At 29.7% G+C, this 56,352-nt stretch overlaps 3 protein-coding genes across 14 annotated transcripts in view; 2 read left to right on the top strand and 1 right to left on the bottom strand.

Annotated features, from left to right (window-relative positions):
* Nucleotides 1-533: 533 nt before the first annotated feature.
* Nucleotides 534-6,205, top strand: LOC130666710 (serine/threonine-protein kinase VRK1-like). 2 transcript variants are annotated; one of them, XM_057467936.1, is made up of 8 exons: nt 534-798; nt 1,093-1,302; nt 1,398-1,523; nt 2,464-2,660; nt 2,735-2,975; nt 3,189-3,389; nt 4,105-4,585; nt 5,375-6,204. In XM_057467936.1, exons 2-8 carry the CDS (start codon nt 1,137-1,139, stop codon nt 5,517-5,519), a joined length of 1,557 nt encoding a protein of 518 aa, XP_057323919.1. In that variant the 5' UTR covers nt 534-798; nt 1,093-1,136; the 3' UTR covers nt 5,520-6,204. The 2 variants fall into 2 exon arrangements, with proteins under 2 accessions (XP_057323919.1, XP_057323920.1); XM_057467937.1 differs by lacking the exon at nt 534-798 and having other exon boundaries at nt 5,375-6,205.
* Nucleotides 6,206-8,883: 2,678 nt separating this feature from the next.
* On the top strand, nt 8,884-33,306 carry LOC130667002 (putative uncharacterized protein DDB_G0282133). Of its 5 annotated transcripts, none has more exons than XM_057468359.1 (5): nt 8,884-9,322; nt 19,246-19,908; nt 21,126-22,120; nt 23,168-23,263; nt 24,094-33,306. In XM_057468359.1, the coding sequence occupies exons 1-5, from the start codon at nt 9,253-9,255 to the stop codon at nt 27,004-27,006; spliced, it is 4,737 nt and encodes a 1,578-aa protein (XP_057324342.1). In that variant the 5' UTR covers nt 8,884-9,252; the 3' UTR covers nt 27,007-33,306. The 5 variants fall into 5 exon arrangements, with proteins under 5 accessions (XP_057324342.1, XP_057324343.1, XP_057324346.1 ...); XM_057468360.1 differs by lacking the exon at nt 8,884-9,322 and adding an exon at nt 16,399-16,565; XM_057468363.1 differs by lacking the exon at nt 8,884-9,322 and adding an exon at nt 16,614-16,660.
* Nucleotides 33,307-42,616: 9,310 nt separating this feature from the next.
* LOC130667003 (mitogen-activated protein kinase kinase kinase kinase 5) overlaps nt 42,617-56,352 on the bottom strand; it is an 18,362-nt gene continuing 4,626 nt past the window's right edge. The window contains exons 8-20 of one of the 7 annotated variants that reach the window (XM_057468364.1): nt 55,583-55,650; nt 54,505-54,543; nt 52,390-52,443; nt 50,735-50,805; nt 48,879-49,025; nt 48,480-48,655; nt 47,307-47,511; nt 46,727-46,910; nt 46,305-46,582; nt 46,032-46,115; nt 45,868-45,960; nt 45,666-45,792; nt 42,617-44,295 (exon numbers count right to left, since the gene is read on the bottom strand). In XM_057468364.1, coding sequence (XP_057324347.1) covers nt 44,196-44,295; nt 45,666-45,792; nt 45,868-45,960; nt 46,032-46,115; nt 46,305-46,582; nt 46,727-46,910; nt 47,307-47,511; nt 48,480-48,655; nt 48,879-49,025; nt 50,735-50,805; nt 52,390-52,443; nt 54,505-54,543; nt 55,583-55,650 — 1,626 coding nt within the window. In that variant the 3' untranslated portion in view covers nt 42,617-44,195. The remainder of the gene's footprint in view (nt 44,296-45,665; nt 45,793-45,867; nt 45,961-46,031; nt 46,116-46,304; nt 46,583-46,726; nt 46,911-47,306; nt 47,512-48,479; nt 48,656-48,878; nt 49,026-50,734; nt 50,806-52,389; nt 52,444-54,504; nt 54,544-55,582; nt 55,651-56,352) is intronic. The other 6 variants (XM_057468367.1, XM_057468370.1, XM_057468368.1 and 3 more) reach the window with 6 other exon arrangements.

Below are 56,352 nucleotides of genomic sequence, written 5' to 3'. Positions count from 1 at the left end.
TGTCCTTACTCTCTTAATAAAATAGATAATTAAATTAAAAATTATGCGGGTACTGATGTTTCAATTTCTGAATACGCATTTTAAAATTTCTATTCTGCCCTTTTTTAAAACGGGAAAAAACACAAATTTTCTATGAGTCTTAAGACCAACATCTGTATGTCTTATTTATATAAAAAAATCTCGGATTCAATTCAAAAAAAATTTGTCTTGTAATTTCAAATGACATCTTAAAGTTGTCTTTGTGCTAATTGAGTAGTAAAATATCACTTTTCAATTTCAAATTTTTTTAAACGCGCATTATTTTAAAATTTTATTTTATTAATTATTTACTTTATTTATTAATAATTTTAAATTTGTCTGAAGTCTGCTACATTCACACTCATAATAAAATGATATTTAAAAAGTTACAGGTGGCAGCACTTGGCAAATATTTATGCAGGGCCACCTTTTGCTAAACAGTTAAACTAAATATACAAAAGAAACGGTCAATACGCCGGGTTCTAGTTCAGCTGATTATTTGATTGTCTTGAAATAAAATTCTCCAACGACCTAGCGTTCATGTCACTTTTACTTGAGTGTAAAATGGCAGTTGTCTAGTGTCTCAGTTCCCGTTCGTTTATACATGTATCAATATACATATATATGTAAAAAAAAATAAATAGCCGCTGGTTAAAAAGTATATTTACAATATATACAGACATTATTTAATAATTATTTATTATTTTGTTAAATTACTACCATACTGTAGTAATTAAGCGATGTTTTATTTACATTAATATTTATTTTATAAATACATGGGTAAATATCAATATACGGCTATTTAAATTTATTTTATTACAAAATTAAATAATTTTTTAATTGTTTATAAATATGTCATTTAATTAATAACTAAAACCATAAGTTAGTGCACAATTTTTTATAAATTTCATAATTTTAAGTCAATAATTTAAATACAGACGTAATATTTTTATTTTTTTTATCGATTTCGTATTTGAAAAAAAAAGTTGACGTTCTGTTGAATTTAATTTTTGTTTTTACTGAATAAAAAAATTAATTTTATTAAAACTTTTTTTTGTTTATTTATATTCTTAGGAGTGATGGACTGTCTTAGTGTTGTATTTAATTAAAATTCAATAATGGCACCTCGTCGCGCAGAAGAGTGTCCTTTGAAACGAGTTGCTGCTCCAGGATGTCGTTTACCAGCACGATTACCTCCCGGTGAAATTTTGACTGATATTACACAAAAAAAATGGAAATTAGGCCCACGATTAGGCTGTGGTGGTTTCGGTGATATTTATCTCGGTAATTTTTTATTTATTTATCATCATTGATTTTATTTTTAATCAGTATTTTATAATGAATTACCAGAGCATTTATTTAAATAAATATTTTTACAGCATCGGATGATGTTAATAAGACTGTTGGACAAGATGCCAAATATGTCATTAAAATTGAACCTCATCACAATGGCCCCCTTTTTGTAGAAATGAATTTTTATATTAGAGTCGCTCGTCAATATATGAGTAAGTTATTTTTTTTTTTTTTTTAAACTATTATCTAGTTATTTTATAAAATATATTCAAACTTAATACTCTTATCTACAACTTTCTCGAGGACATACATCAATTTAAATTCAATATTTACATTTGTAAAATACTTAGCAAATAATTAAACAAAATTCTCATTAACTTTAGCGCGTTTTTCAATTTTCTAATCATCAATGTCATAAATTTAATATTTTATTTAATTGTTTTTACGCTTAAAAATTAATGACAATAAAGTAAGCAGACATTTAACAAAAAAATAAATATTTTGAAAAATTGCACGTATAGTTTTTTTAATTTTCTACATGTGCATTTTTTGAGAAATATCTTTTTAAAATTATTTATCTGTTAAAAAAATTTATTTAAATTTCGAATGTCTGCTAACTTTACTGTCATTAAAAATTATAATACTGAAGTTAGTCGACATCTAATGATTTTTTAATATTCTTTTAGATGATAAATTATAAAAAAAAAAAATTTGAAAAACCTGCACCTGTAGTTTTTAAAATTTTCTACATGTGCATATTTTTAGTTTTTATTTTTTTGTAATTGATTTGTTGAAAAAAAAAATCCAAAAATTTTTAACTGTCTGCTAACCTCAGGATCATTAAAAATTTGGGGTGTGAAAGCAGATAAAATGTGGAGTAAATGTGGAGCAGATGACTGGTTATTTATTTAGTCCCCTCGTAAAATTTACTCCAAGAGGGAGTTTATTTTAAAATTAAAATTCTGAGTCTAAGTGAATGCGGATTTAAATAAAATCCAGATCTCTCTGATAAAAACTCCGTATGCGGATTTTTTTCTAAAACTCCGAGCGAAGGAGTGAATTAGAATTTAAATAAAATCTGTAATAACTTCGAATCCACCCACAATTTTTTACAGTGTCAGTACTAATTAATGAATGAATTTTTTATTTTAGTTGACGACTACTGTCAATCACAAAAAATAAGTCGAATAGGAATACCAGCATACGAAGGATCAGGATCTCATGTGTGGAAGGGCGAGCGATTTAGGTTTCTTGTAATGCCACGTTATGGAATTGATATAGGAAAATTATTTTTATCTAATGGACGTAAATTACCCACAAAACTTGTCAACAATCTTGCCATCCAGATGGTAATTATTTATCATTAATTAAAAACTTAAATATTAACTTATAATTAACTATTTATTTTTTTGTTGTATGACAGCTAGACGCACTGGAGTATATCCACAGTCACGGTTATGCTCATGCAGACGTCAAGGGATCAAATATCGTGTTAGAATTGAACGGGCAAAATATATCGGGTAATCCTAGAGCGTACTTAGTTGATTTCGGTTTAGCTTATCGATTTAAAACAGCAGCAGGCATTCACAAGCCCTTTGTTCACGACGAAAGACGTGCACATGAAGGGACTCTTGAATTTACATCTCGTGATGCTCATCATGGTAGTAAGTATTTTTTTTTAAATCAATTTTTTTACATATTTGCCACGAGTCAAAAAACACTACCAGGGTCTCCCTATAATACATAACAAATAAGAATATAATTAAAAGAAAGTTAACTTGACATCAATGTGACTGTTTCTTAAATATATCATTTATAATTTGATATCAATGTTAGTTATTATTGGGATTAAATGTTATATGTATTGTATTATTCAGCACATTCAAGGAGAGGAGATATGGAGACTTTAGGGTACAATATATTGCAATGGTTGTGCGGTAAATTACCTTGGGAAAAAGAAGAAGGTGGTATGAGAGCATCCTGTAATCCAGAAGAAGTTCATGCACAAAAAGAAACACTTTTATCAGATATTCCACTTTTTATGCAAAAATGTTTTCCTGAGCATAAGAAACCACCAGGTAAATATATGTGTTTTAATTTTATTGTTAAGCCTGCGTATGTATACTGAGTCTTTGGAGGGACAGTTAATTTTTTAAAAAATTAAGTTTTTTCGATTGTTCTTCAGTTTTTTTTAACAATTTTAAGCTTTTGACTTTGGCAACTTCTGGTCCATGTGTTAGACACTTCAAGAAGTCCTCCAGAATTTTTGGAAGCTTAGAAACCTTGAAAACTGGACTGTTTCTTGAAAAACTCAGTGCACTTAGCGTGTCATGTACCTGAGGTTGAAACGTTTTTCGCAGAACGGAAATAAAAAGTGAAAAATATGTGATCCTGAAGTTAACAGACGATTAACAATTTTCGGATTTTTATTCAACGAATCAATCAAAAAGTTTGCTCATGTAGAAAAATAAAAAAAACTGTAGGAGCAATTTTTTTTTTATAATTTATTGTTTTGAAAAAAATCCAAAAATTATTCTAGATTTCTGAAATGTTTCACATAAGTGCAAGTATATCAACCTAAAACTGCAACCACCCTAACTACCCCTTAAGTCACCCTTAAGAAGTCAAATTACATAAATTTTTTATTTTCTTCGCGCGAAAAACGTTCTGATCTCCAAGTACATGCCGCGTCTTGAAAAATATAGTGTACACACGTAGGTTTAATATAATGAATATAAAATCCTTGTAAATAATATGTATTATTTTATATTTAAAATAAAATACATGTTACAGCTGCGATAATGGCATATATGAAGTACATTGCATCATTGGACTTCGAGGCAAAACCAAATTATTCATATTTACGTGGTTTATTTAATCGTGGTGGTAAAATAGAACGCACATTACAGTCGTCAGTACGCCGTAAAAGAGTTTCTGATGAAAATAATTCATGTGAAAGGCCCATAAAAATGCCATACTTGAGAGAACGAAGACCTTGCAAGCCGGTTAATGGCGAAGGAAGAATAACAAGAAATACTCAGGTCACTGTTGATGTTGAAGAATTTTGTTGGGAAGAAGTCTTAGCTCGTCATCCTGATAAACTTGCTAAAGTTATTGTTCAGCCAACTATTTCACCTTTGACACCACCACCATCGCCACCACCTCAATTATTACCGTCACCACCGTCTTTACCAACTTACGCTATGCTCCATGTCCTCCAACGTATTAAAGACCGACAATCTGGAGTATTGAAACAAAAACCTAAATCTTATGAGTAAGTCGATGTCAAATTTTTTTTTTAAAGCTGCTCTATAAAATTTTTGTTTAAATTTACGGCCTTCAAAGAAATTTTTTATTTTTATTATTTACAAAGCTTAAATTTTTCGCGCTCACGATACCGTAAAATGTTAAGATGAGTTTCATATTATAGACTAGACACTTCCCATGAGTAGAGTATCAAGTTGCATCTCAATGTCAAGGATATTTTTATAAAAAATATGTTTACCTACTACTTTATATGAGTTACTTAAGATAAATATGAGCTGTATAAATTTTATTATTTTATATTAAATTGTAATTAAAATTTTTTACTACTATTTTTAAAAATTAATAACAGTTTCGAATTCAAAAATTTTTTAATTATTCATCAATTTTATTATTATCTGAAAGTTTTTGAATTATTTGTAACTTTTCAAATTACTTGATTCGAATCGATAAAATTCTGATCAGCTTTCAAATATTAAATTTTTATTTAATGGAGAGCTTCGTTTTTAAAGTAACCAAAAATATTCGTGTCTAAGCTCTATTTATCTCTGGCAAAAATTTGAATTATTAGAAAATATATTAAAATTTTAAGTCGTTCAAAAAAATTTTGAATTACTCGCAAATTTACGAATAATTCAAAAAATTACAAATAATTTAAAAATTTATAATTAATTCGGAGTTTCGAATTATTTGAAAAATTATACGAATAATTAGAAAATTTACGAGTAATTGAAAAAATTTAAATCATTCAAAAGTTTGCGCACCCCTAAAAATGATCTTATTAATTTATTGTTTGCAGCCATGAATTAAAAGTTAAGTGGATGACACCAGCGATGGAAGAAGTCGCCAAGTTAAAAAGAAATAAACAATCCAATAATGCTAAATTCACGACAATGTCTCCGCGTTTGACTCGCTCGCGTGTGGCACAGCAGAAACGTAAGTGATTAAAATATTATTAATCATCTTCATGTTACAACTAATGAGGCAAATAATATATTGGAATCTACTTAAATTATCGTTAATGTAAACTTAAGAAATCATCAGAAAAAATAATAAAATAAAAAAACAATGATCGCAATACTCAAAAAAAATAAATTTAAATAAAACGTAGACATCGATCGGTTTGATTATGAAATTCGTTTTAATAATTGAGTTTTGTAAATTTAATTTATAATTAAGTTTTCAAATAAAATTTATTTTTTAGTATTGCTAGTATTACTGTATAGTTAAATTACTTAATTAATTAATTAAACGATAAATTAATTAATTTGTTAAGTGAAAAATAATTATAAAAGGTTGTCGTTCTGTAAAAGTTTAAAAAAAAAATGCTTCTCTCAAAAGTCACGCCTGGGACAAACGTCCCGCCAATTTTTATAAGACTGTATTATCTCCATTTGTTTATTATAATTACTAATGTTAATTTTATTATAATTGTAATTAATACTTATTAATTAATTCATTAAATCTTGTATATATTAAAAAGAACAAAAGAAAATTATTATAAATTTGCCAAATGTAAACGAAATGGGAAATAATATTGAACAAAATAATCTGATAATTAAATTCTTCCATGTGAAAGTAAACTACACTAATCGTGAAATATTTAATTTAATTATTAATTAACATCTTTTTTTTTTGTAATCGTTTAAAATAATTGTGATTTATATTTAATTAAGAAAAAAAAATATTTCATTTCGTTTAATTATTCTTTTCTAATTTTTTATAAAAAATTATTTTTTTATTGTTTAGTGTAATAGAAAAAAAACAGATAAATTATTGTGGTAATTTTTTAATTATAGTTATTTAATAATTGTATCTTTCATTCCTTAATAGGCTATAAATTTTCTTTGATTTAAAATTAATCGTATAAAATAATTATCAATTATTATTATTATTAATTAGTTAATTTAAGTGTATGTCTATCAATTGTCTTTTGTAAGTCGTAATAACATAATTGCGTAATTTAATGTTATGACAATTATAAAATTTATATTAAATTAGTGAACAAAATATAGTAACGCTCTAAAAAAAATATAAAAAACTTCTGTACCACATTAATAATTAATTATATATCAAAGATAAAATTGTGGAGATTTAATTAATGTCGGTACAGAGCTTTAAAGTCATTAAAATGCTTACGCTTCATATACTACTACAAATATAAACATTTAACAGAATATTTAAATCTTAAATCATTCACTTTTAACTGACCATTTGTCTAATTAATATTTATATATAAATATACATATATATGAAAAAAAAATCAATCAAAATTTATATAACATCAGTTATTAATTATCTGTTGTCAGTAATTGTCATAAAATTTATATTTATCATCTTGGTCAGTAAAAATTTTCAAATTTATTTCCATTATTTATTTATTTTTTAATGATAATTATTTCCATTAATGTAAATATTAATAAAATACTTTAAAAAAAAAAATATATATATATATGTATCTATATATATATACATCATACATTTGTTTTTTTAATACATTCGATTTATTTTTCCCGGCCTAATTTTACATCATACCCAACCGTAGGTACTATTCTATAAATAAGTCCCTCAACTCGACAAATATCCAGACGAAACATTTGCCAGCGGAAATATGATGTTAATGTATATATATTTAATAATGTTTAAAAAATAAAAAGGTTTAAAAACTAGGTATAGTAAAATTTAAAATAAAAAAAGTATTATTTGTTTGACAGCAGTCACAAGAAACAGCTGAATTATCGTGTTTCCAAAGAACTTTAAAAGTTAAACTAATCCTATGATTCTCTAAGAACTTTTTTATTTTAAAACCACGAGTGCTAGACAACTCTGGACTATGAAAAGTTCATTGGGATGCATGCATGTGATTGTGATGTACACACAAGACTTTGACCGCGTTGCGGTTGTAAAACCGTAAAGTCAACAGTCAAGTTGCGCTTTCATTTTTTTTTATTAATTTATTAATACATAGAAAAAAGTCAGAGTCAGTCTTAAAATCTTTATTTTATCTTTACTCGGAATAAAATTTTGTAATTTTTATTAGATTTATTACACAAAAAAAGATTTGGCGCAAAAAATTTTTGCTTGCCCTAAGAAATTTTTTTTATTATGAATTTAAAGCGAAAATTTTCTTAAGGCGAGCAGATAATAAAAAGTTTACGGATTTTTTGATCAACAAATTAATTACAAAAAAATAAAATTCGCGCAATTTTTTAAATTTATTGTTTTTAAAAAAATTCAAAAATTATTAAAGGTCGGTTAACTTCAGTATCATAATTTTTTATGAATGTGAATGTAGCTGACAATTGTCAACTTTTTAAATTTTATAATAAATGAATAAAATGTAAGTAAGTAGAGTGAAAATTCAAAAATGCATATTTAGATAAATGCAAAATCTATACGCGCATTTTATTTAATTTCATTATAAACTGTCTAATGTTTGCTACATTCACACTCATAATTTTTTCTAGCCCTAAAAAAATTTATGATACTGAAGTTAGCCGACGTCTAATAGTTTTTTTCATATCGATTCTTTTCAAAACGATAAATTATAAAAAATATTTTTAAAAATTGCACTTATAGTTTTTTAAATTTTCTACACGTGTATATTTTTAGTTTTTTCTTTTGTCATTGATTCGATGAAAAAAAACTTCGAAAATTGTTAACCGTCAGTTAACTTCACGATCATGAAAACTTTTGTTTTTCACGAGTGTGAATGTAACTGACAAGTGGGAATTTTTCTACTTTTCAAATAAATAAATAAAATAGTAGAATAAAAATTAAAAAATGCATATTTAAATCAATGAAGAATCAGTACATTTTTAAAAATTTTCATTATTTCAATTCATTTATTTATTTATTCAAAATTTATAAAATTTCTCATGTCTACTCCATTCACTCTCATTTGTTTTCATTTCATAATACAAAATATTTTTGCGCCAAACAATTTTTTTCTCCAATAAAACGATAAAAATTCTCGATTATAATTTTAGCCTACTCTAGTTAATTATAAATAAGTTTTGTTTTTAAATTAAAAAATAGTATCGTGTTGTGAGTTGTCGTGTTTAGTTTTTAAAAGACTGGATGTAGATGTGGATGTGATTACTGATCGGTGCGGGAAAATATTGTGTTGATCGTTGGGTCTACATCTACTATACGGCAAAGTAAAGTAAAGCAAAAGCAACAATCTCATATACATATATATATATATAATAACTCGGAGCCAAGTATACGTATAGTTGAATCGAGTCCCAGTTCTCGGTCTCGGTTGAGTGTAGTGTTGAATTGTGCGCTGTCGCGTTTGAGTTTGAATTTTCAGTTTACTCCGTGCGCTCGTGCGGATAACATGTGAGCGTAGCATGCGTTGCACGTCATGTATTATCCATTGAATTGTCATTGCACGAATCGTACGTACTTTATTTTCTTTAAATAACTATTTAATATATTCTTATGTATGTTATTCGTGCTTTAAAAAAATATAAAGATTTAAAATACGACTTATATTATTTATTTATTTTATTTTTTTTCTTTATTATTCCAAATGTACTTGAATGTCGTGCGAATAATGTATACGCGTTTAATTTAAACTTTAGTGTGTGAGAGAGTTACATTGAAGCGATAGCTATGTTTTAACAGTGGATAAATTTACATTGTCAATGTACTGGACAATTGACACGAACAATGGATTCAGCTGAAAATTTAAACACTGGAACTGACTCTGATGGATCTGTTTCATGGGAAGACTTTTTTGGTAAATATTTTTTTTACATTTTAAATAAACGTCAATTTTTTTTTTTTTTACTAAAAAATTACATATTCAAGTCTTGTATAAATTTTTTTTTTTTATTTCAAAATTTAAAATTTAAAATTTACCGCTTTCACTCATAAATTAAAATTTAAAAAATAATTTTTAGTTTTATTAATTTTAAAAGGTTATTTTAAACTAATTACACTATCGATAATCTAAACGAGTTAACAAGAAAAAAATTTGAAAAAATGTACACCATAACTTGATAAATTCTTGAAATTCCGTCTGAAATCTAAACTTAACCGATTACTTTATTTGTAGATTAAATAAAAAATTAAATGACGTCTTAATGACTCAAAAAAAAAATAAATATTAAAAAAATATCAGTAGCACATTAATAAACAAGTATTGCAAAAGCACTCGAGCGATTCTCAAGAGTCGGTGATAAAAAGGGCGCGAAAAAAGTTAAAAAAGTAATTTTGTCTGCCGGATGCAGCATCGCTACGCGGATAGTGTATAATGTTGTGTGTTGTCTGCACATATATTCTTTAGTAGTCTTGTGGTGTGATGTGCCATGCCAGGAATGAATTCTACAGTAGCTATTATACATGCACATGAATACGCGCGTCATCTCACGCAAGATGTATCTCATCATGTGGCATCGTGTAACATTCATTCCCTACACTACCCTACTCTGTATTCATATTTATACAACATAAATATAAATAATATTATACAAACTCCACAATATCCACCTCATGTAACATCAAAAATATCAATAATTCAATTATATATGTATACATGTATATAATATTTTTAATGATCCTAAAGTTAGTAGACATTTAAAAATTTTCGGATTTTTGGAACAAGTTAATTACAAAAAAAAAAAAAAAACTAAAAATATGCACTTGTAAGAAATTAAAAAAACTATGGGTGCAATTTTTTATTATGATTTATCGTTTAAAAAAAAATTCAAAAATTATAGTCTTGAAATTAACGGACAGCTGACAATTTTCGGATTTTTTTTCATCAAATCATTGGCAAAAAAAAAAAAATTAAAAATATGCACATGTAGAAAATTTTAAAAACCATAGGTGCAATTTTTTCAAATGTTTTTTTTTGCCAATGATTTGTTGAAAAAAAAATCCAAAAGTTATTAGACATCGAGTAACTTCAGTATCACGATATTGAAGTTAGCCGACTATTAAATTTTGAATTTTTTTTAAATCCATAAATTAAAAAAACAAAATTGCACCTGTAGTTTTTTAAATATTCTACATGTGCATTTTTTTAGTTTTGTTTTTTTTTTAAATTAAATCGTTGAAAACAAAATTTGAAAATTTTTAATTGTCTGCTAACTTCAGGATCATTATTTTTAAATGTAAAAGAGAAATGACCTAAACCGGAGGTCCTGGATATGATACCAGTGTTATCATTAAACTTGTCTGTAGCTGTATCATATCGTCCTGGACGAGCAAGACCACCACAACAGCACATTGACAGTAAAGTTTATCGTATCTTTGTATGTACGCCCACGTCCTTAGATTTAATGCAGTAAAGTCACTCAGTACAGACAGTTCAGTCCCAGTAGATATAATACTGAGACTAGAGTCCGGAGCATATATACATATATATATAGCCAAGCAATAGAATAAAGAAAATAAAAGAAGATACTGTGTCTGAGACACTAATGTATAGTAATGTTATGTCGCCTCAACATTCCGCTGTCAATTGCAGGTAGCCTTTAGACCTTAGCCTCTAGTCTAGTCTCATCCTCATCCTCTTCTTGTCTAAACTTTTAACTTTACTACATACTATATGTATATATAATACTATTCTTATCTGTAGTCTTTAGTCTTGTTGGTTACCGTAACTTTCAGCTATGACTAGAATCCAAAGTTTCACATATGATATACCCATACAAGTGCATGTGCAATACAATACAAAGCCTAGACTAAGACTAAGAACAAGACCAAGAGTAACTTAAATATTTAAATACTCAGTACATTACATTGGCTTACTTGCTCTTATTATATTATGCACGTATAAGGCAAAAGGTAAATTATCTTGCTTAGTTAAAACAAGGATACTTTGGTTGAGTAAAATACCGAGGACGCAAGACATAACATGTGAACATGTCGCTCTTGAAATCCGGTTTCATCGTCAATTTTATTTTCTCCAGCCTCATTGAATCCATCAACCTCTATTGGACACTTCTGTGCCCCATTATAATATCACTCGCCTTTTTATCTTTATGCTTAAACCATCTTAAGGCATACATATACATATATAATGAAAGAAATTGTGCTATACTGAACTCAACTCTGTTCGTTCATGCTTTGAGATTGAGAACAAGAATCCCATACACTACACACAGGTCCAACGTATTAACGTCGAGAACGCCTCCCACGCGCTTTCCTTTGCGTTGGCTCATATGTCTCTTACTCTCTTACTACACACATATATATATATACATATAACTAATTCTTGTAAACCTACCATTGGCGTAGCTATCATTTTTATCGTAAATTTAACATCTGACATTGTAAATCATTTTTTAAAATTCACATTCAAGTAAAAAAAATCTGAAACACGGTTGACCCTGTGGCCAAACCCAAAACTTCCCGCTGTTTTTTAGCTTAGAGAGCTCGAAAACGTTATTACTGGTAAACTTTTGAGCTCTGCGAGGTCAACAAACGATTAGACCGACAAAACATGCGTTCAGCTGAAAAAAAATAATTTTTGTTCGATGATATCTTAGAAACGAATCAACCGATTTGCACATTGCGGCAATCAAAAGACTTTGTTGAGACTTAGAAACAAATCGGTCCAGAAATTTACGAGTGCGACAAAAAATTTTATTAGATATTTACTCGACCGATCGACTCCAAAATCAAATCATTTTTAAGCCTTAGAGGCCTTTCGATTGCCGCAATGTGCAAATCGGTTGATTCGTTCCAAAGATATCGTCGGACAAAAAAAGTTTACACACACACACACACACGGCCGGACGTCCATCCGGAAATAGTCAGAATAGCTTCCAAGGACCTCGAAACGTCACGATCCGTTGAAAACTCGAAGCGAAACCAATAACTTGCCTTTTTTTTTTGAAAATTTTCAATTTTCTTAGCGGGAAGTTTAAATCATAAAAAAAAGGGAGCAAAATTTTTGGTTCAATGTCAGTACGCCGAGTACAGTAGTATGTATTGATTATATATTACTGGCCGGTAGAATAAATTACATTATATTTTCTGTAGATTGTAGCATATCAATCGATTCATCAACACATCCCTCGTATATGGAATTACATCAGTGTTGTTGATCGTATGGTTGTTGGTAGCAAGCACCGAGAGACTGAACTGGAATGGGTAGACTGGGACTGGGGTTGGGGTCTTGTATCCGCATTTAATTCTGTAGTTTTTATCTGTAGTGGGTAGGGATTGCACTGCAGCAACAAAACATAACAGAGAAACTAGTGTCGTGTGTGTTGGGTGTGTTGATGCTATACGATACGTAGGATGAGTTGTTGTGTTAGATGTTGGGAGTAGTTGGCCACGTGCCGCACGTGTGTATTGTATATTATAAGCATAAAGACGATCAGCTGCTACATCGACCGAGTAGTTGCTCTCTTTTTTTATTTTTTTTACTTCTTCCTACATATTATAATATATTACTTATGGTCCTATCCGGACGACTCAAGACCGGTCCTCTCAACACAGCTGCCTATTCCCGCTTTGCTTGCCGCGCCCCGATACTTATAATACTACACTACACTCGTGTCTTATTCTCCGTTTATACCAACACTATTTTATGCTATTCAAGTGGATTATAGAGTAGTACATACAGGGTAAAAGTCACTGTACATGTATGTAGATAGATTTTAGTATATAGTATGCAAGACCGCGGTTGGATGTGGTTAGAAGACGAGGAAAAAAAAACAAAGAAGAAGAAGAAGTTAAAAAAGGCCCGATGACTTTTATCCGCGAACCCTCGATAGTTACACGGTCACGCGACTGTCGTTTTAAAAATTTTTCTGTCCCTTTCAATCTTCACGACTTCACGACTTTACTCCGCTATACTTTTATTTTATACAAAAAGATTAATTATTATTATTTTATTTATCTATAAAAAATTTGCGGAGTGAGCGCGAATTAAATCCGGAGTAAATGCGGAGTGGATGACTGTATTTATATAATGGCCTTGGAGTAAAATTCACTCCAAAGGGGAGTTTATTTTAACACACTGTAAAAAATCGGGAGTGATTACGGATTTTGTTTCAATCCGAATTCACTCAGAGTTCCGGAGTAAAAAAAAAAATCACTTTGCATACGGAGTAAATAAGGAGTTTTTCCAGCGGAATGAATTCAGAGTAATCTGGATTTTATTTAAATCCACATTCACTTAGATTCGAAGTTTCAATCTTAAAATAAACTCTGTTTCGAAGTGAATGCGGATTTAAATAAAATCCAGATCTCTCCGAAATCATTCCACTGGAAAAACTCCTTATTTACTCCGTATGCGGAAAGATTTTTTTTTGAAACTCCGGAACTCCGAATCTGAGTGAATTCGGATTTAAATAAAATCCAGATCAGTAGAATTTTTACAGTGTATAGAATTTATTTACTTTTCAATTTGTATTTGCTATCGATTTTGTTAGTTGGTTAAATAAAACTAGTTAGCAAACACTGTAGAGTGTTATCAAAAAGTATATCCATCATACTTCCGACCTATTTATTGTCTTATCAAACTGGAATTTGTTTGCTGGAATATAAACCGATAAGATCAGCAAATGAATATAATGTTGGTAGTTTAATCAGAGCAATCAAGTTTACTGAAATGAACATCAAGTACGAGGTCTCTAATTTTCTTTCTCACTTAGCGTAATATATAACAACATACATAGTTTGTTCACAAACTCGGTTCACGGTGAATGTAACGGAAAACCAGAGAGTTAAGTTAAGATCCCGTATCTCTCTCTTTCTTTCACGTTTTATATTTTATTTATATTTTTTAAATGAATTTTTTACCAACTTTATCTTTCTCTTTTCATCCACTCGATACTGCTTAAAGATGTAGGAGATGCGAAATGCAATGCAAGGCGCCGTTTCACTAAAGAAAAACGATCTGACGTCGGATATCCGAGACAGAAGAGAGAGCATTCGACGCTGAGAGTGGAGTGGCGCCACGTCGAACCCAAGAATTCCACTTTCGGACGACGACGACGACGATGACGGCGACCGCGATCGGTACACTACGTTTGTACGGTTGCTGTTTCTCGTTGTTATTGTTGTTGTTAATCATTTTTTTATTCTTTTGTCTTGTTAAGATTGAGTTAAGAAGCCAATGTCTAATGTAATCTAATATAAGGAAAGCCAATGAAACTTTTTCTTGTATTATTATACTAAACTACATACTCAATTATTGTTGTCTTGCATACAGTATACATATAATGGTCATATCTAACGCAAACTACTTAACTCTGCTCGCAAAATAAACCGATTCATAACCCACTCTATTTTACTTTATACAATTTATATCATGGATATATCTATATGTATATGGAGATAGATATTATAATAATATAACTATATTATATATACTTAACTAATTTTAAAATCACAAACTCTCACCATACCATACCAAGTTGTCTCATTTTATTGGCAATGGCTATTTGCTATTTTATAAAATCGACCTGAGCTCATTTTACTTCCTACATTAATATAAATTTACCGGTGTATTAACTAGGCTTCCCTTTATTTACACACAGAAAAAAATGATTTTTTCGTGCAAGAAATATTTTGAATTATGAAATTAAAACAAAAAATTTATTACCTCAAAAACTTTTTTCTCGTCCCAAGAAAATTTTTATTTTTAATTCATAATGCACAAAATTTCTTAGTTCAAGAAATTTTTCTTGCCTCGAGAAAATTTTTTTTCACCTTAAGAGAATTTTTCTTTTCAATTAATAATGCAAAAAAATTTTTGGGACAAGTGAAAAATTCCTTTGGTCAAGAAATTTTCTTTTGCTCCAAAAAATGTTTTTCTCGCCTGAAGAAATTTTTATTTTTCCCCCAGAGAAGTTTTCTTTTCAATTAATAATGCAAAAAATTTCTTGGGACAAGTGAAAAATTTCTTTGGTCAATAAATTTTCTCTCCTCAAAAAAATTTTTTTTTACCCCAAGTGAATTTTTCTTTTCAATTAATAATGGAAAAAATTTTCCTAGGACTATAGAGAAAATTTTTCTGGATCAATTAAAAATTTTCTTGAATCAAGAAATCTTTTTTTTCTGTGTATGTATTATTTTATCCTTAAAAGTATAATAATTATATATTAATATAAATACTTATTATTATATAAAACCACAACATTTTTTAAAAAAATTATTTCACGGCTAAAAAAATTATTTTTTAATGTATTAATTTATTACGGCATTTATTATTAAAAAAAAAATGAGTATTGGTTTTAATTATAATTTTATTTTCTCTTTCCGTATAACATCGTACTAATTTCGTGACAACGCCATATAAGTACACACACGTGTTTCACTCTTTTATATCCATCCAAGATGTATTTAATTAATAAAACTACAAAAAATATATATAATTTAAAAGTCCTTATAGCGAAGTTTTAAAATGAAATCATACAGATTAAAAATATAGCTAATAAATAATTAATAAATTAATAATAACAATAATAATAACCCACTACTTGTTACTCGTTAGTTCTTCCCAGTAAAAAATTTATTTATAATTGATAAAATGATCTTTCATATATGCATTAACTTATTACTCCTTATATATATATCTATATATATTAACGATTGATATGCTGTGAATGAGTCATACACCGCAACTACGTGCCTCGTCATGTCGTCATTAATCGCAATGATGAATCCTCTTCTCTTCTCTTCTCTTCTCTTCTCTTCTCTTCCCTTCATCTCAAATACTACGAAAAATTTTATTTCTCATGGTAAAATTTACAATCATTTTAGTTTGGTAATTTTAAATTTGAACTAGGGGAATTGTGGTTGCACATTTCATACATTACATACATGTACTCTGCTATAAATATATATATAGTCTGAAGTTAGTCATTTGATAGTAATTTTTTTTAAACTGTTAACTTTGATTCAAGTCGGGAGTTAATGGAAGTACGGATGTTGAGTGGTGACTAGTCAGTATACCAGAGTCGTACAGAGTATGGAGTAAAGAGTTGAGAAGTGGGCACGTTCCTAGCGGTTAGAAGGTAATAGGCTTCTTTATATCTTTTTAGTGTCTACCTGTTGCTCTGCTGGAAAGCAACTCGCGTTTTAAAATCACCTATCTATACATTTCATACATGTATGTATATACAATACACTATATCTATTATATATGAATATATAAGTATGTAAACTTGTGGCAACTAGTGTGTTGTGAATAATACGTGATAAGAAAAATAGTAAAGCTATTTAAATTGTGAGTGAAAGTCTCATAAGAATCACACGGAATCTCCAATATTTATTTTCTTATCTATCTTGTAACTCTCATTTCTCTTTTAGTTTTATCTATGGATTTTTAATCTTAACTTAATAAAAATACATTGTAATCTTTATTTATAAATCTTATATACTCTTGTCGTACTTATACTACTACTACTACTGCTATTACAACTATTATTGTTATTATTATTATTATTATTATTGTTGTTGGATGTAGTGATTATGTATGATATTGTAGGTACAATTACCCGGAAACTGCAATATGGGTAAAATTAAAGTGAAGGATATTGATATTTATTCCGAGGACATTTTAGTGAAATTTTTTTTATGTAAGATTATTTTAATCTAACTCATTAAATCATTAAAATTAATACACGCTAAAAAAATAGTCATGATAAACTATTTTTAGGATATTAGGCAACTGTTTGATAAAAAAAAAATTTTTATCAAAATTTTTTTTATTCTCATTATCTTACATATTTCATTACTTTTTATCTAACTTAAAATTATATCACTTTTTTTTTATTAAAAAAAATTTCCTCAATTTTTTATTTTACCACAAAAAATAAAATGTATGTTAAATAAATAAATATTAAAACAATAAACTATTGTTTAATAAAAAAAAATTTCTTAATGATAAAATTTCTAAAAATATTTAAATATCATTTTAGCTCTATTGTAGGACTTATTTGTACGACATTGTTATAAATAAAATAGATAAAGATTATAAAAAAAAAAAAAAAGTATAATAGAGAACAATGGATATATCGTGTATAGAGAAAATATCATATGCCACGCCAATGCAGGCCTTATAGGCATCCGTGATTCATCCTGAGCACGAATACCTTCTCGCGCCTTGAACGGAATTTCCACCCGCTTCTATAGACATATACTTACATGTAAAAATACATAATACATAAATATTTGTCACTAATGTTTCTTTTATCTCACAAGACATAATAACTTTTCACCCGCTAGAAAAAAAAATAAAATTCATTAAGGAAAAAAAAAAACAATGCAACTTATGCACGGTGTAAAACCAATCACGCACGTGGAATGTCGCTTAGACGTTAATACACGTGACGCGACATAGAGTCTCGAAAATGCAGTACAAGTTGCGCAAGCATTCCCAGGATAAGCGACACCAGCACATAATAAAGCTAAAAAAAAAAAGAAAAAATTCTACATCCGCGTACATTTAATGTCATGTTTTATTTGGCGCCTCTAAACAGAATAGCGCCAATATATAAAAAATTAAACGAGGGAGAGATAAAGAGTTTAGCTGAAGAGATAGAGAGTTAATCAGTTGATGTGAGCAGCTTAAAGTACCGGATCACGCGTATCAGCATCAACAAACTAAACATCCAACATTACACCGTGAGAGCTATGAATAGTAATTGATACTTAAATATAAATATATATACTAAACATCTCTATGTATTTATATATATGAATAGAGTAGATCGATTAGCGTAACATTTGGATAGTATAAATTGCCGCTGAGTGAGATTAAAGACACCCATTACGTCTATGAATAAAAAATAATAAATAGCTAAACAAGAGTATGAAGGAGCTGAAGTAACAGAAGAACAAGAAGAAGAAGAAGAAGAAAATGATAAATAAGAGCACGATGAATAAGGAGTAGAGTAAAACAAGAAATAGATTAAGAAGAAGAAGAAGAAGTAGCGTAAGATGAAGAAGCTGACTCGACCCAAAATACCCTACACTATTTTCGATACCTTAAACTTATTCTTGATATAATGCAGCAGCTTAATCTTTAATACACACGCGCACACATTCAGACTCTCATGAATAATAAATTTAAAAACCTGAATAGTAAATAAATAATAATAACACGTGCACGTTTGTTAAATACCAATGAAAAAAAAAAAAAAAAAAACAAGTTTTATTAAATAAATATATATACATATACGGTGTATATCGGGCATAGAAAGAAAAGGCTTAGCAGGAGTAGCTATTGCTCCGGGTTGAGTTCAATGCTCTTAGTCTTTTGCTGGTGTTGCTGGTGCTGGTGCTGGTGCTGCTGCAAAGACTTTGAGTTTGTGCCTGCTGGTGGTAGATGTGAGTGTAGAGAAGTCACGACGACGTTTTCTGTAGTTCGTAACAGAGTTTAGTTACACATTACACAGTACCAAGTACACGTATTACATTTGTGTGTGGGTTACTACGATTCTTTTAATACCAAGTAAAGAAACATTTTTTTATTTCCTTTTTTTTATTTCTCTGCCTCCAAGCGGACGTCTGTTTCATTTCTGTGATCGCCCCACAGACCATATCTTGTAAACACGTTTTTTTTTTTCCATTTTATATTTTGCTTTTCTTGCAAACATTTAATCGGAAAACCCAAGGAAAATAAATTGGCTGTTAAAATAAATATATAATGATTGAATAGATATATAATTGTTATTTTAAATTTTATTGCAGGAGCATCAACGGATTTGGTACCGCAGTTACTTGGCATGTTTGATGAGTTGGCACGTAAGACAGATTGTAACAACCACTACCATAATCACAATCATCACCACGGGGAGCACATACCAGCAGCGATTCAAAAACGTTTAAGTCTGGTAGCGCATTCTCAACGTAACTCCATATTCGGTCACATCTGTGCTAACTCACAGCAGCAACAACAACAACAGCAGCAGTCTCAGTCTCCGTCTCAGCATCTTAAACAAGTTGAGCCAATGCAGGAACAACGGGTTGAGTACCGAGACAACAAGAGTAGAGTTGGTTCAGCAGGAGCTAGCCAAGTTGAAATAACTGTTAGCAATCATGTTAGTACTGATGATGCTGCGGTTATTGATAATCAGAACGAGAGCAATAATCCTAAAGGAGCATTGAATGCTAACGATGATGACAAACGATTGTTCAGACGTGAAATTACTGATGGTAGTGGTGGAGGCCGTGGTGGATTAATGCCAGAGTATGGGAGTAGAAGACGTAAACACCTCGGCCGTCCACTATCAGGCAGTTCAATTGCCTCAAGCACGTCCTCGAGTGGATGCAGTAATCAAGGAAACGCTTGTTCCGCTAATCCGTATTTGGCTTCAGTCGAGTCACTGGCCGATACCTGTGCCAGCTCTCAAGGTTGGTTTTATCAAGTCTGACTTTTTTTTTAAACTTCTTACATAAAAGACCTCAATCATTTTTTTTTATTCCCAAACTCTTCATGCTCCAAAATATTTTTTTGAAACAGCTCAGAAATTTAAACCTAAATATTAAATGTAATAGATTAATTATAGACCTGAAGATCGGAACGTTTTTCGCGTAATGAAAATGGAAAAAATTTATGTAACTTGACTGCATAAAGGTGACTAGGGGTAATTGGGGGTGGCTGCAATTTTTGGCTGACTTATGCAAAACATTTCAAAAATTTAAATCCAGTAGATTTTAAATTTCCCGCTATGAAAATTGAAAATTATCAAAAAACGGAAGTTATTGGTTTCGAGTTCTCATCAGAAGTTATTCTGACTATTTCCGGATGAACGTCCGTCCGTGTGTGTATGGATGTATGTAAATTAATTTTTATCATACGATATCTTTGGAACGAATCAATCGATTTAAATGTTCTTGGCGGCAATCGAAAGGGCGCACCAAGCCTTAGATCTAGATACATTTTGAAGTCGATCAGCCGAGTAGTTTATCAGTGATACGAAGAATAAAAATAAAAATTTTGTTTCTTTTTAGGTTTTTTTCAAATAGCTCATAAACTGCTTGCCCGATTTGCCTCAAAATATATCCAGTTCTAAGTCTTGATGAGCCCTTTTGATTGCCGCCAAGAACATTCAAATCATTTGATTCGTTCCAAAGATATCGTACGACAAAAATTAATTTTATTTTGTTTTTTTATCTTCGAAGAGCTCAAAAATTTTCAAATAATATCGTTATCGAGCTTTCAGAGTTTAAAAACAACGGGAAGTTTTGGGGTTGGCCCACAAATTCAACCGTTTTTCATAATTTTAACTTTCCATTTCGTTTTCTTATTTTCCTTCCGCGAAAAACCTTCCGATCTTCAGGTGCATGATTACTATTATTTTACAAATTATAAGTTAACTTTTACATTATGATAATTAACTCTTGAACAATAACGCGTTTATTTCATTTTTTTATGGAAGACAGTTGATGAGAATTTATAATACTCGTAAAGAATAACAACTGTCTAATAGTTTTAGACAAGAGATTATTATCAAAGAACCTTGATGATAAAAAAAGGAAAAAATGACATCTGTGTGCATTTACTCATAGCATTCCTTTTATTATTTATTTCAAATAAACCATATAATTGTTATTATTTTTTGGTTTAGGTTCCGCCGACAGTGGAGTTGTGACAACCTCTGAAGTTAATTGCCGCGAAGTAATAAGTGTTAATAACAATAATAATACGAGTACGAACAATAATAATAACAACAGTAATAATAGTAATAATAACAGTAGAAGAATAAGCCGCAGTATTGAAGATTCGCCACTTTTGTATCACCGCGCACGTTACTGTGATCCAAAACGTAACCCAGTAGAACGCGTACTATTGGAAATAGTTGACACCGAAGCAATTTATGTTGAACATTTGCGACAAGTAATACAGGGATATTTAATTTTTTGGCGCGATGATCCGGCTTCGCTGTTGCAACATCTCGAATTGGATCATTTATTCAGTAATATTGAGGATATATTTAGTTTCAACAGTGAATTTTTAAAAGAAATAGAAGCCTGTGGCTTAGATCCTGTTAGCGTTGCTAATACATTTACAAAACATAACTCTGGATTCAAGGTTTACACGGAATACTGTACAAATTATCCACGTACGGTCTCTGTACTTACGGATCTTATGAGTCGTGATGATACGGCCAAGGCATTTCGTGAGAGACAAGCGGCACTGGGTCATGCATTACCGCTTGGATCATTTTTATTGAAACCCGTACAGAGAATATTGAAGTATCATTTGTTGTTGGAAAATTTATCGAAAGAATATGAGGCTGATGAGAAGAGAAAAAGCAAAGATTTACTTACTAAGGACAACCGTAATATCATTGAAGAGGCGTTGGCTACTATGACGGGCATTGCTAAACATATTAATGCTATGAAACGCCGACATGAACATGCTGTGAGAGTACAAGAGATTCAATCGTTACTTTACGGATGGCCTGGTCCTGATCTTACGACCAGTGGGGAGCTCATTGCCGAAGGTAGATTTAGAATGAGGGGCGCCAAAGCACCACGACATGCGTTTCTTTTTGAACGTATGTTACTTTTGACGAAAAAAAAAGAAGACGGACTACTCGTGTACAAAGCTCATATTATGGTAAATATTTTATTTATAAATATTAAGAATGTAAGAATAAAAATTTTAGTTTAATTTTAATTAGAATCTTTGAATCAGATTTTGAATATTTTTTTTTTTAATTCACGTGTAAGGTAAAGGACCTAGAACCCGATCACTAGATTTAGTAAAATTCAGTAAATATAGATATACAAATACATGAGTGATCGGATACTAATTCCCTGATCGGGTGCTGGGTCTCTTAGATGGAAATTTTTTTACTATTTATTTGATTTTACAGTTTTCGAATTTAAATTTCATGTAATTTATAAACGTCATAAAAAAAGTCAGTAAATTTAAGCTTGGAAATTTAAAAAATCTATTACGTGTTATTTTTCATAGATACAAAAAAAATTTCTTATACTTTCTTATGTATTTTTGTAGCCAAAAGAAAAAGCTATCGGATCCATTAATGATTTCGGGTTACTTTCCTCATAGTAATTGTAACAAAATTTTGTATTTTATGATATAAAAATATTAATTTGTTTAATGCCGTAAGATGGAAGTGGAGTTTCGGAATATCAAGGTCACGGGAAACACGGTAGTTTGTCCCCGTGGTCTTCCTAAAACTTAATCACGATTTGGATTCGATTTTGAGAGATATCGTACTTAAATTCCCTGCATTTGCTGATTTAGTTTCAAAATGTATTCTATGATTATTATTTCGGAAATCCATTTTTTTCCGTGCACTTATCACTTCTTGCCTCTAATATTCCCATACATATCACTCTTGCCTTTTTGCACTAGGCCTTTGGTTACTCTTCGTAATTGCCTTCGTCGTTGACTAGCTTCTCAAAAGTATTCAAGTACGAGCATATTTTTTCGTTTGGCTCATTTCTGTTGATTACAATAAAGTATTAAATATCCAAAAATGGAGCAGTTGCCACATATGATACTTCTACCCTAAATAATTTAATTTAATAAGAAAATTTACAGATTAATTAATATTTGATTCAATATACAAATAATTATTTGCACATTCTTAATTAATGTTAATTTTATATATTAATATTATTATATATTTTTCAGTGCTCAAATTTAATGCTGATTGAAAGTATACCCGGCGAGCCGTGTAGTTTTCATGTTATTCCATTTGATAATCCACGTCTGCAGTATACATTGCAGGTATTATTATTATTATTATTTATATTTTACTATTTAGGAAACCGCTTCGTATAAAATAAAAAAAAAAATTTTTTTGTCATACTTTTAAAAATTTTATTCTGCACAAAAATATGTGCATATTTAATGCATTCCAATATTTTTTATAGCAAAAAAAATTAACGATAGAATTAAAAAGTCGTCTTTCTAGATATTCAAGTTCATTGATTTCGGATACTAATTACAATATTACGCAAACTTATTTTATTATTTAAGTCGATAAAATAAAAAATAAAACAAGCGGCTCCGTTAATTTGAATAAATATTTCGTAACAATTTTTACTAAATTATTTTAAAGAGCGAAAACTTTTTTTTCTTTTCTCCTTTTTAATAAAAAAAATAAATAATTGATCCAATTTTACTGAGATGAAAAAAAGGTCAGTTAATAGGGACATTCACCTTCAGCACTCTCGCCTTCTATATATAGTAAGACTTTTATCTTTTTACCCGGCCTCGGTGTTTAGCTGCTGGAGCAGATAATTTTCTTCATGAGATTGAAATAAAAAAAAAAACATAAATAAACTTCAGTGTATATATTATGCATTACGGTGAAACTATTCACACATAAATATTTTTTGAACCCCACCATTAACATGGACGTAATTTACAATAAGCCTTTCAAGTCGAAATTCTTTGTTTAGAAAATTTATCTTAAACTTTACTCAGTTACTCATTAAATAAATAGACGTTTAAATTATCTGTAAAAACAAATCGTTTAAAATAATGAAAGATAAAATTTCTCACTAAATATTTTAAATTATTTATTATAAAAAATTTTTTTTTGTATTTTCTAGGCACGTAATTTAGAACAGAAACGTGAGTGGACACTGCAAATAAAAAGGGTCATGCTGGAAAATTACAACGCCGTTATCCCGATCCACGCAAGACAATTAGTCCTACAATTGGGACAATCGCAGCAAGATGACGAGAACAACAGCGTAAGTGATCGTGGGTCAGCAAAAAAATTATACTCTGCGCCACCAGAATATTTAGAACGTCGTAAATTAGAAAAAGAACGTCGTCGATCAGAAGCAGGCATCCGTCAAAAAATAAAAAAAACCATAACCAACAACAAAACATTGGATTTATCAACTCCCGATTCACCAGCGTCGTCGCGTAAATTAAATGATGAAAATATAAATAATCGCGACCGCAGTTTAAACCGTTCATTAGACGGACGCGCGTCGAAAGTAAAAGATCGTTTTACAAACTGGCGACGTAAATCGGAGCCAGGTTTTCAGTCTTACATCTCACTCAATCAGTCTGATGAGGAAAAAAACGAGGATAGAGTTACACAAAATAATGATTCGACTGCACAAACTGAGCCAGCATTATCACCAGCTGAAATTACAAACTCAGCAAATATTATTTACGAAAACACGCACAATTTATCGGGTAAAAATTCACCCACTGCAAATACCAAAGAAAAAGATATTAATGAACAACAGCAGCAACAACCACAAGAACAAGAACAGGAACAAAAAACTAAAGTCCGCACTGTCGAGGAAATAGTCGGGCATATTTTGATGCAAAATCAAGAGTTTCAACGCTTGTTGGAAAAGCAACGCAACAATAGTCTTGCTAACGTAAGACATCAACGTTTCAAAAAAAATCAGAGGTCGGTTGATACCTCGGATGATAGTGACAATGGCGAGCTTAATTATTCATCAGATTTTAATAATATTAACAATAGTAATAACAGCAGAGTAAGACCGACTCGTATAATAAGACGGGAGCATCGACTAGTGCGGTCTAATAATGCATGGAATAGTTTATCGTCCCAGGGAGTACGCGACAATCAACCGAGTTTGCAATTACAGTACAATAATTTGCATATCGATGACAATAAAAATCAATCGAAGATGAATCGAGTTCAGGAAAAACGGGCCGTTTTTGAAGCATTCAAGAGACAGAGTATTGTCACTGAAAGTAAAATAATAAAAACGGCATTACGCATGCGTGAAAACAGTCCTGATAAAGACAATAAACTTCAGGATAAAAATATAATAAATGATAGTAAAGATACCGTCAGTCCGACAAAAGATATCGATGATTGCAATTATGCGTGGGATGAATTTAAAAATGAAAGATGTTCGAAAACAAGCGCGGACAGCCCGACGAGACCGGCTGTTTGGTTGACGAAATTATGCCAGGATTTACCGACGTCCCCGCAAAAAAGCGGCTCGCTACCACGCAGCTTTCAAATAAACCAGACGGATCCGTCAAAAGCGACGGCTGAAATTAAGCAGATCAGCAAAGCCAGATTTTTGCAACGCGATGGTAAACCAATGAGCGAACGTCCATTTACAATAGCGTCTGATAAACCTGGAGAAATAAATCTTGACGATATGGAGCAGCGTTACACCACAGCTTCTTACGAAACAGACAATAAAATAAATAACAAATTTAAAAATTCAATTTCCGCATGCTCGGCATCGACGTCAGCATCATCCTCGACATTTTTCTATTCCGTCGATGATAATTTAACTGACGGAGACTCGGATATTCACACAATCGCTACCAGTACCAGTACGAATATTCATCCAGATCATAAAATTTATCGCGCTAATAACATCAGCGGCAGTACGATGCTAAAAAATGTACTGTCCAAAGCCGGAAGTAGACTGCAAGGCCTAAGATCAACAGTCAGCGCAGAGACACTCGAGTGCACTGACGACTTTGATAAATCAAAACGTTTTCCAAGTTGTAAAATAAAAAAGAAAAAGAAATTCAACAATAAATTGCGGCTGTCACGTGAATCTTCGACGGACGTTGATGAGCCTGTGATTGGTTGCGTACCTGGTGGTAACTCGTCACTCGATTTAACGCATTTGTATTACAAACAAGGAAGTTCCGGACTAGGAGCACGTATTGCGCAAGCCGACTATGCTGATCCATCGGTACTATTTTTTGATATCAAACGAGGGGAGTCAAATATTAGTGATAATATTTCCGTTGATAATTCAAATGTTAATTTGATTGAAAAAATAGATGGTGTGAATAATGATGAGGATGATAATGATGATGATTATTATGAGGAGGATGATGATGACGATGGTGATGATGATGACAGAAGACAAAGATTACCAAGTGATGGAGACAATTATTATGAAAAATGTTTTGAATCAATTGAAAATTACATTGATGAGACTGATGATGCGTTTAGGGACAGTGCAATATTTAGTGACGGTGATGAAGTTGTGTCACCTTTAATTAAAAATAAATTAGTAACAAGGACTACGCCAGCTACGTCATCAGTAGTTACGTCTGATGATAAAAATATAAATGATAATAATAATAAGTCTAGTGATAATAATTTTTTAAAAAAACCAAAAATAGCACCACCAGTACCCGTAAAACGTAAAATAAATTTAAATGATAAAAAATTTATTTGTGAAAATGATAATTTAAAACCTAATGTTGCACTAAAACCGGATAATTTAAAATTACGTACGAGATTAATTGTTGGTAGTAATAGTAGTAGTAGTAATAGTACTGAGTGTGTAAAAATAACGGTAACTAAGGAAACGATTCCTATTCCTATTTCGATACCGAGTTACTTAACAAGTAAAAGTGAATTTAATTGTACGAATAATGGTAGTGGTGATGACGGTAATAAAAATAATGATGTATCAGCAGGGCAAAGTCAAGCTGGATGGGTTAAAAAAATGGTAGGACAATTGCAGGCACAAATAGAAACGTTGTAATCATATATTTATAATGTTATTGTTAAATTGAACATATCAATATTTTATACTATGCATTATCGATTATTAATTATGTAGTTTATTAATGACTAGATGATTTATGCAATAGCGTAGCGGAAATTATTTGAAAAATCTGAACAAAAAATTTCGAGGGAAAAAATTTACTGAGTAGAAATATTTTTGTTGGGAAGAAACTTTTTAAAAGTGAAGTAAATTTTATACATCAGGTCCAATTATTTTGTAGGATAAAAAAATGTTTTTTGACAGTGGATTTATTAAACTAAAAAATTGTATGATGCGATAAATCTGGACAAAAAAATTAGAATCAAAATAATTATCAATATAAATAAGATACCAGTGATACTATTTATGTAAATATCTTATTTGAGAAATTTAAAAAAATATGATGACTGCAAAAGTGAAATAAGAAACATGTTTTTTTTTTCTTTATTCTTATTCTAGTTGTGAAATTTGATTAATTTAATTTAATTTATTTTATAAAGTAAATTAATGTATGATACTGAAAGTAGCAGACATTAAAAAAAAATATTTATTTTGAATAAACAAGTAAAATACTCATAGGAAAAACTTAGAAAATTGCACATCAAAAACTTTGAAAAATCTTTTTGTGCAAATTATAGAAATTTTATTTTACTTACAACTAATTAGTTGATAAAAATTAAAAAAATTTTTGACGTCTGCTACTTTCTGTGTCGTAATTAATGTTGGGTATTTGTTGATAATTCGTTACTTATTTTTATATATTATTACTATTCGTATGTCTATGATAATTTTCTCACTCAGTTATTGTCCTGCTTCATACTTTGTTAAAATATCCATCAAATTGATAAAAATTTATTTTTTATTTAAAAAAAAAATAGTTTTTTTAAATTTATTTCTCTAATTAAAAATTTAATTTATATCAATTATAGTTACATATTTATTTGAAATAAAAATGTTACGTCCATGAAATTTTGTTTTTTTTTAATAAATCCACTATAAGAATTAAAAAAAAATATAACGGTGATTTTATAAATATATAGAAGTTAAAAATAAAACAAGCAATTGTATAAATATATGAATTACAAATTATTGTAATTATATTTTGTCTTTCTTAGATATATGTATATATAATTTTACTCAGCAATTATTTCCCCAGTCATTTTTTCCATCTATTAAAAAATAATGAAAAAACAGTCGGACTTTGCCATAAGTACAATTAAGATTTATAACAGGGTATATCTCAACCTTGCCAAGTTTGGCCCCTTTATTAATTGATGTTAATAAGGGCGCCACTGGAAGATAAGACTCGGCCTTCCAGAACCGGAGATGTTATAATTTATAAATCAGGGTCGTTGAAAATATATAAGAGTGAGGAGATTGAGAGATTAAATTAATTTTTACACACAATTCAAATCAATATAATTTTAAATTTTATTTACCGAATCACAATTATACCCACCGGGCTTTTATTTTACTTATAACTAATCATAACAATATTGTCCACCGGACTTTTATTCTTAACACTAATAATTAAAATTTTGTCCACCGGACTTTTATTAATTATACGAATTAGTCCCCTGGACTTTTACACGAAATGGCCACCGGCCTGATCCCCTGGATCTTTTATTATATACGACGAATGAGTCCCCTGGACTTTTATACGAATTGGCCACCGGCCTGATCCCCTGGATCTTAATTGAACGACGACGAGTCCCCTGGACTTTTTATAACGAAATGGCCACCGGCCTGATCCCCTGGATCTTAATTAAAATTAGTCCCCTGGACTTTATACGAAAATGGCCACCGGCCTGATCCCCTGGATCAAATTAAAATAAATTTAGTCCCCTGGACTTTCACGAAATTGGCCACCGGCCTGATCCCCTGGATCAAATTTTATATAAAACAAATTGGCAACTTGCCAGATCCCCAGGATCTATTATTTAAAACCGTTTCCACAGGAAACTTAATTTTTTTCTCTCACACACACACACGTTTTACATTCGAGTCCCCAGGACTTATTCACACTCACACACACGTTTACAATGTATTATTTTCCCGATTATTTTACACGCACAATTTTATTTAATCTCGATTTTATTTATGTGTCCACTGGACTAAATTTCTATCCGTAATTTTTAATGATTCTACAATTTTATAACGACACTTTATCAACATGACAATTTTATATACTTTCAGTTTTTCGAATATCAAGTTGTTGAGTAAGAATTTACTGACACCGGAAAACTGCCGCCAACGACTGACGCTATCTCTCTTTTATCCATTTACAACTAGTCTTCACGTTAATAACAAATTTGTACAACAAGAACTGATTTCCATTACTAATAAGTTTAATTACTTATATCCTTATTCTTTTATCACTAATTTCACTGCACTTTTAATTTTCCTTTAATTTTCGGTTTTGTAAATTTTATATTTTATATTTTTCTTATTAAATAAAATTGATTAATTTATAGTATAACAATTCCTTAATGACTAGATTTATTATTTATAATTTCTGGCTCTCCTGCCGAGAAATTATCAGACGGACCGCGTGTAAATTTATTTTGAATACTGTTCTTCTTGCCGACAATTTATATTTTAATCCAATCGGAAATGGCGACTGCTCACGAATTATTTAATTATTATTAATTAATTAGTTACTTAATAATTTGTGGCAACCGGCCGACAATTGGTTTACCTCTCCTTAAATTTTCCAGCGATCGTGGCGTCCCTTTTTATAACAGCCTTCCTGCCGATTTCCGTTGACTTGGTTCTTTCCTCCAACTTCTCTTGCTGTTCACGTGTGGTCACTCGTCCGTGTCTTCTGCCGGTCCGTCCGACTGTGTCCGTTTTCACTCTGGTCACTCACTTATCAAATCTAAGTTCGCGATCATTCGGCCCTTATCGGAAAATCCACCACTCCAACTTATTTCCTTATTGGGTCTTGGGGACGAGCCCCTTAAATTAGCGCGCCCGGCGACAAGTCGATAAAATAGTAACGCATATGGGGTACTATGGGTAATTAATCAACCGCGGGAAATTAGGTTGATTTAAAGTTGTAATTTTAAATTTTTACCCCGTTACACTCCCCCCTGCCAGACTGTCGCCCGGGTCTACTAATTAAGAGTCTCGTCTGCTTGGTGTGTATGTTGTTGTCTGGAGCGTGAAAATTTCAGTGATGATAATGTTTTAGTAATTTTCACGAATTATTGCGGAGCTCAAATATTCGCGAACTTATGATTTTATGTCTTACAGCTGGCCTTACATGATTGCGCTGACTCATAAGTTTATTAAGTCTAAGCTTTCAGCATTGTTGGATTTGAACCTGCCGGGTCTGGAGTTTCGCGGCTTCACCTCGCCTGCCGGCGAATCCTCAGACTGGTTCACTGAGCTGGTATCTGAGTTGTTACATTTGTCAATTTTATAATCTATTAACCCCTTTGTTGTTTCGAGAATCACCTGATCCGACGGGGACTTCAGATCAGGTGTTATTCGTTTTTTCGAGCTTGACCGATCCTCTCCGATTGTGTCTTAGGACTTTCCCTACTTCCACCAGCAACTTGAGTATCTTCTGTAAACTTAATCAGCTCACAATTTTCACGAGTGTGTCCAATCCCGAAGCACAAGTTACACACTACTTGTCGTGGATTTTCACAGACTTCAAAATTGTGTCCCACTATACCACAATTGAAGCATGTTTTATTGCTTCTTGGTACAAAAATTGGAGCTTGATTAAATCCTGGTGATCTCGGAAACTGATTGACACGTGATCTGAATCCCATTTGTTGTCTGTATTGATACGGTCCTCGATTATAGTTATTATTATTGTTATTAGGTTTCATCTGGACGCCATATCTGTTGTTATAGGTAGTTTGTGGGTTTGATTCTATGAAGTTACAGCGTGTATATTCCCGGTCATCTTCATAAGCAGCTTCTCTGTTAGGTGATTGTAGTAATCCAAATCGAGATTTATCTTGAATTTTGGATGTATTTGGAGTCACTGTCAGCTGTTGAGCTTCTTCAATACATCTTGTGGCTTCGTGTAAAGCATTAAGTAAGCTTTCATATGTAGAAACTTGTCTCGCGAAAACTAACGTTCTGAGATCATCCGTCAAATGATTTCTAATATGTGCCACTTGGTCTTCTATTGGAGGCGGAATTTTCATTGATTGGTATTTCTGCTGTATTTTCAACACGAATTCAGTGACGTTGTCTCCTTTATTCATCCTCATCTTGCTGATATCCATTATGATCTGGTGATCGGTAGCTGAACTACCGAAGACTTTTCGAAACTCTGTTTTGAATTGGAGATAACTTGACCAGCGATTGTAACTTAAATCATACCAACGAGCTGCGGGGCCATGAAGAATATAACTCATGACTCTTAGGAGTTCTTTTTCTGTCCAATCCTCTCGATCCGCTCTAGCTTCTATTGCGTGTATAAATTCATCGACTGTCAAATTTTCTTGAGGATAGGAGATATTGCCCATTTTCAGACTTTGTATGATGTCTTTCCAGCGTCTCTCTTCTACAAAAGGTGACACAGACCTGCCGAGATTCCGTTGATGTTGTTGTGTAGGTGTGGGTACCCTCTCCCCGACACTAAATCTTTGGTGACTGTTATGATTTCTCGGAATCTGGCCCTGTCCACCCATTGTCTGCTGTTGTTGACCCGACTGAAGTTGACGCAGTTGTTCTTGAAGATTATTTAATTGATCAGCAACTGGTATTTGTTGATGAACCTGTCCTGGTTGATATGTTTGGTGCTGATGATCAACTCGTGGTTGTTGCTGCTGATTTTGATGATTATTCTCAACTCGTAGCTGAAACTGTTGTTGATTTAATTGTAATTGACGCAGCTGGGTTGCTTGCTGTTGGTTTGAATTTTGTAGCTGGGGTTCCTGCTGTTGGTTTTGCTGATACTGCAGTTGCTGACTATGCTGCTGATTTCCTATTTCAGCTGGACACTCCCCCCTGCCCAAACCTTGACCCATCGGGGCAACGGTTGAACCAAACTGGAGGTCAGCTGCTCTCCAATCTACTGGCGAGTATGAACGCCAAGAGTTATCAGGTGCATTGAGTCTGTTGATGACTTCTCTTTGTGCTGTCATCATTTCATTCAACATTCTGGACAGTTCATCAATTGATGCTGAGTTTTCTTCATTAATGGCTCGCTGTGTTCTTGTCATTTGACGGAATTCTCTCGAGCTTTCATCCATGCGATCAAATATGGCACGCATATCCGGTGGTATCTCCTCCCGACCGGGTGTGTTGTTCACATGATGTCCATCTTCTGCTGGTAGACTGAGTGGGTTACCCCCCGACCCAGTTGCGATGTCTAAGTTACCTCCAGCTCCGGCCGACGACGTGGGTGGTATACCGCCCGACCCAATCGTGGCGTTTTCAAAATTTCCACTGTTTCCTGCCGGCAAATTGAGTGGGTATCCCCCCGACCCATTTGCGGCGTATGAAACTGTTGAGTTAATCATCGAAGGAGCTGATGTATAACAGCTGCTAGTTGTCGTTATTATGACGTTCGTGGTGTTTGTCGTTACTGATATCGTTGGTACCGGCAGTGTTGCTGATGATGAACCTGGATTTTGTATACCATTCCAGCAGTTTTGACCTCTACCGGCCGAAAGTCTTCTTAACTCCGGATTTATCCAAGTTTCCCTTGTTGTGTCGATGTTGTTATTTCCGTTAAGCATTTTGATATTTTATTTTACTTTTATTTTGAAGATTAAATTTAAGTATTAAAGTTTAAGTAAAATGATGTCAGTTTTTGTTTGTCTGTCACTAACAAAACCTTTAATATTTATCTTTAATCCAAAGTATGATGTCAGCTTTCTTAATGTATGATGTCAGTAATTATAAATTTTCAAAATAATTTTCTAACAGCTTAACTATTCACGGAACATCCGGTGAATATTTGACCAACGATAATTTTAGTTTTAAGTCTTCAATAATTCTTTTTCAATAACACAAAATTTAATGTTCAAATCCGGTAGTTTTATTTTTACTTATTTTGCTAACTTAATTTTAATTGATATTATGGATTAAATTTTAAGCACTTTTTGTTTCTACTTTTATCTAAATCTCTTATCAAAGTAATTATTTTAACTTTTTCTTTTATCATTAATTACTTCCTATTTACACTCAAAATTTTCTCACGTATTTTATTATCCCGTATTTTTACTTTTCAAAATTTTACTCAATTAATTTACTTTACTTTTTCCGTAATTTAATTCCTCAATTCTCACTCTTATAAATCTCTAGGTTTTTCAAAAGTTGGGCGCCAATATAACAGGGTATATCTCAACCTTGCCAAGTTTGGCCCCTTTATTAATTGATGTTAATAAGGGCGCCACTGGAAGATAAGACTCGGCCTTCCAGAACCGGAGATGTTATAATTTATAAATCAGGGTCGTTGAAAATATATAAGAGTGAGGAGATTGAGAGATTAAATTAATTTTTACACACAATTCAAATCAATATAATTTTAAATTTTATTTACCGAATCACAATTATACCCACCGGGCTTTTATTTTACTTATAACTAATCATAACAATATTGTCCACCGGACTTTTATTCTTAACACTAATAATTAAAATTTTGTCCACCGGACTTTTATTAATTATACGAATTAGTCCCCTGGACTTTTACACGAAATGGCCACCGGCCTGATCCCCTGGATCTTTTATTATATACGACGAATGAGTCCCCTGGACTTTTATACGAATTGGCCACCGGCCTGATCCCCTGGATCTTAATTGAACGACGACGAGTCCCCTGGACTTTTTATAACGAAATGGCCACCGGCCTGATCCCCTGGATCTTAATTAAAATTAGTCCCCTGGACTTTATACGAAAATGGCCACCGGCCTGATCCCCTGGATCAAATTAAAATAAATTTAGTCCCCTGGACTTTCACGAAATTGGCCACCGGCCTGATCCCCTGGATCAAATTTTATATAAAACAAATTGGCAACTTGCCAGATCCCCAGGATCTATTATTTAAAACCGTTTCCACAGGAAACTTAATTTTTTTCTCTCACACACACACACGTTTTACATTCGAGTCCCCAGGACTTATTCACACTCACACACACGTTTACAATGTATTATTTTCCCGATTATTTTACACGCACAATTTTATTTAATCTCGATTTTATTTATGTGTCCACTGGACTAAATTTCTATCCGTAATTTTTAATGATTCTACAATTTTATAACGACACTTTATCAACATGACAATTTTATATACTTTCAGTTTTTCGAATATCAAGTTGTTGAGTAAGAATTTACTGACACCGGAAAACTGCCGCCAACGACTGACGCTATCTCTCTTTTATCCATTTACAACTAGTCTTCACGTTAATAACAAATTTGTACAACAAGAACTGATTTCCATTACTAATAAGTTTAATTACTTATATCCTTATTCTTTTATCACTAATTTCACTGCACTTTTAATTTTCCTTTAATTTTCGGTTTTGTAAATTTTATATTTTATATTTTTCTTATTAAATAAAATTGATTAATTTATAGTATAACAATTCCTTAATGACTAGATTTATTATTTATAATTTCTGGCTCTCCTGCCGAGAAATTATCAGACGGACCGCGTGTAAGTTTATTTTGAATACTGTTCTTCTTGCCGACAATTTATATTTTAATCCAATCGGAAATGGCGACTGCTCACGAATTATTTAATTATTATTAATTAATTAGTTACTTAATAATTTGTGGCAACCGGCCGACAATTGGTTTACCTCTCCTTAAATTTTCCAGCGATCGTGGCGTCCCTTTTTATAACAGCCTTCCTGCCGATTTCCGTTGACTTGGTTCTTTCCTCCAACTTCTCTTGCTGTTCACGTGTGGTCACTCGTCCGTGTCTTCTGCCGGTCCGTCCGACTGTGTCCGTTTTCACTCTGGTCACTCACTTATCAAATCTAAGTTCGCGATCATTCGGCCCTTATCGGAAAATCCACCACTCCAACTTATTTCCTTATTGGGTCTTGGGGACGAGCCCCTTAAATTAGCGCGCCCGGCGACAAGTCGATAAAATAGTAACGCATATGGGGTACTATGGGTAATTAATCAACCGCGGGAAATTAGGTTGATTTAAAGTTGTAATTTTAAATTTTTACCCCGTTACAGATTCAATTGTCCATAAAAAAAATATAAAGCCAATAATTATTAGAATAAAATAATAAAATATAAACATTAATAATAATACTTGTGTTGATTTAAATGAAAGATTGTAAATTTATATTTATTTAATTCTTATCGTTAAACGAGTTATCATTTATTGAATTTATGAAACTTATCTTGTTTTTTATTTCATTATCAACTTATCACATATTCCAGACAACCTATAATAAATATTATCTATATCCATAAATTTTTTTAAATTTATATCAGTGATAAAAAATTAATTAAATATTTTATATTTAATTAGAAAATTAATAAATTGTTTTTTAAACATTTTTTTATTGCAATTTATTACTACACTTAATTTTCATTTTAAATAAACGACATGCAATATTTATTTTAATTGCCATCGAACTTAGAAAATAATTAATTATAAAATAAATATTTATATTAATTAGTGTTAAGATTATTTTTATCTATTTAATTGTAATAGATTAAATTAATAAATTGTATTTTAAATTTTTAAAATAATTATAAAGGATTGTAATTTCACATACGTTTTATTTTTTTTTTTATTACGAGAACTTCTATTTACAATTAAATTTTGGCTAGTCGTGTAATAAGTAAATAAATAGTTGATTAATTAATAATAAATTATTTGTTATTAGTTTTTTTTTCTTTTCTTCTCAATACTGTATTTATAAAAAATTTATTACTGCAAATTAAAAATTATGCATGAAAAAAAAAGAAAAAAATTTATTATTATTATTAATAATAATTAAAATTATTATTGTAATTTGTTATACACATTATGTACAACTTTATGTGTTGTATTGTTTAATTAATAATTAAATAATATTAAATATTAACTATTACATTTTACATGCGATATCTATTCCATCTAAATCCCCATTTATTTCAGTCGATAATTATAACAATCTGTTATTTGTAGTAAATATTATTATTTAATTAGTGGTGTTCTTTATTTATTTAATTAATTCATTAATTGCTTAGTAATTAAATAGTAATAGAAGAAAAATAATTTTTATGACCAATAATTTTAAAGTTACTTTAGTGTGCGTGCTCTATCAAAAAGAGTTTTGGAAAAAGTTAATAAAAAAAAGTGTGATAATTTGAAAGATTCTTCAAATTTCTTTAAATTGATCAACAATTTTTTAAATTTAGTCAGTAACAAAAAATATTGTTTTTATTTTTTTGACACTTTCCAAGTGGTTGGAAATATTTTTATTTCGCCTTTTAGAAAAGTTATGAATAAATTTCTATGAGATATTTTTGTGTACCTGAAGAACGGAAGGTTTTTCGCGCAACGGAAATGAAAAATGTATGTAATTTGACTGCTTAAGAGATAGTTAGTGGCCTGCAATTTTCAGCTGACATACTAGCGCATATGTGAGACATTTCAAAAATTTAGTTCCAGCAGATTTTTTACTTTTAGTTTTGTTTTTTATTTTCGTTTCACGAAAAACGCTCCGATCTTCATGTACACATGTTTTTTTATTACAATTTTCAAAAACAAAAAATGTTTTTTTTTTACTGAAAACTGAATGATTTAGTTTTAGACGTCCGTCATTTCGGACAAAAAAAATAAACTTCTATACAGAAAAATAAGATTTTGTGGCGCAAGAAAAATTTTACATGAAATGTTTTCTTAGGAATAGAAATAATTTTCTTAGCGCTGGACATTCTTACTTGCCCCAAAAATTTATTTCTTTGCACAAGAAAATTTTTACCTTACCCAAGAAAATTTTCGGTTTTAATTTATAATGCAAAAAATTATTTGTGCCAAGAAATCATTTTTTTTTGTGTACCCTGACTCAAAGCTACAATTTTAAAAAATTTTTATATCAGATAATTTTTAAAAAATTTTTGCCACTGACCAGTCACTAAAAATAAATAAAATATATTTGTTTTCAATCTGTTTGCAAAATCTCTTATTTTTAAAAAATAAAAATAAAATTTAAGATCTTAGTTTTATTTATTTTTTAAAAAAAAATACTCATTTTCAAAGCGCGCACACTAGGATGATTTCTTAAATATAATAAAAAATAAAATGTGTGCTTACTCAGAATTTGTTATTTTATTTAATTATTAATTATTGCAAGAATAATTTTATTTATTCGCTATGTCTATAGATTGTTTAAACTTTTATTATAAGGTAAAACTTGAGGTACGTTTTTAATAGTGATCTACTTAAATTTCAAAATGTTTATTTTTTTCCTGCTATTTTTTATTTTATCAACTATTTTAGTTTTATTATTGTAACTAGTTCCATTGAGAATTGCCGTTTTACGTTTTTATATTAAATATATGTACTCTTCATTTATTTATATATTTTATATATATAGATATATTTTTTCTCTTATTTTTCTCTTTATATGTTCTTATAGCTTTGCCTCAATCATTTATTTAACCCTTTCATTAACAAACAAATCAGTATAAAATTTATATTTTAAATTTGTAAGCTGACACTTTTTTCAAATTATGACTTTTTAAAAAAAAAAAACAAGAGGGAACAAAATAAAAAAGAAAAAAAAATTTTCAATTCAAATGAAATTAAAATTCAGAGGCAAAGTTATCGGTCTGGTCATATCGAGCAGGTACATTTTTTTTCGCTGTGCTAATTTTTTTACATATTATTTATTGAAGAGATATATTTATATTTATAATTATTATTATTATTTATCAGAACAAATTAAAATAAATACAACAATTATTTTTATTCTCAAAGCTAAATTATCTTTCAATCGCAAATAATTATAATTTATTAAAATTGTAATTATATAATTTCTTAATTAACTCGTTATATAATCGAAGGCATTAATTGCTAATGATTTTTTATTCACTGTTAAACTTTCTATTGTTCATAATTTTTATCCATTGTAATTACGTATTATTTAACAAATAGTTAACGATAATTATTTGATGTAAATATACTGATTTCTTATACCGACATTTTAACCATATCCGAGTAATTTAATGGTAAGTAATTATTTTGTTATATAACTTCATGTTAAATTATTTATGTAGACAATAGAGATTTACATGGAGAAAATTTTTTAGTCAAATTTGCAAGTCCAGAGGAAGTATTTAAATACAGTATAATCTGGTAATAAGTTACATCGGACGTTCTACACTCTCACGTCGATTTAATTTTTTCCTTTAAGTATTTAATCCCCTCGGAGTGAAATTTACTCCAAAGGGGAGTTTATTTTAATATTAAGACTCCGAATGAGAGTGAATGCGGATTTAAATAAAATTTAGATCACTTCGCTGGGAAAACAAACTTCTTATTTACTCCGTACAATAAAATCTCTAATCACTCCGAATTTACTCTCAATTTTTTACAGTGTAACCAGATTGTACTGTACTGATTTATTAGAAAAATATGTATTTTTTTACGACACTGAAGTTCGTCGCCGTCTGATAATTTTTGAATTTTTTTTAAAATTACAGATTATAAAAAAAAAGTATTTAAAAAATTGCACCTATAGTTTTTTAAATTTTCTACATGTGTATATTTTTATTATTTTTTTTTTTTTCAATCAAATTGTGGAAAAAAATTCAAAAATTGCCAATTGTCTGCTAACTTCAGTATCATATTTTTTTTTGTATCAAAATAATATTGGGGAAAAAAATTTGGGTATAGAATTTAATTGCAGACGTTAATTTATATATGTGATTTAATATTGGGTGGATTAACCCGTCTAGTTACTATGTAATAGTAGATTACACACCAAGGGAGGAAAGTAAGACATTCTAACCCACGTGTGTGTAGCACGTCTTAATTTCCTCTGTGAATTACATAGTACGTTTACTATTTTTTACCAAATTTGCACCTAAAAGATTGAATTTCTATCTCTGTTTGACGAAAAAATTGCGCATGTGCTGTTTTATTATTTTTTAAGATGCACAAAAAAAATTGTCGACTTTTTGTTAAATTCAAAGCGACAATTCTGTATCATGTAACCAATTGTTAATGAAAATTCTACAAAAAGTCAGCAATTTTTTGCATTACAAATTGAAAATGAAAATCTTCTTGGGGGAAAAATTTTTCGGGCCGAGAAAAAATATCTTGTGTCAAAAAAATTTTTTCGAGTCCTTAGAAAATTTTTGTTCTCATTTCGTAATGAAAATTTTTTTTGTGCCAGGAAATCCTTTTTCCCGCGAAATAGGATAGAAATTTAAACTTTCGGTGCAGATATGAAAAAAAATATTTCTGGATAAAATCATTTCAAGTAAATATACCATTGCAATTTTTATCAGTAAATTTTCTTCGCGTATTTAATCGATTTTATATAAAAACTCAATACCGGATATTTGTTTGTAAAAAATTTATCAACCATTTGATACAACAAAAAAAAAAAAATTAACAATCAATGCCTTCAGATTATAAAAAACGAATTAATTTATTAATCAAAATTGATTAATTTATTAATCAAAGTGATGATAAATACTTTAAAAAATGATAAATTATTGTCTTGATAGTAATGGAAAATAAATTGATAAATAAAATGAATATCAAGCCATTACTTCTTGTTAATTCGAAAAGAAAAGTTAAGTAAAGATAAATAATTAAATGAGATCCAGTAATTAATAATCACTGCAGATATGTAATAATTTGTCCGTCAAAAATTAAATTATTTTTATTTGAAAATATATATGACATTTATTATTATTATTAATTATTTTTTTGTGATTAGTGACTCTTTAATAATTTAGTTTATTTTCTAATATAAAAAATAATTAACTTTAATTGGTAATGGAACCATTGAATATTTTTTTTATCGCTTTTTTTTATATTTTTGTAATTTATTATAAGGGAAGACATTCATGATTACAATGAATGGATTATTTAAATTGATTATAAGTGCATTTTATCATAAATTAAATTGAATTTTATATATTTTTTGTTCATTTAGAAGAATAATATTTTTTTTTTATTATTATGTTTTTTTTTTACACTAAGCTACAAATATTCGTCTTTATTATCGATTTATTCGAGCGAAAGTACGTATATTATTTATAACAATTTAGCAATCACTAGTGTGCATAGCATTTGTGGTGTAAACTGCGATATTATTTAAATAATAATAATAATTATATTATTATATAGTATATTGTGTGACAGGGGATGAAACAAAACGATTTCAGACCAGGGTGAAGTTGGCTGTCATCACCCGCAGTCTGAAATCGTGTTTCTTTCTAAGTTACTCACTATATTTTTCATGATTACCTGCATTGGAATTAAAGTTTCAGTGCCAGTAGTCAGTCAGAAACAAATGAATTTAAAACCAATGGTGTGATCAACTATTAGTGTAACCGTAAATTGTTATTTGCAATTTATACTTAAGCAGAAACTATAAATACTGTTATTATTGACACTAATTTTTATAGAACTTAATCACAGTCAGAACTGTCATTCATGTAAATAAAATTAATGGTCTAATTACTATTAAACAGTTGACAAGTATCAGAGTTTAAGGCGAATGCCTTCAGCCAGTGAGCAGAACATTATTTTTCACCATACCTGCATCGGAAATTTAAATTCCTGCCATTCTGTCCACAAACAGAGCCAACAATTTAAACTTTCAGGTACGTATCGGGTCAAAAATAGCATACACACCACAGAAGAAGATATTTAATGCTGTAAGATGGACAGCGGAAGTGAATTTGATATTTGCTATATTTGATATTTGAAATTTCGGACGTCGAAAAACGGAAAATAATCATGGAAATGGATAGCAAAGTTTCTATGATTATTCTATCCATTTCATACTTCAAAATAGTTTATTTCTGATTCTTTATTTTAAATATTAATTTTTTTTTTAATCTGTATATACATTTTTTATTATAAATATATGTCCTATAGGATGTCCCAATACGCGTGTTTGCCACCTTTACCTTCAGCTCAGGTAGATAACTATACACTCGGGTTGGAATGTTCTACCTCCCTCCTTAGGTGTGTAATATAAGGTAAGAGACTCAGTACCTGATTACTCCGTGTATTTGTATATCTATATTTAGTCAAATTTGGTAGATGTAGATATACAAATACACGGAGTGATCAGGTACTAGTTCCCTGATCAGGTACTGGGTCTCTTACCTTACTATTGTTTCTTCCCAAGGGACAAAACAAATTTGTTTCTACCCGCTGATTGAAAGCATTCACAATTTACGTGTTTGCTGTAGTATATTACACACCTAGGGAGGAAAGTAGGACATTCCAACCCGCAAGTATAATTGCTTACCCGAGTCGAAGGCAAGGATGGCAAGCACGCGAAATGAGACATTTTTCACCGGATCTGTACTTGAAAGCTTAAATTTTTGGCTCTGTTTGTAGAAAAAATGACGCATGCGCCAATTTTTATCATTCGTTTTCTCATAAGACAAAAGAACGATTTTCTTCCCTCTAAACAGGGCAGGAATTTAAGCTTTCGATGCAGGTATGGTGAAAACATACTAGTTTTTTTCCCAAGGAACGAAATACATGATTCTGCCCGCTGACTAAAGGCATTTACGCGATTGCTAATATTTGTTCGCGACATTGGACTGAAATTAATTTATTTCGACTGACTGTAGAGACACCGAATCTTTAAGTTTCGATGCTGATATCAGGAAAAAATATTTGTAGTAAAGAATATAATTTACAATAAATTATATAGAATAATAAATAAAAGTAAAGCGATGAAACAAATAAGCACATTTACATTTCTGTCAAAACATAACTACCCTAGAGTTTTAAATTAGTGAAATATACTTTTTCAAACCCTCTCATCGTTTCAATTTTATTAAAAATTTCGGATACTTAAATAATTGTGAATAATGCATTTAGTTACTGAAAAAAGTTAATTTTTTAAATATTTAAAAATAATTATATTAAGTATTTACTAATTTATACCGATTTAATAAGGCGTTATATACAATAATATTTAATTATACATTCGCTAATTGGTAATTAAATTTAATAAAACGTATTTAGCAACAACAATTTTCTGAATTTACTTTTTTTTTTTTAATTTTACACCACATGTGCACCCGGCACTTTTAAAAATTTATTTATCTAATTACTTAAATAGCAATAATTTAAATAGTCACGACAAATACTTTTTCTCTTCACTTTTTTATACTGAAAAAAATTATCATGAATTTATAATACTCACAACAGGCTGATAAATATATATAAATCTTTAAATAATGCAATTAATAATGTAATAATTAATAATTACTAATTAATTATCAATGACAAGTAAATTGTAAAAACAAAAGTATTGATAAGTCTGTTAACGAGATAATAAATAATAACTAAATGTTTATTTATGAGAAAATTTATTGTAGATAATTATGATGAAATAAATTAAAGTTTGAGTTCAAGACAAGAAAACTTCATATATTTTTAGATCATCTTATTCTTATAACTTATAATAGAAATATTGTGTAACTGAATCCATTAGATATTTCATATTACAAAAAAAAAAAAAATTGACATCTTCAAGTTTATTACCAGACACGTGTATACATTTCTTTTGATCTTTAAATTTTAAAAACTCATTGAGATAAAGATCAAAAGATTTATATAGATCGTGTGTTATAATTAACTCAGTATTTAAAAAAAAACTCATTAAATACAAATGCAATATTTTTAAATTTTAAATAAATTTTTAAATACTCTGAGCTTTAATTTTTTTTTTTACCAGCAATTAATTAATTTACAGTCGACTACCCGCAATAAGCCTGGTATAGGGGACGTAGGGGAAGTTTTTTTTAGAATTTCAGTCTTCCCACTACAGTGCATTTAGTTTTGTTCTCGATTACCCGTTATAAGCCTGTTTTATTTTATATAATTTTAAACGTCATATTTACATTTTGTTACATACGCGACTATCCCGATTTTCCTGCTGCTTATAGCGCTGAAATAAATACTTATCTTTTTTCACTAATGATAATTATAATGCAAAAAATTATAATGATGACGGTATTGATTACAGTAATAATAAAAATAATAATTTTACTGATGAACTTAATGCTCAATAAAACTTTTCAATTGTAACAGAAGCTGGGAATATAATTAATGATTACAATTATGAACAATAAATTATATTTTACTTAATAATGATTAAATTATCCGCGAAACATAGATAGTAAATTTTCATTATTAATTTGTCTACTTTTCCTATTCTTAGTTTATAATTTTGATAATTTTAACGGAGGCTTATAACGGGCTCTCTGGTACGAAACTCCTTGGAGTGGTTAAGTCGGGGAAGTTGTTTGAACTCAGTAACTCCCGATTGAGGGGAAGAGGCTTATGAAGGGCAGACTTATGACGGGTAGTCGACTGTAATAAATTTTAGATTAGAAAAATATTTTTCCTCGATAGTTTTTTTAAATTTTATTATTAAGCTCTCAGTATTTGCAGTTTAAAAAAAATATATTTGTTTAAAATATTTACCAGCCTGTAAGCTTTTTAAAAATAATTTAAATTTAAACTTTGGTCGATTAAAAATTGAATTATAATTAATATAAAAAAATTAATAATCTACCGATAGATTAAAATAAAATTTAAATATTAATCTCTCACGAAATCTCGTCTAATTTAATTGGATGTGCAAAAAAATTTTTTCTTTTTTAAACAAAGTAAAAAAAAAAAAATTAATAAGAGTTCAAATGAAAAATAACAGCTTGTCTTTACAACTGGAATCGTTAATATCTATCACATTATCCCAGCAATTAAAAATCTGAATATTTTTAATAATATACGAAGACGTAAATCACAAATTTACATATTATTTTAAATTTTATTTACCTATTTTATTTAAATCGCCTCCATTTTGTGTAAATGGAAAACGCAAGTTATTTAGCTCAACTCCACGAGTTTGCTTATTCAGCTGATCGTATTTATTTATATTTTTTTTTCTTTTTCATTCAATTTTTCAATGATGCGTTGATGCACAAACCCGTTTTTTAAAATTTATTGGCATGCAGAAGTAAAGGCGTTTTTTTATTTTTTATTTTTTCAATAACTGGCTTCATGGCCAGCAAGTATATACAGATCAGCTCCTTCTGTTTCACTTAATGTTCCTGAATGAACTAAATGACTTTCTAACATTACAACTCTATAAATTAAATTATTTATTATTATTACTTAATTACTAAATACCGAAGTAATGTTTAATTGCAATTCCCGACAGTGTCTTTCCTCTGAGATTTTATGAAAATTAAAAAACTTCACAATATTACAATACTTTTATATAAAATAATTAATAGAGTAACTCGACTAATTATTGGGTGAAAAATATTTTAGTAAATTTTACTAAAAATATCTTGTTAACTCTTTAAAAAAAATAACCGAATTTCTAATGCTGATTTCTGATTGATTCTGATGAAAAAATTGGAATGTTTAAATACGACGTCTACTGTAATATTTTTTTCCATTTACTGAGAATTTAAATTTTTTATCAGTTTTTCTTCTTTTTTTTTACCTAACGATAAGACACCAAAATATTGACAAAACAATCAGAAATTAGTATCACAGAAAATTGTCTGCCAAAAAGACTTGACATAAATGACGTCAAAAATTAAATTACAAATAATTGTCAAATATGTAAACTGAACAGTTTTTTAATTGAAATGACATTTTTAAGATGGGGAAAAGAATATAAATTTTCTACGAGTCCTAGACCCACATCTGTAAGGTAAGAGACCCAGTCTCCAATCAGGAAACTAGTACCCGATCACTCATGTATTGTGTACCTGAAGATCGGAACGTTTTTTGTGAAACGAAAATAAAAAACAAAACGAAAAGGAATAAAATCTACTTGATCTAAAATTTTGAAATGTCTCACATACGCGCTAGTATGTCAGCTGAAAATTTCAGGCCATTCCTAACTACCCTTTAAGCAGTCAAATTAAATAAATTTTTTATTTCCGTTGCGCGAAAAATGTTCCGTTCTTCAGGTACATCATGTATTTGTACATTTATATTTACTAAATTTTACTAAATATATCTATACAAATACATGGAGTGATCGAGTACTCGTTCTCTGATAGAGTACTATGTCTTTTGCCTTACGTCTTATTTATTTAAGAAAATTTGGCTTTGAGACAAAATAAAATTTGTCTTGTCTTTTTAACACTTCAGTACTCCCGTGTTTTTTAGTGACCCACTTGCACTACAGTGACATCCTACAATTTGAATAGTGTCCTGTGAACAAAATCCTCATAGCGGGAATGCTGATGGGTTAAAAGACATTTTAAATTTGTGTCTGTGCTACTTGGGATACTATTATTTTTTAATTTTTAAATTAATCAATATTTTATTACATCTCTTTTAAAAATTACGAAAAACAGCTCGACCGTCCATTTATTCATCGATATCCTAACGAAATATAAAAATACCCCTATTTCAAGATTACATTTTTATTCAAATTAAAAGACACTGTCTAAAATTGCACTAAATAACTAATAATGAATAAATATAACTTACTTATCAGAGCCAAGTAACCTATACGTCCTACTGGGATCACTTATTTCCTGTGTTACTTCACCATTTTTATAACTTCTTCCTTGCATTCCATGTTTATGAAATGCGAGTAGACTATCAGGCAAACAAACTAAAAAATTTTTATTTAATTATTTATACAGATAAGTAATATTCCATAAATATATACATAAATAAACAAACATACTTATTGATTCAATTTGAAAATTGAACTGTAGTTCAGATAATTGTTTTTTACTAGTACGTGGTTTGCCTTGTAATGTTACAAACTTAACAACATCTAAATTAAAAATAAAATAAAATTTAATATTAATTATTAATTAATAAAAAAAATATATTTTAATAACTTACTGTCGTAGCAAATGAGAATAGAATCTTTTTCAAATTGCGTAACATTAATCACATGTAAATTTTCTCGCCTTGGAATTACAGTGGCTGAAAAAAAAATAAATAATTAATTGCAGACAATTTTAACCCTTCAGCACTCCCGTGTTTTTAAGTGTCTTGCTTGCACTACAGCGACATCCTATAATTTGAATAGTGTCCTGTGAGCAAATGCTGATAACGGGGATGCTGACGGGTTGTAAGTAATGACAGGTAATGGTTTATGTTAATTAAAGGTACCAGAGCCATCGATATCTTCCAATTCATCACTATGAAACCAACTGGCACCAGAATTCATATTTATTAAATCAAGTTTTAATTTATTTTGTTGATAAGCCTGTTTAACTGATACACAAACCATCGGATACTCCATATCTGGTGTTATTATCATCTCAAATACATTTAATGGCGAAGGTAATATACAGTCAAAGTGTTTTAGCAGCATAAATTTATTCAAAGGATCATACCATTGCATTAAAAATATACCAGCAGGAGTCGCACCACACAAATATTTGTATCTAAAATTTTAATTTTATTTATTTTAGGGAATAATTTAAATATCGAACTTCTGGCCTTCTATCAGTGTCCAGCCTCTATCCCCTCTCTCATGTACTTCGTAATATTTATAAAAAATATTTAGAGACTGAGATAAATATAATTACCCATTGTATGGATTTCTTCCGACGCAACATTTACTACAACCTTTAGTATCTGGTACTTTAGTAGTGAGTGCAAATTTACGCGGTACCAACCGCTCAGGTATTTTATTCATATGCAACGAAAACCTGTGGGTTTGTTTACTTTGCATTGCTAATAAATCATGCCTATATAGTTGTGGTGTTTTTCCTGTAATAAAATTATTTAAAATAAATACTGGGTTACCTAACCGTTGATCCAAAGACAATTGATCCTTGCGACGATTATTTCTCAGATGATTGATCCACGCGACAATATATATACCGACAATTTATACGCCGACATCTAGCTCACACAAATAAATGTGAAAAATTACGCCCTTTTTTCACTAATTTTGTGTGCGTGTAATTTAAAAAATATACTCACACACAAATTGTGTTTGGATAAATTGTGATTAACATTAATTGTCGCGTAGATCAGTTATCGCCATATCAATTATCGGCGGATCAATCGTCGCAAGTATTAATTGTCGGGGATTAATTGTCTTTGGAACATTAGTCTCGTCACTGTAAAACTGCCCATTAATAAATAAATATTAAAATTTACCTGATAAAGACATAAGGACATCTTTGATGACGTACATCCATATTGTACGTCTTGGGTACAACTGATCAATTGCTGTTTCATGTAATTCGTTAAGATTTAAATTATAAATACCCTCTTCAGCGGCTATCAATAAATGCTGATCTCTTGTATCAGGATGGATCCAACTAGCTGTACAGTGTATTCTTAATGGACATCCATTAAATACCTATTCAATTTTTTTAAATTAATTTAAACGGTCATGTGTATACTGAATTTGTTCTTGGTGATAAATTTTTTTTTTCAGGGTTTATTAGGGGTGTGAGAATCCTGACTAAGAAAAATTATTTGAAATGATTCAAAACAATTTGAATCGACTTATATATAGATATACGCTCAGCATGGAGTAAATCATTTTTCTTAATCAGGGAATAGTTCGAACTTATGAATTACTCGTATCGAATCGAATCGAACTATTTGATTCGACCTTCGACTGGAATAAGTCGAATTTTTCGAATTATTTGTAAGTTTTCAAATTATTCGTAAATTTTCTTTTGAACGACTTAAAATTGTAGTATTTTTTCCAATAATTCAAATTTTTGACAGAGGTAAGTAGAGCTCAGACACGAATCTACGAAAATTTATTTTTGGGTACCCCGGTAGCACACGGCTTTGTGACGTCTATAAGATAGCAGTTTTGAGACTGTTTTTTGACTTATTGTTAAGGCACCAAAATGTTGACAAAATATGGAGAAATTTATGTCACCGAAAAAAATATCTGCTTAAAAGACTTGACACAAGTGACGACAAAAAGTAAATTACAAATAATGGTCGAATTACTCATCAAAAAAATTTCTCAATTAAAATTACTTTTTTAAGACAGAAAAAAGAACCCAAATTTTCTATGACTCCTAGGATCAACATCTGTGTGTCTTTTTTATGTAAAAAAAACTTGGCTATGAGACAAAAAAAATTTGTCTTGTCCTTTTAAAAGACATCATTGACATCTTAAAGTTGTCTCCGTGCTACTTGGTTACTTTAAAAACTAAGCTCTCCATCAAATAAAAATTGTATTTGAAAGCTGATCAAAATTTTCTTGATTTGAATCGATTAATTTTAAAATTTACAATTAATTTTAAAATTGAGGAATTATTCGATTCGAAAACTTCTAGTGTTCATATAATAAAAATAAATTACTTTTGAAAAACAAGCTCCCATATGAACTTTTGGTGTTGGAGGTAAACCATTACTTGTTGGTCTAGGTGGAGTATGTCTCTTTCTATCCCTTCTTCTTGGTGGTACTGGTGGTGTATCAGACAATAAATCTGGTCCAATACCTTCTTCATCGCCATTACCCGTTGACTCTCTATCACCTACATAAAAAAAACCAATCAACAAAAACAACCCAAGAAACAAAACAACAGTTTTTGAAGATTTAAAGTAAGTTAAATGAAAAGTAAATTAAGTAATGAGTGTTTAAGTCAAGTATTTAGTACGGTTTTAATAAAACTACTAAGTAGGTATTAAAAGTAATATGTTAATTTATAATTAAGTGCAATCTAGAGCATGCTCTAAGTACAAGATGCGTGCTCCTACCATTGTACCGCGGAGAATCATCTCTAGGCCCACTGTCTGACAACGAACGTTGACGTTGACCATTGATTGATGATAAAGACAAGGAACCGCTCACTAAACCATACAACTCGTCCACAGAGCTGTGACGTCTGGGACTCGCTTGTGACCCTATACACCCAACCTACTATTTATACGCTACTGCTTTTTAGTTATAATATTTTTTTTAAAAAACTATAAATACACTAACGGCTATCGTGACATCAGAAAGCTAATTACAGTATTTGTTTTTTTTTTTTTTATACTTAATGAAGTATAAAATCATATATTTATTACCAATGAGTATAAAACGTGACCGTGTAAAAAAAATTCCAAAAAAGTTCGACATGTGAAACTTCTAAACTTGAGACAGATTAGAAAGAACATCGAGGAACTTTTTTTGAATCTTTGTAATTTTGATAGTAAAAAAACAGTTTATCTAGGATTTTGTGTAAGCGAAATTTGAGTAAAAACACGTTTTTAAAATACATTTCTGAAAATGTATTTTTAATATATTTTACCCTGGTTGTGAAAAGTTCAAAAATTCAAATTTGAAAATTGCTTATGAACGTTTTTTGATTCTTATGAGGCTATTGGTTTTTGATGGGAACTTTTTTGGGAACGAGGGTAAAATGTAGTAAAAATAGGGGAGAGGGGGGCAGAGTGGGCCCCTTAAGGAAAATAATTATAATATCATTAATTTTTTTTACGCGTTTACTTCTTTTTAGACCTTTGATACTTATGTTCACTTCATTATGCTGCGTCCATTAAAATTGAAAATCGAAAATTAGGGGCAAAGTGGGCCCTCAAAAAATTTCAGATTTGATATTTTTTATTCTTTGCACGAGTGATATTTGCAAATAACTATAAAACAATTGTATTTTAATAGTCTGCTGCGATATTACTTTAAAACATAATTTTATTATCTTTAACTATCGTAATTAATTATATTTAATGAACAGTTTTGGTGGTCTATTTTATCCCTCATTGTATAAGAAATTTCGATAAGTTTATTATCCATCCGAATTTATTAGCGTATAGAAAATTTTGAGGGACCCACTTTGCCCCCATATTTTCTGAAGTTTTGAAAATTTTAAGGGGCCTACTTTGCCCCTTCCTCCCCTACATTTTGAATATGTTTTGAAAACTTGATTTTTTGACTCATAATCCACTCATATGAAGTCCAAGATGACTGAAAACTTTTTTTTTTACTATCAAAATCATAAAAATTTCACTTGAAGTTCTAATCTGTCTCAAGTTTGGAAGTTCCACATTTGGAACTTTTTTTGAATCTTTTTGGAACGAATTTTTTTTACACGAGAAGGAACAAAAATGCAGAACATTTTACCCATTTGAATTTGATGTTGAAAATAAATTTTGCAAAAAATACTTAAAGAATTGGGACTCAACATATTTAAAGAAAAAATTTTTAAATAAATTACTTGCGGTAATAATAATAGTTTGTAAAATTAAAATTTTTTTTGGGGACGTTAGAGCATATTCTTTAAGCATGTATTGCAAAAAAATAATTTAAAAAATTTTAATTCTATAAAAATAATACAAATTAAAATCTAGTGTATGAAATTTTGTCTTTTTGGTAATTAATTAAATAATAAAATAAATATTTACATTTAAAAATCCATGCGCCCACATGCTTTTTGTAAATAAATTTTTATAAACAATAAAGCAACACTTATTCTGTTTGAAATAAACTGTTAAGTTTTTTGTTGATACATTTTTTAACATTTAAATTTTATTTGTGAACACACACAATTGTGCAGTGATTTTTTTTTTCTTAAATATTTATTTTAAATTAATATGAGTAACTTTGGGTTTCTTACCCGCTAAATTTGAATAGAAGCCTCGATGGACTTCGCATTTGTCCGAGGATTCACCGAGTGGGAGCGTTGCCCTGTAAAAAAAAGTGAATTTATTAATTATTTTAGAAATCTAAAATTAAATAATTATTGTAAGAAATTTTTAAGCCTATAAATATATATATAAAATCAAAATAGTTAATAATATATTATTTTTATTCGCCGTGTAATGGAAATGAAAAATGAGGTGATGTGAATTAAAAAAAATATAGCTTGTCAGTAAGCGATTAGTATTTTTTTTCCTAAAAAAAAAAATAACGTATGTTTTATTACAGTTTATAAATTTATTTATTTAATTCCAAGTGTTGTAAAGTGTGTTGTAAGAAAAATCTGCGTAATAAATAATGCATTAAGGATATTCTTAGACGATACCACCCAGTTTTTTAATTTATTCAATAACCTTGAGGTATAATAAATGTATTAAAGTATCATTGATTAATTCAAAGAAAAACAATTAAGCATTAGTTGAAAAAAAACACAACTTAGTTACAATTTCGCTGGGATATAGATTTGAAAAAAATTACTTAGATGTTTTAAATCACTTGTTCAAGAAAATTTCTTAAACAAATTTCAGCAAAATCTTCATCTCAAAATTACAGTACACTGGTTATAAGTAATGTTTCTGTCTATACTCTTACTTACAGGAAAACATGAAATTGATGTGAGTGAGTAGAGCGTCCGATGTAACTTATAACCAGAATCTACTGTATATACAAATTTTTTTAAACAGATAATTTAAAATAACTGTATATTTTTTTATTCAACTACTGTAGGAGATCTCTAACTTCGACAACGAGGAGCTTTAAATTTCAAAAATCAAAATGAAAAAACACGAAGCAGTAGACCGACACTTCTCACTCTTTTTTGTAATAAATGACAGGGATTCAAAATTAGGGAATGAAAAAATTATAAGGATTCTACTGTAATGCTTCAATTTTTTTTACCTTCCCGCGGTAAAAATTTAAAATTTTCGAAAAAAGGGAAGTTATTGATTTCGGTCCGATTTTCGAAAATTGAGTTTTCATCAGATCTTGACGTTTTGAAGTCTTAGGAAGCTATTCTGATTATTTCCGGATGGACGTCCAGTCGCGCGTGTGTGTGTGTGTGTGTGTGTGTGTGTGTGTGTGTGTGTGTGTGTGTGTGTAAACTTTTTTTGTCCGACGATATCTTTGGAACGAATCAACCGACTTTAGCAGTACTTGGAGGCAATCGAAAGGGCTCACCAAGACTTAGAATTGAATAGATTTTGGAGTCGAACGGTCGATTAGTTTACAAGTTGTACGAAAAATAAAACTTAAATTTTTTTTTTAATTTTTGTTGCGTATCTCATAAATCGTTTAACAGATTTGTTTCAAAATTTGATCGAATCTAATCTAATGATAACGCTTTCGAGCTCTCTGAGCTCGAAAACAGCGGGAAGTTTTAGAGTTAGCCCGCCAGGGTCCACCGTTTTTCAGATTTTTTTAAAGTGATTAATAAAATGTTAATACCGGTTATGACAGTTGAAAGTTATTGATACATTTAAAAAGTGGGGGATACTGTCAAAGATTGCCATTAAATAAAAAAAAAAATAATCTGCAAATAAAAATAAAATTATTATCAATCGGATATGTACTTACTGCAGGGAGTATAGCTGGTCACAATGACCATCAACCATTGACATTGCATTTCCCCTGCACATATAAAACTAATGTCACACACACAATGACCATAATAAATAACTTTTACATTGACCCAATTTACTTGTCCTGATTATTATCTTTTTTTTTTATTACATATTATTCCGCATGATAGATTGAATTAACTCAGCTAAACCCACCATATTATTATGAATAATTATTTAATAGTTTGTTATTTTAAAAACAAATCATCCGTACCCGTATATTTTTCCAGATCCATATTCATATAAAAGTATCAAGATTAACATACAATAAATACCCTAGATTATTTTTTATTATTAGCTGGCACATATTTTTTCATTTACAATAAATAAAATATATTTTTATTATGGGATAAGTACAAGACCACAGCTATTACGAGTTTGTTTATTTATTTACTAATTAATTAATCAATTAATTACTTTATTGTTATTAATTATTTTAAAAATAATATATGTGTTATATTACGATTACTTGAGCATGCAAGCATTCATCAATGATAATCAATTATTTTATTAATTAAAACATTGAGCAAGCAAACAAATCAAACAAAAAAATATTATTGACTAAAAACTATGCATGGGAATTAATTTAAAAATGATTATTTAAATGAATTAACGCCATTCTCAGACAGTGTCCCCCACTTTTTTTAAATATTCAATGACTCAACTGTCATAAGCGTAATAAAATTTTATTAATTAATTTAAAAGAAATTAAAACCATAATTGAAAAAGTTACAACGGAGTCGCAACTGCGCCGAGACATAGATTTTGTAAAAAATTATTTATAGTTGATACCAATTAAAGGCCGTTCATAAAATACGTCACGCAAAATTTTACCTTTTCAGACCCCCTCCCCCCTTCATCGCGCTATGTCACGATCGCGCTATGTCTGCGATCTCCCTGTCAATATTGCGTCACAAATGATAGATCCTCACCCCCGCTATGACAGAAATATATATATAAATATTTATATATTTGCAAATATGAAACGAATGACTTTCTATCGTAACAAAAAAATAAAATTACAAAAAACCGAGAGAAAAATTTGCAAAATTTGTTGATGAAGAGCAAACGTTACGTTTTCTTAGACCCCCCGACCCCCCATGTTACATCTTGTCACAGTAAGCGACACCCCCTACCCTCCATAAGTGCAAACGTATTTTATGAACGGCCCCTTAGGAATTAAACGAAATTCGTTAAATAAATTTCAGTAAAATCTTAAGGGGTAATGTTGACCGATTGTCTATTCAATTTAAAGAGGGGTCTGAACTTTTTTCTCTATCACACTCAAGTCAACAAACGAAACTATCCTTGTTGCACTTGCGCAGTAAATGGAAACTTTTTCCACGTTTTTCTTTAAAACCTTAACAGAGGACTAAGAAATTCTAATTCGTTTCCGAGAAAAATTGTTTTAAAATTCTCGTTTACTTTACGAGTGCAACAAAAATAGTCACGTTTATTTTTCTGAGTGTGACAACGAGGTCCGGTGACGTTTCTCCTTAATGTCAACATTTTAATTTGGAGTGTCAAATTTTTTATGCTAAAATTTATTTACCAAATTTCGTTCAACTCCCAATTGATGTCAACTGTAAATAATTTTTTAGAAAATCTATATCTCGGCGCAACTGTAACTTCATTGCCATTTTTCCGATTAATGATGTACCTGGAGATCGGAACGTTTTTCGCTGAACGGAAATAGAAAAACGAAATGAAAAGTAAAAAATCTACTGGGTCTAGATTGCTGAAATGTTTTGTATTGGTACTATGCCAGCCAAAAATTGCAGCCATCTTCAATTACCCCTTAAGTCACCTTTAAACAGTTAAATTGCATAAATTTTTTTCATTTGTTCCGCGAAAAACGTTCTGATCTTCAAGTACATGATTAATGCTTTAATTTTTTTTTAATTCATTGATAAAAGTTTGATACGCTTATGGCGATTGAGTCGTTGAAAGTTTTTGAAAAGTGGGGAACACTGTCTGAGAATGCCCTTACATATAAATGATAATGAAAATGAATGCATGATATGAAAAAGCGTAAGTGCAAGGGGCAAGGGAAAAGGTTACCTGCCGATACCTTAGCAACAACTCCTCATCAATGTACTGCAATAGACTCCTGTTGAGAGAAATCATAAAAATTACCAATTTATTTGATAATAATAATTTTTTGAATTTCATTATTTTTTATTTTACTAAATTATTAACTTTTTTCGGGGGGATTTTAAATTTTAAAATCGGTATTCGACAGTTTTTATTTATGATTATGTGATATTTATGAATGATGATTATCAAAAAATATATAGTGTATTAAAAGTGATACCTACGTCATTTAATTTATTAAACTAATTAATAAAAAATTATAAAATCATTAAAAATTCCATACCATGCGATAAATTTTAGTAAAATATCTACCATGCATTTCTATATTTTATGAAATAAAATTTTAAATAACTTCAAGTAATTTATAAGAGTGATTAATGAATTGGTCGTTAATTATAAGCTATTGCTATTAATTAAATAAAATTAAATTTTCAAATTTTCAAATTAAAAAATATTTTATAAATCACACACGTCATTGACATAAATATATATAAAAAAAAAATGTAATTCATAAAACTCAAACTCATTTTATTTTACCTGAGACTCATATGAAATATTTCAGTTCCGGTTTTGCTTCGACGGGACAATTTACTAATACAAAAAATTTAAATAACTTTTTTTTTAAATTTATTTTTAAAAAGACAAACAAAAAAGCTCGAAGAAAATGATTCGATGATTTATACAAACAAATCAAAGCACGTAGATATATATTTTGTTTGTTTTTAAATATGAAAGCAATTTAAATAAATTTAAAGCCAAAGCAATCGTGCCATATGCAATTAATTTTTTTTTTTGTACTAATTAACAGACTCGTCTGGTTCTTGTACTTTTATTTTAAAAATATTAATTAAGTCCGTCGTTATTAAAGCTTGAATATAAATGGTAAGCAGTTTACATATTTATACATTAATAATAATTTGTTTTAATTATATAGTTATACTTTTCATCCACAGTTATCATTCACCGCACCAGGATGTATTATATACTAATTTTTAATTACTATATATGTATGAATATAATAAAAATATAAATATAATTTATAGTTAATTACTTACTTTTCTTGGACGTCATCAAATGCTGTACCGATACCGCAATCGGGATGAACATCACAGTTATGGACAGTCTATTAGAAAATTAATGGATAAATATTTTAATTTATAATATAAAATCTTATAAATTATTTCTATGCAGTCAAAGGGGATTCTACGGTTTCCGTGGCGCCGCCAAATCACCGCGAGTTCGACAAAATAAGACTTTTTTAAAGAATAACATTTTTCGATATCTCGCTTAGTTTTCGAGAAAAATGTGACTTTTTTAAAAAATTTCATAAATTTTAATATCTCTATTTTTTTGTTTTTTTTTTTCCGAAAACTAAATTTAAAGATCAAGATTTGGAAAAAAGTAGTATGAATTAGTCGATTTTTGAAAAAGTTACAGCTATTTGAAAAATATAATAGAGAGATTTTAAAAATACATATGTTAATTATAAAGAATTTATGTGAGAAATTAAATTATAACACATGTGTTTATGTGTGTGTGCTTTTGTGAGTTATAAGTAGATCACATATGTATAACATATGTCTACTATTTTTTATCTTTAATCAAAGTCTTAAAAATTGTAGTACATTATCTATATTATTAAGAGAATAAGGAAAATTTTGTTCCCGCCATATCTATATGATAGAATTAATTAATGTTATTGAAATTGGTATCATTAGATAGATCTTGACTTGAATTTGTGTCTTTTCATAGTTTAAACTCTTTTTAATTGCCAAGTATTGAGATGAATAGATTTATCTATATCATTCGAATTACATTCAAATTA

This window comes from Microplitis mediator, chromosome 4, assembly GCF_029852145.1.
Source record: "Microplitis mediator isolate UGA2020A chromosome 4, iyMicMedi2.1, whole genome shotgun sequence".
Classification (NCBI taxonomy): Eukaryota; Metazoa; Arthropoda; class Insecta; order Hymenoptera; family Braconidae; genus Microplitis; species Microplitis mediator.
The sequence above is the reverse complement of the archived record's forward strand: the minus strand, read 5'-3'. Positions and strand labels throughout refer to the sequence as shown.

Excerpts from the sequence above, each read along its gene's own strand:
- LOC130666710 (XM_057467937.1), top strand. The coding sequence starts at position 1,137 with ATGGCACCTCGTCGCGCAGAAGAGTGTCCTTTGAAACGAGTTGCTGCT. Across the intron at positions 2,976-3,188 it reads TCGTGATGCTCATCATGGTA|CACATTCAAGGAGAGGAGAT; the intron begins GTAAGTATTTTT and ends TGTATTATTCAG. Across the intron at positions 4,586-5,374 it reads CAAAAACCTAAATCTTATGA|CCATGAATTAAAAGTTAAGT; the intron begins GTAAGTCGATGT and ends TATTGTTTGCAG.
- LOC130667002 (XM_057468359.1), top strand. The coding sequence starts at position 9,253 with ATGGATTCAGCTGAAAATTTAAACACTGGAACTGACTCTGATGGATCT. Across the intron at positions 19,909-21,125 it reads TACCTGTGCCAGCTCTCAAG|GTTCCGCCGACAGTGGAGTT; the intron begins GTTGGTTTTATC and ends TTTTTGGTTTAG. Across the intron at positions 23,264-24,093 it reads GTCTGCAGTATACATTGCAG|GCACGTAATTTAGAACAGAA; the intron begins GTATTATTATTA and ends TGTATTTTCTAG.